At 40.8% G+C, this 72,089-nt stretch overlaps 1 protein-coding gene across 1 annotated transcript; it reads right to left on the minus strand.

The window, feature by feature from the left end:
* Nucleotides 1–1,194: 1,194 nt before the first annotated feature.
* LOC130196568 (CMP-N-acetylneuraminate-beta-galactosamide-alpha-2,3-sialyltransferase 1-like) lies at nucleotides 1,195–19,364 on the minus strand. The gene is made up of 6 exons (XM_056418828.1): nucleotides 19,008–19,364; nucleotides 15,152–15,345; nucleotides 5,326–5,505; nucleotides 3,246–3,291; nucleotides 1,828–1,947; nucleotides 1,195–1,727 (listed from the first exon to the last, which is right to left on the minus strand). The coding sequence occupies exons 1-6, from the start codon at nucleotides 19,362–19,364 to the stop codon at nucleotides 1,554–1,556; spliced, it is 1,071 nt and encodes a 356-aa protein (XP_056274803.1). The 3' UTR covers nucleotides 1,195–1,553.
* Nucleotides 19,365–72,089: the final 52,725 nt, after the last annotated feature.

Here is a 72,089-nt window from a genome sequence, read left to right on the forward strand (position 1 = left end):
ATTATTGCATAAAATAAGCTCTGTTGTAAATACCAGTTTATGACACACAAACTTTAATGTATGCGAGGTGTGTTTTGGAGGGTTTGATTGAGGTATTTTTAAGACTCATTATATTAAAATATGAATAAATAAATGTTTTGGTTAACACAAAAGTAAAGGAACATTATTTCTTATTGCATTAACATTCATATCTGAAAGTAATGTAATATAAATGGAATAGATCAAATCAAGGAATAAATGAAATAGGACAGTTTCAATAGTTTCCCATTTTGAAGAGGAGTATGTTGAGAGCACCTCACCAGGCGAGGGCCCGAAATGTCTCATTAGAGTGAAATATGTCATTTGACTTGATTTAAAGTGACCCGTAGCCTCGTCAAACCTTAATCACAAGCAGCTCTGCGGTGAACAAAGTTTATGAAGATTTGGTCAGATTTTGGTCGGCATGACGAAAAAAATATTGTCCTTATGGTGGAAAGTTAAATTAAACATTTACAGGGTGATTAACATCTTCTCACGTCTGTCAGCTTGGATGTAAACTTTGCTGTGTCACATATACAGGACTGTCTCGGAAAAAATCAACTGAAATATTGCAAGCCTTTTATTTTTTAATATTTAATGTATATATATATATATACATATATATATATATATATATATATATATATATATATATATTTTTAATGAACGCTGGTGCCTTGGTCACTGTGTGTTTGGTTGTATGATTTGCTGGCATCAACGGTGTGTGTGTAACATAGTCAATCTGGTCTGCATTAAATCCAGCTAAAATGGAGTTTACGCCACCTGTGTGAATGCAGAGAACATTTAAATGATATTTAAGAACTCGGTGATAAGACAATTCATCTTGGCAGTCAACACACTTTACAATAATAAATATATATTAATATGCGTTAACACATATATATAATTGTCGGCGTTAATATATTGATATTAACACAAGATTAACGCGTATATATATATTTATATACACACATATATATGTGTATATATTATATATATATGTACACATATATGTGTGTGTATATATATATGTGTATATATATATACACACACATATAAATATATATAAATATATATGTGTATATATACACACACATATAAATATATATATTAAATATAAATATATATATATATATATATATATATATATATAACAGGGTATTCATGAGACATTGCCTTTGTTCACAGAGCTTATTATTGCCGGTGATCATAAACATCGAGAGCCGTGAGTTAAACAAACAACAACACAAAGGAATGGACCGCACGACATATGTCATAATTCAATAAGAGGCGAACACACAGCAGGGCTTGTGTTCCCGTCACTTGGCGACTGAAGCTCTGTTGGTTTTTCCACAGCGGTTGAATTCAGGCGATGTAAAGAACACTGGACGGACCAGCAGAAGATCGTCTTTCAGAGAACAAAAGATCGTTGTTCCCAGCGCACGCGAGAGAGAACCATTTCGGAAAAAAGGCTGCTGAGGTTTTGTTCTGTGGTCATCCCGCTGTACACACACACACGCGGAGGGTCTCGGGTATCATCTCCCTCGAAACAATTGAATTTTGTGCTTCTCCGCCAGCTGCAGGGTGACGTTGTACTCGTGGTCTGCGTCGTGGACGCCCGTGTGTCGGAAGGCTCCGGACAACGTGTTCTCCTCCCAGTAGTGGTGCCAGTTCCCGTACTGGTCCGCCCCGAACCCGAACACCGTGACCTGGTAGCGGACGAGGAGGGAAATATTGAGAAAACAAATAAGCCACCCACACAAGCTTCTATCTAAATCCAGTGGGATGCGTTCGATGGGCTCGACGCACCTCGTCACAGATATGCACGGCCAGCATCAGGCTGAGGAAGCCGGTGGACGGGTATCGCCCGTGACCTTCCAGCCAAGACTCGTAGACGTATTTGAAAAACGTCGGATTGTAAATCAGCACCTGCAAAAAAATAAGAAATGCACACAGAAACATAACGGTTCTTAAATGGTTCCTTAAAAGGCTTTGTGGTTCTACGAAGAACCATCACCGACTGAATTTTTTTTTTTCGTTTGAGGCACAGTTAGTTTTTTTTGACCTTGAAGAACTATTTAAAGAAATGGTTCTTTAAAGACGCATTTTCTGAAGGTTCTCTATCGGTTATTTAAAGAAGTCTTTAAGGAAATGGTTCTTTAAAGAACCCTGGTTTGAATGGTTCTATGTGGAACCAGAAATGGTGCCTTGAAGAACCTTTTTTTAGGGTTCTTTGAGACCTTTATAGGTTCCTTGAAGAACTCTTTCAGAAAAATGTTCTTTAAAGAACCCTGGTTTGAAAGGTTCTTTGTGAAACCAGAAATGATGCCTTAAATAACCTTTTCTTGAAGGTTCTTTGAGACACCTTTACAGGTTCTTTGTGGAACCAGAAATGGTGCCTTAAAGAACCTTTTGTTGAAGGTTCTTTGAAACACCTTTATATGTTCTTTAAGGAAATGGTTCTTTAGAGAACCCTGGTTTAAAAGGTTCTTTGAGGAACCAGAAATGGTGCCTTAAAGAACAATTTGTTGAAGGTTCTTTGAGCACAACCTTTTTCGGTTCTTTGAAGAACTATTTAAGGAAATAGTGCCTTAAACAACCCTGGTTTAAAAGGTTCTATGCGGAACCATAAATGGTGCCTTAAAGAACCTTTTTTGAAGGTTCTTTGAGACACCTTTATAGGTTCTTTGAAGAACTCTTTAAGGAAATGGTTCTTTAAAGAACCCTGGTTTGAAAGGTTCTCTGTGGAACCAGAAATGGTTCTTCTATGGCATCACTCGGAAGAACCATTTTCGGTTCCAGGTGGCACCTCCATGTTTCTGTCTGCCGTTACATTTAGAACTGTGTTGTATCTTGTAAATGGAAACATGCAGATCGTAAGTAAGACTTTTAATTAACACTAGAAATATTAAAATCGAAAAAATTAATTTTAAGTAGACGTCCTTCAAAAATGTCACTCCAGTAAAAGTAGGAAAGTGATACCTGCTAAATGAACTAAAATAAAGTGAAATGACTCATGATGCAGAAACACTCATTCAAGAGTCTCCTGTTCATCATACTTTGATTTATTGGACGTATTAGTCGACGTCGTAATTTTCTCGATTACTTGCACGCCATCATATCCTCAACATCTAAATCTGAAAAGTCACTAAATACATGTTGTGTCTCTAAATCGTGTCCAGAACTCGAGTTAATAGGAATGAGATGTTCACGTCAGCCTGACTCACCTTGTCTTTGTTCGCCTTGATCCTGGACGCCACCGGCGTGTACGTGCTGCGACACACGGACAGAAAACACAACAAGGGAAACTCAGAAGGATTTTCAATCCAATTCAAACCCCATAACTATGAATAAAAATAACTCTGCTTATTTGTCTGCGATCAGTTCCTGTATCGCACCCACAGTCCCAGTAATGAGCGTCCATTCATTTGAATTCAATGCTTAAAAATAAATGTGCTTTCACAGAAACACGCTCGCTGTCAACAGTTTTTGGGGGGGGGGGGGGGAGCAGGTCCGACTTATTTGGGGTGTTGAAGACGACGCAGTTGCGACAGGAAAGTGGGCGGGGCTTCCTTTGTGTCCACATTCCATTCATTCAGTTCATTTTTTTGTTTTTTACAGGTAAAACTTGAAGTCACGAAGAAAGAAGCTGTAAAATTTTGCAAATTCCTACAACCTCGACACTCGTAAGATACAAAATCCACGACAAATGTTTCCAATTAAAAGCATGTTTTTTAAATGTTCTTTTTTTTAAATCAAGGCCATAGCATCTCATTAAAATTCATTAAGATTTAAAGCCGTTGGGGCGGATGTGTGCTCGGCAATATCGCCGTCCAACCAGATTCCTCTACATTGTTTTTGGCGAATTAATAAAAAAAGTGCTTAACGTGCACGCTGCAATACACACACACACACACACACATTAATGTTAAACACAGACTCAGGGATGGAGCCTCGTTCTCTTTAACGACACCAGAAAATGCACCAAAAATGATTCACAACACTCGGATGAAGATCTGCTGAGACAGATTTAATGATGCAGAATTATTTTGCTTTGGCAGAGTTGGAAGACGACTGGGACGGGTTTTTTATTTTTTTTGGATCGACTCGTCCTTCGACGGCCTCGCAAGTGTTGGCCGGTCGGAGTTATTGGCAATAGATGCTTTTTTTAATGTCCAGTAATAAAGCTAATGGTTGAAGCAGCTGAAGGTGAATTTGAGTGGAGTGATTATTTAACCCTCAGCCTATCTTTTTACATTGAGGTTGAGATTACATTTTAGATTGCCATTACGTTTTAAATTATTATTTTTAATTTCTTTAATTTTTTTACATTTAAATTATTTATTATGAAATTTAAATGAAAACAATTTAAATTTAAATTAAATTTAAATAATTATTTTAAAATGTATTTAATTTTGTTAAATTTAAATTGTATTGTTGCCATGACAATCTGGCATCTGGAGAGAGTAAATGGATTTAGGGGAACATCAAAATGCTTTCAAGACATTTTCAGTTATTGAATTCTGAAGCGGTGAGGTTAATTAAGCATGTATATTTTTTATTTTACTTATTTTGAATTAATTACAGATATTGAAATACAAATGAGAGAGCATCTTGTCTGGGATATGTATCTGGAAAATAAAACAATTAAACAAATTGGAATAATAGATGTCTTAATACTGAGTTTTGGGCTAACCACTGTGATTAGATTTTACTTATTTATTTGTACTTTTTCTTTAAATGTCTTAAAATATTTGTCTTTTCCATAAAATGTCATTTATAAGCTCGGTATAAGTATTTTAAATAAGCACATCTTTGTCTCTATTTTACATTATTATTATTTTTGTACTTTTTATTTATTGATTATTTGTCAGTTTCACTGAAGAAAAAAAACCCGCTACAAAACATCGTAAATAACAAAAAGAAAAACTTAAATAAAATAGAAAATAATTGTAAAAAATATTTTGTTTTCGTTTTTAATGAGCTGTGACACAACGTTGACACATCATCAGTTTATTAAGTCGATACAATATGGCCAAAAGTTGCTTTTTACAGCATCAGAAACCATTTGGGGTCAAGTTCGTGCCTGATGGACGTCCAATATAATTTTTTTCTCTTCAGTTTCCGTCGTAACTTGAAAATGAGTTTGATGAATGACGGGCCGTGAAACCCAATATAATGAGCCCGAAAGACGCTGAAAAGCTCTGCAGGGCTGAGAGGAACTGATGAATCCATCCCCTCTCACACGACACACTCATTTCATCCATTCCTCGCATTAAAAATATGAATTAATAAGCACACGCTTACTGCGTGATGGTGCCCGTGGTCAGGGCGCTGATGATCCACTGCAGGTCCAGAGTCTTGAAGGGGACCAGCACCAGGCTGGTGCCGTTGTCCAGGTCGACGGCGCTTTCTGGATACATGACGTGATGCGTCGTCCTGGCGCCCACGTCCTCTTCGTACCCGGCGGTGGGCGCCTGGTTCATTCTGCAGAGACAAGGAAGCAGAGTTGTTTTTACTTTTTTTATATATATATACTCCATCTATCTTTAGCCTCTCCAGGACAGTTCCAATCGAAGGTTTTATTCCACCCACATGTTTTCAGAGATAGGACACATTTGGCTCTTTTCTGTTGTTGTTGTATACTAATCCGTACGTGGAAAACCAACAATAAACAAAACAAATACTAATAAAAGCACAATGCGTCCCCCTCCAACATGTTTTGGACGTCCACACAACCCGGTGTCCATTTACAGCTCCACAAATACCGCTTGGCGAGGCGTCCCTATTATTATGTCCAACAATACACACCATTCTGGACCGATAATTGGTCGGCGACATACAATGTTTTGACAGCGGCAGTCGGTGTCGGTCAGTCGTGGAAGGAAGTACCCCCCCCCCCATTTGACATCATCAGTCTCAGTATACTCCTCATTACTGATTGAGCCGACAAGATATATAACAACGTGAGATTTTCAGCCGGAGCCTGTCAAGAATTATAAACAACCTCCAGCGAGAAGCACTTTGTGTACAGGCTATCTCACAGATGATGATTTATATATATATATAGATACATTTGTTTTTCATTTGTAATTTAAATTTATATATACAGTATATATATTTATATCTTTATATATATATATGTATTAAAAGAAGAAGAACAAAATTCATATATATATGAAAATATATATTAAAAAAAGAGATATATAAACAAATATATAGATATATAGATATAAATATATATATATAAATAAATAAATAAATCAATATATATGAATAAATATATCTATATATACAGTATATATATACAGTATATATATACAGTATATAAAATAAAAAAACAGACAAACTAAATTAGAGGAACCAAAGAATTGCATAAAAGGACGACATCACTTAAAAGCTCTTTTATAAAAATGGGTTTTAAGAAGTGATTTAAACGAAGTTACTGATTCTGCGAACAATGTCTCCCATGATACGAGCAGAGCCCCGACCCCCCCCCCCCACTCCACACACACACACACACACACACTCAGATTACCGCTGCTTGTTTGTTCTAAATATATTAATTTTGAGTGTTGCATGTCCAAAAAATCGCACCAACCTCCACGCTGCATATATTTCAAGCCTCCGGCAATTCAGCCGCCAGAGTGTGAAGTGGATCGTACGAGCGTCACTCATCGTAACTTACTGACGTCGCTATGAGAACTGTGAAGGCCAGCGGCCGGCTGCTGTCAGAGAAAAGGATCGGCCGCTCGGGAGTCTTCACCGGATACTTCCCTTAAAGCCCCGGCAGCAGGAAACTAAGAGGATTTACTGAAGGAAATAATGACTATTAAAGAAACACACATGCACACACACACACACACACACTGCATCCTGCAAAATCCGTTCACAGCCTTGGAATATTTGACGCATTTCTTTGGCGTGACCCCGTGAGATGTCCTCACCGCAGGGGGCAAAAGCTCGGAAGTCTGTCAGGGCACTGAAGAAGTCATCTTACTTATTTTGTATTTTTAATTTTTTCTTTATTTAACCATTTATTTAACCCTCCTGTTACCTTAGGGTCAATTTGACCCCATTCAATGTTTAACCCTCCTGTTACCTTTATATTTACTGACATATTTTACCCGTGGGGTCAATTTGACCCCAGCAATTAAAACCTCCAGAAAATTATTAGAATTAATATTGTTTTCCAAGTTTAAGTGTGAGGTACTTTATGTTTGTTTGTTGACTACCTAAATAGCTCTTTAAATATATAAAAAAGTTGATATTTCTTATATGTTTGACACAGTGAAAAACAGCTTGGGGTCAAATTGACCCGAAAGAACACCAACGTTAAACATTAAATGGGGTCAAATTGACCGTAAAGGTAACAGGAGGGTTAAAGCCTCATTGAGATTAAAAATCACATTTACAAGAGTGTCTAGCAGCAGTAGCACTTTACACAAAGTTTCAGACAATACAACATCAAACAGTGACGGACAATATAAAAAAATAAAAATATTTCTTTAGATCACAGCCTGAATAAAAACCCAAACTAAGACTCAAGTCATCATCTCCCAGTTCACACACAAGCACATATACCTCAGTCAAAGAAAACATCGACAACCAGGTGAACCTTCCTCCAACTATTTCAATCTATTTTTAAAAACACCAGCTCAGTGTTCCTCACCTTAATCCCGTGGGGGCGTCAACTGTTTCCGTTATATCTAATCAATATTCAACTTCTGCTGCTGCTCGTCCCCGGCGCTGGGAAAACGAGTACCAGATGGGCTCAGAGAACAAACCGGGGCAGATGTGTTGAGCCCAGAGCTCAGTCCCACCGGCGAGATGCTTCCTGAGGCTCTTATTTTGATACATTTGACAAATAGCACGAGAATCAATGTGAGACGAAGAATGATTTTAACATGAAGCGGAATCATCGGGATCAATATGTCGTGCTTATCAAATAATATGAGCTCATGGGAAGATTTGGATGTGGCTGTAATATATGTGGGAAAATCCGAAAGTAAAGTAAGTAAGTAAAGTGTATTTATTTATTGCACTTATATTTCTGTTATTCTTATTTCGAATGCAATTATTTGGGGATTTGGTGATATTATATTCTGGCTTCTGGAAGCAAACAGGACATCGACATTGCCGAGAATGTCAACAACAACAACAACTCTAAAAGTCTTTTATCGGAGCGGTGCTGCAAATCTCATCTCGAAAAGTGAAGAAAAAAATCAAGGTCCCTGTCCACGAGTAATGGCGTCTTTAATGTCGAGGCCGTTGGGACTCATTTGTCTAATTATTATTCATTTGTGAGCCCAACGTCGAGGTGCGGCGGGTAAGAGCCACGCGACACGCGAAAGGTCAGCGCTCTCATTTCTTCACATTCTCACTAGTTCGCTGCTCCCCTGTGTGTGTGTGTGTGCGTATGTGTGTGTGTGTGCGTACATTTTCAAAATGCCTATGCTAGTTCCAGCTGACTAACAATCACGATGAGGTACAAACATTTTGTTATGAGCTTGGCCAGAATGAGGCAACCCCCCCCCCACCCCCCCCAAATAATGAGATGAAGGCCCAGAGTGTCAGGTGGGGTTTAAAAAGCTCCGGGCTCCGAAATTTTAAAAAGAACGAATACAAAGCCGCTGGCAATGTGGCACTCGAAGGTTTCGCTTTGAGAGCACAGCGCAGTACTCTGCCTGCATATATATATATATAAATATATTTATAAATATATGTATATTTATATATATAGTATACATATATTTTTATATATATATATAATAATATATATAAATAAATATAAATATATTTATATATATAAATATACATATATAATTATATATACATATTTATATAAATACATATATTTATAAATATATATATATATTTATATATACAGTATAAATATATATTTATTTATATATATAAATATATATAAATATATATATATATATATATATAAATTAAAAAAAAAAAGGCTTGCAATATTTCAGTTGATTTGTTGTAATCAGAGAAATGCATATTTTTTTTTGCATATATATAAATGTTCACTAAACCAGTGTGAGGGCTAGTTGTGTTGTTTATTTCTCAATATTTACCATTGAGAAAGATCAAATTAGAGTGAAATCCATAAAAACCTTTTATTAGAAAATAAAATCATTTCTGAGAGGTCGTCTGGTTCAAGGCCATGTCGTAATAAAATAACTGTAAAATCAGGATAAAACTAACCGGTAACCGGCGTAAATATTTCACAATGGGCATAATATGTGGTCTTGATCTCTTGAATAATCAGAAGAATTAAAAAATAATTCTCGAGCGTTCATATAAAGAAAAGGAGGAACGAAGGCCGAGGCTGAACAAAAGCTATCCGGCACTGTTTGATCACCGTTTTCGTGAGAAAATTGTTTTTACTTTTCAAATGTTGAACGAGTAACGCCGGCGTGCCTTTCAACAATGTTCAAATGCGTCTGCAGATGGTTCTCAGTTAATTAACGTCATTAAAAACATGTCGGAGAAGAAGAAGAAGCTCAGCTATCAGCGATCTCGTTCCTCGGTATTAAAACGAAACCTTCTGCTCGCAGCGACTGTCACTCTCCATCACGGCGCAGACACACACTTCTGTCAACACACACATTCATGTCTAGTACACGTACAACATCAAAAACTTATGACATCCGAAAAAACAGTTGAAATAATGGAGGCTATACTGTAATTCCTTCACTGCCTTTAAAATCAAGTTTATTTGTCTTGTTTTTCTCTGTGTGGCTTGAAAACTTTACACAATTGCACTATGAAAACCAACGCACAAATCCATATTATTTTACTTGGAAACGTTTTTAATATATATATATATATATGTATTATTCCTCTTGTGTATTTTTATCTGTAATTTGTTTTCCATTTGTGTTTTTATCTGTAAATTTTTCCCATTTGTATTTTAATCTATCTGTAATATTGTTTCGATTTGTCTTTTTATCTGTGAATTTTTTCCATTTGTATTTTTATCTGTACATCTTTTCCATTTGTATTTTTTTCTGTAATTTTTTTTTCCTTGTGTAATCTGTACATTTTGTTCCTTGTGTATTTTTATCCAGTACTTGTCCATCATTGTTGTTTGCTGCTCCTGGCTGTGGGCCACCAAAACAAAATGTCATTGTATAACAACAATAAAAACCTCTTTATTTTTTATCTTATTTTGAAAACCTTCAAATAAATGCACACGTAACATTTCACCCTGTTCCCCAAGAATATACGAAAACATTACAAAATAATCATATTTACGAGTGGCCTGAGCTCTCTTAGACTCTCTTGCAAAGAGCATATTTGGCATTCTCAATTCAAGTGACGAAACGGGCCTCTGATTGAAGCCCTTCAGTTCCAGCGGCCTCCGACACTCACTCGCAACCAGAGTGGCAATCAAGGCCCCGAACTCGGCGTGTTATTTGCGTCGCAATAACAAACGGAGTTGGGGATTGATTGCAGTGGATTGAACACCGGCAAGAAATCCAGTCTCAATTGGACGTTTCCGTAACGATGGATCTTTTTTTAAGCGCTTTTGCAGTTGAGCTACACAACGACGACAACGAGGAGGCGGAGCAATGCAAAACACAAGCTTCCGATACGCCAGCTTTGTTTGAGCTTTACGGCCCCGATTGGGAACACAGCCGGCCCCGGGGGGCCGATGGGTAGGAAGCCCTTGAGGAGCGTTCTGGCCATCGGGAGGTTTGGTAATAACGCACTCGGTGAAACTATTCGGAGCGCTGAAGTACATTATGCATCGTGTCATCGTGGTATCTCTGTGCCGTGTCACAGGGGTTTTTGTAATGTTGCTTTTTTTGGGAGGGCGGGGCTTCCTATCCCTGAGGTTAGAGGATTTCTTTAAAGGGACAGTAACCACAGAACCGAATTTACTTAGAGAGAGATACTATGTTTGAATATTCAGATAATGTCAAATAATGTTTATGTACAGCTTCTGGTTCATATTGTGGTTATTTTACTCCTGATATTTTGATTATGTTCCTTTCTAAACTAAGAATTTTAAAAATGATGATTTTGTTCAGCTAAGCTCAATGGGGGCAGAAAGTATCCACTGTAATCCTCCTCGTCTATGGTCCAAATAAATGATCCTTTTTTAATTTAGAATAATTATTAATAATCATTAGAATAATATTTGATGTGGGTGGGGGGAATTATCTATATACTTTATTAATTTTATTTATTTCATTTTATCTACTTTGTATTTAAATGTTCTTCTTTTTCCTAATTTGTTGTCATGTTTAATGTAGTGTGCTCTGCATGTTTTCTTGCATTGTGAAAATAAATGAATAATAAATACACAATACATAATAAATAAATACAATAATAAATAATAATAAATAAAAAATAATAAATAAAAAATAATTATTACAATTTTTTTATTTTTATAAAAACAAAATAAATCAAAGAAAAAAAATTACGAAAAATCAAATTAACAATACAATTTAAAAAATATATAAAATCAAATAATTAAAAAATCTATATGTATAATGCACTTAACAGCTTTTAAAGCTCACGATCACCAATTTATGAGGGAAATTCAGAAGGCGGTTATAGAAGATAGAAATCCGGTAATTATGATGCAGGTGTGTCTACACACAGACGTACCAGATATGTGTGTGTTTAGGTACATATGTAGACTTGGCTCTGCGAAATGAGGTGACCTCTTTGTATCTTATTTATTTCCCTGTACCCTAGGTGGGTGTACTCAGATTGGGCATTGAATTATGAACATTTTGGCATTAGTTGCAGTTTGACCTTTCCATGACCTTGAGATTGATCCCAAAATCTAATCAAATGGTCCCGGATAATAACCAATCATAAATCTAATCAACTGGATAATAAACAATCATGTTCAATACTTTTGAGTTCTAAATCTAATCAACTGGTCCCGGATAATAAACAATCATCATATATCGGCTACGGCGCATCATGTCATATCATCATATTCATATCAATACAATGTTAATCTGGGTGTACTAGTGGGAGGGGTTTGTTATCTGTTTGTATATGTCAACAAAAAATTAAAAACAATGGAAATATCAGTTAAAGTTCATGTTTACGGTGTTATGAACCTGTCAATAGTTCGAAATAAAAAAATAAACATGAATAAAAAACATGTATTCTGGAATGAGCGCTGGCCTCCAGCATGTGTATTCAGTGTTCCACGGCGACCTTTTATCTCAGCGCTCCGGCTTCCAACCGAGCGTGCATCACACTCCGGCTCGAATGAATACAAAAATAAAGGAGATTTTTAAAAAAAACTGCATATTTACACCGCGCTCCCGCAGGAAACTATTCCGGCTAATGGCGAAGAATAACTCTCGTCTCTCCCGCCTACCCGGTAATTGAATTGGATAGACGATGGCACGGGGGGGGGGGGGGGGGGGAGAAGATAAGTGCAGTAATGTGGCTTTGCATAGCAGAGGCGGGGAGGGTGGGGGGGGTTTGACGGAGCCACGCAGCGATGAATTTAAGAGCCGTGCGAGAATACGCCCGCGGAATTGGCTTTTGAGGTATTTGAGTGACACCCCGGATAAGATCTTCGCGTCGGCGACATCATCGCGGAGCCCGTCGGCCATCAATCTTAGCGGAATGGGTTTCGGCGGCGTCGCACCTTCATCCTTCAGACGACTCAGACGGCGGCAATCAGTGTCAACGTTGATGTTTTAAGTGCTGCGTTTGACATTTTTGTCAGAAGGAGTAAAACACCACCTTAGTTGCCGTTAACATTCTCACCGTGGAGCGGGAAAAAAAGCCGTGTGCACGGCACAGACACATCGTTATGGAGACAATCCCACAATGCAACACTGTACACACGTGAATATCCAGTTTAAAATGATGACACGCAAGCTTTAGAGGTCACCCTCTATCGTTAGGTTTCAGTTGTGGGAATTTCCAGGAGAAACATGTCGTGTTTAATGCTCTGCATGTTTTTTTGAATTGTGAAAATAAATAAATAAATAGATACATAAATAATAAATAAGTAATGAATAAATAAGAAATAAAAAACAACAAATATTTATTTTAAAATATTTTATTTTCATAAAAACAAAATTAAATCAAAGAAAAAAACGTAAACAAAATAAAAATAACAATACAATAAAGAAAATAAATTCAATAAAATAATTGAAAATCAATGAAAAGGTAAATATGGTGGTTTGGGTGAAAAATAATGTATACATAGCCGAATGGGGGCGGTTTAGATTTTTAGTGGGTCGTCGTCCAATCAGAAGACCGGCGGTAATCACTTTCTCTTTTATTCGCGGCCACGTCGAGCGTCATAGTTTGAAGTGAAAACGGGAGACAGAAATGTAAAATTAAATAATGTTATTTCTTATTTTATATGCTGATGATAAATATCTCCGTCAACCAGTGACACCATCCATTCTGTGGTGAAATAATACTGTGACTGCTTTGCTTTCTATTTCTTACATAAGTACCATTTTCCAAAATTGTTATCCAGTATAAAAGTCAAAAGGGGCGACTGAGGGTCAGCGGGTCGCAGGTCCACCTTTCAATCAGGGGGTTGGCGGTTCAATCCCCGCCTTAGTCAATGTGTCCTTGAGCAAGACACTTATCCCAGAGCTGCTCCCCGTAGTTGTGTCTACGGTGTTTGAATGTAACATGTAAAGCATCTTAGAAAATGCTATATCTATCTAATGGATTATTATAACAACAACAATATCAATCCTATTCTTTAGGAATGTGAATATTCCACCTCTGCAGATCTGTATTTATACCATGTGGTAATGGTTTGGTTTATTTTCTTCCTCCATTAGCTCACGTTACTGCAGCCACTGGTGCGACGGCTCAAACAGACACATCAACTGATGAGGAAGAAATGACTAGAGGATGTTTTTTCTTTACTTTGAATTGATACAAAATATAATAAATTTCATCCAAATTCCCATTTCCACTATGAATCCTTAAATGCGATGTTATTATCATAACTATCTGTGACACCTACGAATATTTCGTGTGCAGGGAAGCGCTCGCAGACCTACCTGCTTTGTCTCTGCTGTGTTATTCATGACATATCCCCCCCCCCCCCCACTAACACACACACCTAATTGGTCACGAAGCGAGACGAGCGCCTACGTGGCCAGTTTAGTTTCTTGTTTAGGCCAAATTGTTCCTCCTTATCTCCTCCCCCGTGTGTGTGTGTGTGTGTGTGTGTGTGTGTCCGGACTCCAGGAGAGATGAAGTGCCATTCCTCTATCTCTATTTTCACATCTAGTAGATACAAAGCAGCAGTTTCCTAAAATCTGCAATCAAATACAAAGTGGAGATGGCTGTGGACTTTGAAGTTTCCCCGCCGATAAGACGTCCAGAGAAAGCATCGGCCAGAACGAAAGCATGATTCAAATCCAGTTTTCAGATCATTTTTTCCAATTATTAGCACTGCAAACAACATAAAAAAAAAATCCATCAAGTGTATTTTAAGGCTCTCTTTACGATTCAAATCTCTTTCACCATTCTGCTGAGCAAACAAGGGGCTTTAGCACGGCGGCCGTTTGCCTTCTTAATATTCATAATGGTCGAGCAAAGGAGGATTTAGAGGATCTGGGAAAAGTGCATTGTGGGTATCTGAACATCTCTGCACACACTCACCAGACTGTGTGTGCGTGTCATCTCTCTGATCGTCATCCACTTCATACGTGAGCTTAACCACTAGTGTTATATTCCACTGCTGACGATAAATATCTCCTTCAACCAATTACATCGTCCGAAATAATAACTTCCATTTCTATTTCTTACATAAGTAACTGTTTCCAAAATTGTTATTTAATAGTCAAAAGAACAATACCAAAGCTCTCTTGAGGAATGTGCATATTCTCCACCTCTGCAGATGTGTATTTATTCACACTGAACATGGAAAATAATAAAAATAATAATAATAATAATTCAAACTCATATAACGCTTTTCTGAATACACAATGACACAAATCTGTGACTTTGGGGATATGAGATGCTCGTTTTAACCCTTTGACGTCCACATTAGATTCATTCTGTCATGCAGCCGGCAGAGAGCTCGACCACAACCCCTCCACAATAAACCAATCTCCTGGTTTACATTTGATCCGATTCCGATTCCGATACGGACCTGATGACGAGGTCGCAGGAGTCGATGAGGCCTCCGTAGTGCGCCCCCTTCAGGTTCCCGGAGTTCCCCACCACGGAGCAGCTCCGGCAGCGCTTGGGCCCGGCGTCCACGTACTGCACCTCGTCGGGGACGACCCGGAACAGCTGGTCCACCACCTCGGAGAAGTTGGCCGGCTGCCTCTCCGACTGCAACCACTAGCGGCGCACGGCGGGCAGAAGAAGAGAGAGAGAGATCAGAGAGAGAGAGAGAGAGAGGCTCCAGGGACACTTTAAAGCTGAAGTGATTTGAACAGGGCAGCGGAGCCAGAGACATTTCTGAAATAACCTGCGTCTGCGGGGCTCTGCTGGCATCGGCCTTCTGGGGGCTTTGAACTCAGAGAATGCGTGTGCATATATATATATACTGTATATATGTATACACTGTAGACCGTTATATATATAGATAATATATATAATATATATATATTATATTATATTATATATATATATTATATATATGTGTACTGTAGACCGTTATATATATATAGAAGTATATACATGTGCACTGTGGACTGTTATTTATTTATATATATAGTATAAACATACATAAATATATATATATATATAGTATATACACATAAATATATATAATATATATATAACGGTCTACAGTACACATATATATAAAATATAAATATATATATATATATATATTATATATATATATATAAAGGTCTACAGTGCATATATATATATATATATATATATATATCTATATTTCTGTGGCAGCTTGAAACCCTGACTACAGAATGTTCTGCTCATGAGTTTTCCTGCAGAGCTTCAGTGACTCATGCTTTCATGTTTTATCATGGCACCTTGACAATAGAATCATGGGGAGGCATTTATTAATTATTTATAGAAATGTGACTTTTAATCTTGAGTCTAAACTCTACTTTAAAATAAATCTTCAGGACAAAAAACACACACTTTCTGCCTAATTCGAAAACTCTCCTCTACGTAAACTAAGAATTATTAGCCGCGTAGCGTGGGAGTTTCGACATCCCATCGGAGGAAGAAGAACCCGGCTCCACCCGGAGGTCGTGGCCTCGCCTTGTGTGCAGCGCCGCGACAACCATGTGGCCCCGGGCTACGGCGGCGGTGTGTGACACTCGCCTCATCGAGCTCCCGGTGAGGAGCGTCTCCTGAAACGAGTAGTGACAGGAGGCAACCTTGCAGTAATTGTTCTATTCTTGCCTCTAATTGGACTCGGGTGTGAGGTGAATGAGGGGAATGCCTAAGGCACCCGATGCCTCCCGGACAAAAGAAAACTGTTTGACATCAATTTTGTGAAAAGGCCTTTTTCTAATTCAGAGAGTTATTCTCTAATAATGGGACGAACCTTAAGTACCGTGTATATATATATATATATATATATATATATATTATATTTAATATATATATATAAATGTATATATATATATATTATATTTTTGATTATTTTATAAATATTTATATATATATAATATTATTTTATCAATATTTATATATATATATATTATATTTTATTATATGTTATCACTATTTATAGATATATACATATATTTGTATATATATATTTGTATATATATATAGATAGATAGGATTACATTTAGGCTAGTACGTAATAAGTTAACACAGCTTCCATAAAACACTTTAACTTTAAAAGATAACTCCAGGTAAGTAGATACCAGAAAAGGCTGAACATACATGCAACACGTTAGCTTTTTAAAATAGTTAAAATCTAAGTTTATTCTAAACAATCGTGAGTCTCGCTGTCACTATCACATTTACAAGGCAATGAGCAGACTCCAGAAAGAAACTTTAAAAACTTGTCATTTTTCCACTTTTCTGTTCTCATATACATCAATCAGGTTAATTATGCAGCTTTAGACGTGCTGGTACGTGTATTTTGTTACCTTTGGATGGATGTTTATGCTAAAATAAACTAACTCTAGCTCCACATCTAGCTTAAATGTATATAAAGGCCTTCGTACACCAGGTGTGGGATGAATAAGCCTTGATTGGTGATGCACCATATCTTAGAGGCTTGTACCATACCATATTGCCCCACTGAAACTCGCTCACTAAATGCGAATGCTTGTGGTTCTCCTAGAGTCTTAAAAAAAAGTAGAATGGGAGCCAGCCTTTGGTTAGCATCAAGCTCTCTATGGAACCCAATTTCAATTTCAGTCCGGGAGGCAGACACAGTCACCTTTAAGTAGAGTAGACTGAAAGACCTTCCTCTTGACAGAGCTTATAGTTAGGGCTGAATCAAGTCCAGCCAGCCCATCCTATGCTGCTTCTAGCTTAGGCTTGCCCGAAGTTATTAGGGAGTACTCTACCTCTTCTTTTTCTCTCTCCTTAGGGGATGAATTTTCATCTCTCACTCTGCCTTTTCTCTACTCTCTTTCTCCCGGTCCGTCTCATGGGGTCCATCTCATGGGGTCGCCGGACCCTATGCTATCTGCCTGATGGACTCTGAGTGATGGTATGGAGTCTGTCTGCCTCATTCCTGCCACTGTCCTGTTGAGACCTGTTGAGACTCCGCCCGCCCTCTCCCTGATGGATTGGTGCAGGATCCTGATGGACCTACCTTAAACTATTCGTACACTCTCCTATATATTCATATTGTGTATTATGTATTAATTGTTTAACTCTAAATAAATCTACCTTCTGTATCTGTTATCCTGGATGATCCTCCTGATGTGCTCCTCTGGGTCTCCCCTTTTTCCCCTTCCTTTTTCCCTTTTCCCTTTTTTTGTTGGAGGAGTGTGGTTGGAGTTTTTGGTGTGGTTTTATGGATGTGGATGTCTGGATGGGATGTCTATGTAAAGATTGTAAAGCACTCCGAATTTGTGAAACTAAATTGAATTGAATAAGCAACACAAAAAGTAAAAAGACTCTAAATTATTCATACCGGGTGGCAGCCTCCAGGTCGGAAGAGGAAAGTGTTTTAAACTTGCATTCTCACTAATGGCCATCGGGGGGCGACTCCTCTGAAGTCTGATTGTTTCTGATTGACCCTCAGTGTTTTCTGAGGTAAACTGTTAAACTAATTAACTGTTTATTTTATTAAGTTTATTTTAGCTCTGCGTATATTTGAGTTCCCTCAACAGTTACGCAGCGGAGGCCATGTTTCCCGGGCTTTTATTGTGAAAGGTGGGAGTTAAAAAGGGAGCTGGCTGCTTTGCTGCAGTTTAACCAGGTAATAGTTAAAAGTCTCTCTGTTGTGTAGTTCTCTGTTGTTGTTGTGCACTATAATTTTTGTTTTAAAATAATCTCGGTTGACTGATGCCTTTAATCTCTGTGCAAAAGCCCCCAAATAATCTGTGTGAAAGTACTAGTGACAGAAAGTCAGAGCTCAGAGCTCAGAGAGATATGTCGATGAAGTGATAAGAAAAAAAAAAAAAAAAAAAAAAACATCTCAAAAAATGAGCTTTATTGCCTACAAACAGGCGCTTAAAGTCGCCATCAGACGTCTCATGACACCTGCCGGGTAATCATTACCCACGACTATAGTCTAATAAAACAGCATATATGTAGTAAATGATAATCGTACACCACCCATACACGCCTGCGCTTCACGGCTCGATTCTTCTGAAGATCTTTTGGATTGGGAACAATCGATGTGGCAAAAAAAAGAAAAACACTTCTCGGGAGCGTCTCATCGGCGTGTGATCTCATCATCACCTTCCTCAAATAATAATGGCCTACAAGTCATTTTGACAGTTTTTTCTCTCTCAGAAAACCCCAAAAAACTTGACGACATATCGATCATTATGTGATATGGTGCTACATCTCTTAGCCCCCCCCACCCCTCCTCTCCCCAGGGATCTTACCTGCCACCATTTAAAGGTGTCGTCCGACAGCACGCTGTTCTCCCTGGTCATCAGGGGGCGGACGGAGCGGTTGAAGCGCTCGGCGAACCAGGGGTCGTCCTCCGCCTCCGTCATGCACCGCCGGCGGCAGGCGCACGGCCCCCCGGAGGAGAAGAATAAGTTATCCGACAGGCGGGAGGCGTACTTGAAGAAGTCGAGCGACGGGTCCCTGAGAGTGTAGCTGAACAGGAACGTGGTGAAGGTGATGACGCAGAACAGCAGAGCCAAAGTCCTGATTTGCCTCCGCCTGGGGAGAGACATGCTGTCAGAGGAGAGCCCGAAAAGGGAACAGAGAGATCGCCGGCGTCCGAGGAGCATATCCTGTTCTCAGTATCCAGACGGCGAGGGATCGGGTTCGTGGACGTCCTCAATGAAAGTCATCCGTCTGGTTTCTCTATCCGAGATCAATCCGGTGAGGGGATCCTGTCAGCCGGATCTCATGTTGACTCGGAGAGGTACGTGACCCGTGCGTCATGCATCCTGTAATGATCCGCCTGGAAGGCAAATAAGAAAGAGTTTTACGGGACATACACATGATGGGAGGAACGGGAGCTCGAAAGAAAGGGGGGGGGGGTTGTTCAAACACTCTTCTGGTAATTTCACAGCGTTGGCAGCTCGGAGAATGAAACCGTCCACACTTACGTAACGTCACGCGGCTGTTCTCCGTGCATCGCTCTGCACCGTGTTGCTTTTAGGCGCCTTCTTTTATTGACATTTTTTTTCTTTGAGCCAAAATACCCAGGATGTAAAGGTTTATTGTTTTGTGTTGATTGCCTGTTTGGTTTTGATGTATGCCTTTTTATATTGTATTTTTTGAATAATTTATAGACGTTTTTATCTACTTTTCTACTATATTTAAATCAGACTTTTATTTTGATAGGTTAAAAGGAAGCGCACTTTTTATTTTATGTTAAAATGCAAACTTGACGGTACGGCTACGGATGGACAGATGCGCATTTTATTTAAAGTTTAATAGTCATAGATGTTTTAATCTACTTCCTCTTGACATACAAATCAGACTTTTATTTTGATAGGTTAAAAGGAAGCGCACTTTTAATGGATTTCATCAGGGATGAGTGATGTGGACATGAGGCCGCTGTGACCTTAGTCGTGCTCTTGCCTTCTGTCTCCCCTTATTTAGCTCATTTTGAATTCTGGAAAAGAGGTGTAGATATCTAGTTAATAAATAATTTTAAGCTAAAATAATCTTTTACTGACACTGGTTTGCGGGTGTGAACACACGTCGGCTCCGTCAAGATGCGGTTCAACAAATGTCATCACTTCATCATTTTGACATTTGTGTGAAATATATATATATATTTTTAAATCTTTATTTAACCAGGTGAATCCCGTTGAGATTAAAAATCTCTTTTTCGAGGGTGACCTGGCCAGAGACAGCAGCAACACATGAAACACAAACAAGTTCAAAGAAACTGAACGTTAAGAGACAGCGACGTACAGAGTTAATTTAAGTAACATTGACATTGACATTATATTCAAAAGCAGTAAGTGGTATCAGTTCTTTGAGTTTTAAAACCTTCTGCAACATATTCCAGGATGAGGGTGCCCAAAAGCCCTTTTTCATGATTAGCATTTGAATTATTTTTGCATTATTTGGACGTTTTTGACAAATGTGAGGTTTTATATATCGCTGAAAAGGTGCTACTTTACGAGAACGGTTCGACACGAGGCCACTGTCCCCGAGGACCAAATATAAATCAGTGCATCCTTGAGAGGAAGTGGATGCTTGTGCCAAATTTGAATCAATTCCCTCCAGGTGTTCCTGAGATATGTTCATGAGAAATGGACCAGACGGAAAACCCCAGAAACACAAAATATCTGGCCACGACAACAACAAAAGTTTAGCTTCTGCAACTCCAATGTAGTTGTACAAATGCAAACCTGACCAACCTTTACACTGACATATTTTCATGATTAGCACTTGAATTATTTTTGCATTATTTGGACGTTTTTGATAAATGTGAGGTTTTATAAATCGCTGAAAAGTTGCTCGTTCACGAGAACGTGTCGAGCCGAGGCCACTGTCCTCAAGGACAACATTTAAATCAGTGCATCCTTGAGAGGAAGTGGATGCTTGTGCCAAATTTGAATCAATTCCCTCCAGGTGTTCCTGAGATATGTTCAGGAGAAATGGACCAGGCGGACAAACCCAAGCAACGCAAAACACGACGAAAAAAATAAACCAGCATCTGAAACTCCAATGTAGTCGTCCAAATGCAAACTTGACCGACCTTTACAAAGAAATATTTTAATTATTAACACTTTATCATTTTTGTGTTATTTGGACGTTTGTGGCAAATGTGAGGTTTTATATATATCGCTGAAAAGATGCTCGTGCACGAGACAAGACAGACGCGAGGCCACTGTCCTCGAAGACCACATTTAAATCAGTGCATCCTTGAGAAGAAGTGGATGCTTGTGCCAAATTTGAAGGAATTCCCTCCAGGTGTTCCTGAGATATGTTCCTGAGAAACGGACGAGACGGACACAATACCTCTGAGAGCCGTATACGTCCATCCAACATAGTCGTACTAATGCAAACCTGACCAACCTTTCCACTGACAGTCTAACTGCTACACATGTCCCCCTGCAGACAGGGAGTGACGTTAAATGTCATCCAGGTGAAGGGAGCTCTTCAGGAACATGACGTCTGCGATGCTTGAGTTCATGTGACGGCGCTACATCTGCCGAAGAGGGTCGGGAGCCACCGGTTCAAACCACCACCGAGCATGCAGACAGTCGGTAACCTGCTGGTGACAGAAGATACCAGAGTAAAAAAAGAGTAAGGGGGTGTTTTCTTCGCTCAGACACCAGCTTTTCATGCAGGCGGACCTCCCGGGGTTTCACTTTTAGGATTAAATGGCCGCCTTTTGGCTGCCTTTAAAGACCGGGCTTCACTCCGGTGTGTTCAGGGTTCAGGGTTCCACAAACTCTTCTATATATTGGTCTGCCGGCTGAAGATAAAAAAGGCTCGCCTTACCACCACGTGAGGATTTTTTTTTTTGCGGTTAACGAAATTTCCCCGAGGCCTCTCGGCGTGAAAAAAAAGATTTGTGGAAAAGTCATTTTTTCGTGAGTCTTCTTCTGATTAGAAATTGATCGGGTCATCCAAATCCCACCCTGGGAGTGAGAGAGCAAAGAGGATTGGAGTTTAAGACTCGGGAAGACTCTACGCCCAAGTCAACCTGGGGGAGGGGGGGGGGGGGGGAGACACTCATAATAGACACTTCAATGAATCGGCCCACTTCTACACAGAAGGCTGTTGACACTGTCGATCAGTTTGAAGCCCCCCCCCCCCCACACACACACACACTTAAGGGGGAATTAAGGACTTTGGGTACATGCGAGGGTGAGCAGAATGTGTCCTCGGAAAAAAACAGGTGGCAACTCCCCACTTTTTGACAACACGCCGGCCATCATCTTGCCCCCCCCCACCCGCGACCTTGTCCGAGTGAAGGCCTCTGATCAGAGGTCGTCAAGACAGCAAAGCGTCTGCTCACACTTCAGGGGGGGGGGGGGGGGGTTGCGAGCTGTTACTTTCACCCCTAATCTTCCGTTTTGAGAAGTCATCAACTTTGCAGGCGGATAGTTACAGCGGGGCTTTTTTATTTCCTTCTTTCTTTCGTTCTTCTCGTGTTGTGTGGAAATTGTTTTTCTGCTCCTTGTGAACAATTTACGAAAAATCCGATTCGGCAATTTTGAAGACTTCCTATGCGCCACACTCGATAAATAAATAAAAAGGTATCTCCGCTGAGCCGAGAGAGAGCGGGCGGGCTCTGGAAAAAGGGAAATAACGGCGACGCGTGAGACACACGCTCCGTGACACACGTGATGGCGATTCAACACGTCAGCGTCACGTCTCCACCAAGGTCACACAAGGTCAAACATGCACAGAGAGAAACTCTAGGCCGCTCTACATCAACGTACAGCCCAATTATCATCCATAAACTACGATTATTGATGCACCAGAGAGCACATTTTGAGTTATTGAGGATAATGTTCTCATGGTGGATGGGTCTAAACAAAAGATTGTTCCCTTGTGTGAAGCAAAAGAGAACAACAAAAGTTTAAAAAAAGGAAACCTCGCATGAATAATAATCGGACCACCTGTCTTTACATGCAATTTCAAGAAATATACTTTTAATCCAGCAAGTGAGCAAACGAGAGTCACAATTTAATGTCCAGCCAAGGCGTGTGCACTGCTCTACTTTATTAAATAGAAGAGAAAAAAAAGTAATAAAAAAAAGATATTACCAGACAGACGGTTATGTATTCTGAGTCAACGCGACGGCTTTAGGAACCATCGATGTAACAAATAAAAAAGGAGATTAACGGTCCGCTTTAAAATGAAGAATATAACGTCAAAGAATCTCTTTTATTATCAACATTCAATAGCTGAAACTGCACCAGACGGGCATGAATAAGGAAGAAGGCAACACAGACAAAATCCAGAGGGATTTTCTATGAAATCTTTTCCACAACTAAAAAAAAAAATCACTCAGGAAGTTAAAAAAGAAGAAGAAAATGAAAAAGCTCCGAGATTTCACATTGGATGGCGTCGCGTCGTTGAGTCTTTCGGGCTTTGACGGAGGGTAATTCATTTTCACAGATATTGACTTTCAGTTCTCGGCTGCAGCGCGTTGGGAGGATTTGAGGCTCATTGAGGGATCGGAGGGTGTGGGCGGAGGTCTCCTCTCGGGGATCTGAACACACGGAGGAGCGGCTCTGAAGTCGGTTCACAGGCAACCGGCCCTCAGATGTGCTTCATCAAACTAAAGGTGGATTACATCAAATAAAATAAAAAATAAAAACCTTACAAGCACCAGTAGTTTTTGTGCTTTTAACGATTTTATAATACTAATAATAATCCATTTAATTTACACTACCGTTCAAAAGTTTGGGGTCACTTAGAAATGTCTTTATTTTTCAAAGAAAAGCACTGTTTTTTCAATAAAGATAACATTAATCAAAAATACACACAATACATTGTTAATGTGGTAAATGACTATTCTAGGTGGAAACGTCTGGTTTCTAATGAAATATCTCCAGAGGTGTATAGAGGCCCATTTCCATCAACGATCACTCCAGTGTTCTAATGGTACATTGTGTTTGCTAATCGCCTTAGAAGACTAATGTCTGATTAGAAAACCCTTGTGCAATGATGTTAGCACAGCTGAAAACAGTTATGCTGGTGATATAAGCTATACAACATGGCCTTCCTTTGAGCTTGAAGTTTGAAGACCAAAATTAATACTTCAAATATTAATCATTATTTCTAACCTTGTCAATGTCTTGACTATATGTTCTATTCAATTTTCAATTCATTTGATAAATAAAAGTGAGTTTTCATGGAAGACACGAAATTGTCTGGATGACCCCAAACTTTTGAACATTAGTGTATGTAGCGCTTTTTAAGGTACTCAAAGAGACTCTATTGGCCATTTGTTCAAATAACTCAAATAAAACTATAAATCAAACTGCCACTGAGCAGCACAAAGAAAGTAATGTCCATTTCCGTTTGTCATTATTCTTTTCAGCAGACTCCAGAAAGTCACTTTAAAACTGGTCATTTTTCCACTTTTCTGTTTTCATATACATTACAGTTTTTGCCTATTGCTTACACACGTTTTGCTAAATTTGGCTCATTGTGTCAAAACTCTACACACAAGCAAAGAAGACACCACACTGGGAAATAAACCATTCACATCTATGTCAAATTGACACTCTGCTATCAAAACCTAACAATCCTTTGTCAAAATGTCACTCTGATGACAAAATGATCATCATATGAATACACTTTCAGATCAGCAGCAACACACTAGTCTACTTTAGATAAAAACTGCAGTCTTTTGTTTTCAATGTTTTATTCAGTTCCATAGAGGGCATATTTTCACAACAACCAAAAATGAAATACTGAATTAAAATCATTACATTAGTATATTTTACAGTACAGTACATTTAGTTAAATCAAAATAAAACAAACAATACACAACTGTAAACACAGAAAAACACAATTGTGCGCAATTGGGCTTATGGATCCTGCCGTCTGTTGGGGTCTGGCCACAGGATCTCATCAACATCACAAGCAATGTCTTCTCTCGCTAAGCATCGGGGGAAATATCCCCTTGTGTGGCGAATCCATCCCTGGATTGACCTCACCTCCATGTCTCCGCAGGCCTGTTCCATTGCCTGAGGCATACGGGCATGTGGTTGGCGGTCATATACGCGCCATCTCCAAGCGGAAAATAATTTCTCTATAGGATTTAGAAATGGCGAGTAAGGGGGCAAGTACAGAACTTCAAATTGATCATGGTTGGTGAACCAGTTCTGGACCAGAGCAGCCCGATGGAAACTAACATTATCTCAGACAACAACAAACCTGGGCTGCTCTGGTCCATCCTGTACAACTGCATCATGAAGTGCATCTATAAATGTGATTATGTGTTGCGCATTCCCAGTTTGGCACGATGGTGCAGTAGCCCTCGAAGACTCATGGCAGCACACAATGTGATGTTTCCCAAATTGCCCTTTGCGTCCCGTTGTCTGTTTTTGCTCAGGTTGAATCCAGCCTCGTCAATGTAAATACATTCATGCGGCTGGGCAGCTCCATCCATGTCCAAGATTCTCTGTAACAACATTTTTTGTAGCTGGCTGATTGGTGTTCAGTTTTGTAAGTAAGTGTTTTCAGGTGTGTGTCTATGTCTTTTCAATTAACCAATGTGTGTTGTATTTTGAATAGAGGTGTTTTCCCAATGGTACCCTGAGATTTCATTTTTGAACTAAGTGTCTTATGTATGAAATAGTGTGTAGTGTCTAGGAGCAAGTGTGTTGCAGAAAGGAACAAGTGTGTAACAGAATTGCAACTAAAGTGCAAAGCAGCGCTTTTGTTTAAGGTATGGTTACACTTTGTTTAAGGTATCGTAACAACAACTTCAAGTTATGTTACTTTGGTTTAAGCATGTGTCTATAGTGTTCAAGCAATGGACAAAAACTGTAATCAGGTTAATTATGCAGCTTTAGACGTGCTGGGTCCATGTCCAGCTCGGTTCCTAACCAGCTGGGTCCCGAACCAGCTGGGTCCATGTCCAGCTCGGTCCCTAACCAGCTCGGTCCCTAACCAGCTGGGTCCCTAACCAGCTGGGTCCCTAACCAGCTGGGTCCATGTCCAGCTCGGTTCCTGAATTGACGGACCATGTCAAAAGCCTCTGATTGGCTAGAGTCGGTTGCCCTCGTTGGTTGGATTGATTGGTTAAGCCAATCACGTGCAGAGTAGGGCGGGTCACGCCCCCTCCATCGTGGGTCCGTGATGACTCGTCTGGAGGGGAACTCTCCAGAAACAGAGCTGAAGCTTGGGGCGCCTGTGTTGAATGACTTGAGACTGAAGTCACAGCCTCAGACCCCTGGTGGTGACCCTGGGAAGTGTCGGTCGTGAAGCTGAAGCTGAAGCTGCGGACCTCACAGGGCGTCCCCGAGAGACGACGCTCGGACATCCTGGAAGAGTGGAGCTCTAACACAGAACCTGGCCTTAAACCAACACCCCCCCCCCCCAGCACCTTTGTTTTGGCATTCCTGCAAATCCAGTCCGAGTCCGAGCCCGAGTCCGAGGATCAGGGTCACGATGGCCGCGGCCAGGACTCCGACCTGCGGCACAGACACGGGGTTCAACCCAACAGCAGTGTTCTCTGACTCAGCAGCGTTTATTCTCAAGGCCTCGGCATCGGGCCGAAGCTGCTGAAACGAGGACAGACTTTACAATAAATACAGAAGTGTTCAACGCCGCTAGCAGAGACAACAAAGACACGGACATCGGGTTCGTCATCATTCTGATATTCCAATGTTTTAATCCTCTTAAAACCAATAAGATATAATCCTAGTGCAGCTGGAGTGGACCGGTGTCTGAACCCAATGAGCAGAGCAGATCCTGTGTGTCCAGCTCTGGTCATCTGGCTGGAAGCCAAACCATTAATCTGGTTAGATTACTGATCGTGATCGTTGTAATTCATCAAAACTCGACCCAGAGCCTCTAAGCAGAGTGAAGATACACAAACTGTCCGAGAGACTACGGATGGGTGCATGCTGGGAAATATGATATGATATATACCTTTATTCGTGCCACAGTGGGGAAATTTCAAATAAATATGAGACCATATGAAGCTATCAGAGTTTGATTAAAGCCAGATTAAAATTAATTTACAGTTTTGTGCTGAAGTTCCTTGATTTACACAATATTTAATATATTTAATATTTAATATTTAATGTTCTGGATTCGACCCAAAACAACCTTTCTGTTATTTTTGACGGTTTCTTCTATTCACACGATGTTTTGATCCGTACTGAAATATTAAATGACAACATGACAGTTTATCTGGATCGACCAATTATATCGTCTCTCATGACCAATTCAAGATAAACATCCACAATGAGTTATTTATTCTAGCCAGCGCTACAATAACAGGACTAACTATACAAGGTGCAATATGCTTTATATTCCTAATACGACCTTGTTAATATTTATATGTTGTTTTATTAAAACGACCAAAGAGACGTTGTCTATAAGCCCTCCAGACCAACAGCGCATACTCACAAGGATCTTCTTTTTACGCGGCTCCTTCACGAAACCCATCGCTGAGAGAGACAGGCGGTCTCACCGGAAGACAGACAGACAGGCAGACAGACAGGCAGAAAGAAAGACAGACCGTCTCACAGGCAGACAGGTGGCAGCCGGACAGCAGGGGAACACACGCCTCCACTAAGTAGCGTGGCGTGACCTCTGGACTGTCGGCCTGAGACAGATAAGTCACCGATTGGCCGGGACATTGGAGATAAACTCCCGTTCCTGCGTTTCCCGTCGGCGACGCTTTAGGAACGCGGATGAAACCCCGAGAGAAAACCTCCAGGGAACGACGGCTGCTTCCTGAAAACGTCTCAGAGAGCAGGGATTGGTTCATGAGCCGGTGTAAAGATTACGGGACTGAGAGCTGATAAAGGATTATTGATGATGATGATGATGATGTGAACATCGACTGCATCGCCGTATCAGAGGAGATTAACTGGCACGTTTCATGAATCCGAAGCCTTGAGCTCGACCTTTGACCAATAGCCTCGCTTCAAAAATTTATATTGTATTTTTAATTGTGATAATCGATGACCTTTGGCCTGACAGAGTTCCTCTGATTGGCACGGATTCTGTTACACACGTACCAGCATGGTAAAAAAACCATAAGCCACCCTGGTGCATGCTGGTCCTGAAGCTATACCACACCTACATACAACCACAGGTGCCCAGTGTTACCCAATCAGTGAACCGATCCTAAAACTAAATACATTTAAACAACAATCACAATGAACTAAACTAAACTGAAAAATATCATGAGAAAAAACTCTTCTAACATATCAAAACAAAACCTAAACTAGAATGGGAACTCGGTAGAGCGCATACCTTCGCATATCACAAGATTGGGCATTGAATTATGAACATTTTGGCATTAGTTGCATGCCAATTGGATAGAAATTGACCGTGCTATGGTAAAAAAAAAGAGTTTGACCTTTCCATGACCTTGACCTTGACCTTTGACCCGATTGATCCCAAAATCTAATCAAATGGTCCCCGGATAATAACCAATCATCCCACCAAATTTTATGCGATTCGGTTTAAAACTTTTTGAGTTATGCGAGGAACACGCATACAAATAAATAAATAAATACACGGCGATCAAAACATAACCTTCCGCATTTTCAATGCGAAGGTAATAAGTAATAAATAATCAATATTACTTTACAATGAATCTAAATACAAATGTCAAAAATAAATAGCTCCGACAGAGACTTCACATGTCACATTCCTACACCGTAGACATAGCCACGGGGAGCAATTCATGGTTGAGTGCCTTGCTCAAGGACACACTGACTAGGGCGGGGATTGAACCCCGTGATTGGAAGACGGACCTGCTGACCGCTGACTCACAGCCGCCACCGAAGGAAATGAAAAAAAACCTCCCATCAGACTTCCTTCTTTTGATTTGTTGTTATTCCTCCGCGGTTCTCTGGTTTCAGAGGTCGAACCGGGAGATGCAGAGTGGTCACTTTTATTTTGAAATGCAGCTGTTTCTCGGCGTCCTGACATTCTGAAGGTGAGAGGGGTTCATTTATTTATGCCCAGTAGCAATGTGTTATTCATACATAAAACCGCACGGTGAGCCTTTTCTAGTTGTTGATGTTGATGCATCCTGATTTGAGGATGTGACCGGCCTCCTCACGCGGGTCATCCGAGGGCAACAGAACTGCCCGGAAAACGGCGACTTGAAAAAAAAAAAAAAAAAAAAAAAAAAAGGGTGTGTTTGCCTTTTGTTGTGATCGACGCCGCAACCGGCACGCCCGCTCTGCATTTGTTTAACACTTAGATATTCTTCTTATTGTCAATAAATCCCCGGAGAAGACCAACCAGCGTGTCTTGTCTCTGTCACAGTGGTGATGGAAGCAGGCTGCACTGCTGACATGTTCATTAATTATGATGAACAAGGACACTGAGCTTATATAACATCATTTATCATATGATTTGTTTTTAAAGATGTACACTATACCGTTCAAAAGTTTGGGGTCACTGAGAAATGTCTTTATTTTTCAAAGAAAAGCACTGTTTTTTCAATAAAGATAACATTAATCAAAAATACACACTATACATTGTTAATGTGGTAAATGACTATTCTAGGTGGAAGCGTCTGGTTTCTAATGAAATATCTCCATAGGTGTATAGAGGCCCTTTTACAGCAACTATCACTCCAGTGTTCTAATGGTACATTGTGTTTGCTAAACGCCTTAGAAGACTAATGTCTGATTAGAAAACCCTTGTGCAATTATGTTAGCACAGCTGAAAACAGTTATGCTGGTGATATAATCTATACAACTGGCCTTCCTTTGAGCTTGAAGATTGAAGAACAAAATTAATACTTCAAATATTAATCATTATTTCTAACCTTGTCAATGTCTTGACTATATTTTCTATTCAATTTTCAATTCATTTGATGAATAAAAGTGAGTTTTCATGGAAGACATGTAATTGTCTGGATGACCCCACACTTTTGAACGGTAGTGTAGGTCTTTTAGTGTGGGTATTAAGATACGCATTTTAGGGGAAAAACTGGCAGATTACTCAATTTCTACACAAAAAACAGAGCTGATTAATTAAAAAGCAGCACTCTGTGCAGGAAAAAAGGGAGCCAGTGAGTCGAGTGGGTAATTGCGTCTGTAGTTAATAAAGTGGGGGTGAAAGATGACACACATTTATGCTCCGGACAGGATTAAAATCACTGACCGGCGCGGATAACGTCATAAATCAGCCCCCCTCCCCCCACCCGGTTTCAATGTGGTCCAGGCAATCTAGCCGATGGGAAAAAAATGCAACACGATTTAATTTAAGCGTCCTGAATAACGTACTAAATGTTCTAAGAAACGACTGTTGCGGAAATAGGTTAAATATGCACAGATCCAAGATGGCCGCCATACACATACATCATGTCTCATATCTTCACTATCAGACGTTTGAATGATTTTAAATGCTATTACATGTTTTTTGGACATCAGGAATCATTTAGAATACGTCTCGACTTGATCGGATGCAATAATCATAGGAAAAAAAATCCAATATGGCCACCAAAAATCTATTATGCACTGATATATGTCATTTATTTTTAATTGAATTATATACTAATTTAATTAAGGCAGGTAAGTATTTTCAAGTTTATTCACTACATTTTAGTAACAAACTCATCATCGTTTGTAAGTAAATTGTTAGTTTTGCTCATGAAACTAAAATGTTATTGCTGCAAATACAAAATCATCGCTCTACAAAAAAAATTATGGAAAAAAAGAAACGCAAATAAAAACTTCACTCTCAAAAAAACCATTGCTCTCAAGAAAAAAAAATTCACTCTCCAAAAACAACAACTTCACTCTAAAAAAGCCCCTTTACTCTACCCCCCCCTTAGTTTAAACTTTAGTAACACACTCATCAACATACATTCTACACGTCACATAAAGACATAACAAGGCGAGTCTTAATGAGGTCGAGTCTCAAGCACGACGCTGTACTCTGAGCTCAATGCTAACGTGCTAACATGCTAGCTTCGACCACGCACACACACACACACCGACATCCCAAAAGTCATTACAGTTCACCCCTCAGGGGGAACATGAACGTGTGTGTGTGTGTCGTACGGATGTCATGATGTCACATGATAAATGTGACCGCACCCCCTTCTTCTTCTTCTTCTTGATGCACTTGTTGCTGTTAGCGTAGCTCTAATGGACCGTTGCTGATTGGCCCCCGACGCGGCGCGCTCATCATCTCCGACTCCGCTCTCATCGTGTGATCCGCCCCTTCAGACGTTCTCTCGTCGCGCTTCCACTGATTGACGAGGACTCCGATCCGTCACGTCCGCCCGTCACGCCCATCCGTGTACAACGTCGTTGCCGGGGGCGATCAAAGTTTCCTTCACACCACGATGCCGAACCCCCCCCCCCCCCCTCCTCCTCCCCACCAGCTCCGACTCACTATCAAAGGGGATCAAAGTGAACAAAGCTGAAGGGCCAGATGGGATGTGTGGAAGGACGTCAGGAGTCTGGCGCTGATGATCTGAGCGATGCGTTTTCAAAAGACCGTTCAGGACTCAGAGGAAGAGCTTTAACATCGTTCCGATGCCGAGGATCAGTCGTCCTAAAATCCTCGATGACTCGCGGCCCACAGCGTTAAAACATCACCAGTGACAAAAACTCTAAAGAGTTAAATAATAAAATGACTGGTGTAATTTGCTAAAATCAAAAAGGGTCTGAATACTTATGACCATGTGTTATTTCAGTTTTTCTTTTTTATTACATTTGCAAACATTTCTACATTTCTGTATTTTTCTGTCCAGGTGGGGCGCTGAGGGAATATTCATGATAAATAAAATTAACTTCTTTGATTTTAGTAATTAGCTGCAATGAAACAAAGAGTGAACATTTTAAAGGGGTTTGAATACTTTCCCTACCCACTGTGTGTGTCTTCATTTTAACTGGACATGAACATTTAGAAGGTTTTTGACAGATTATTCTTTGTTGACTTCTGATCAGCATCTTAAAATCTTATTTCCATTTAGAGCACAGGTATCAAACATAAGGCCCGCGGGCCAAAACCGGCCCGCCACGTCATTGTTTGTGGCCCCTGGCGGCTTAAAAGACACATGATCACCTTTTCTTAAAGACATTTTAGAAAAATACCCTGTGCTTTTATTTTGAAGGTTTCAAATGAAATGGATTCGCGTTATAATATTAGAGACATTTTTTGTATGTACAATATTTCGACACTCAAACAATAATCAAATGCAAAGAGAGTCATTTAGCAATAAGTTGGGGAGTGGTTTATACGTTTATATGTTCCAGTTTCAACTCTTTGAGGGCGGCCGTGATGCTGATGTGGCCCACGGGGAACATGAGTTTGAATGCAATCTTTTACAGATTGGAAATCATATTTGTGGGGGATTTGCATGTAACAGAATGATGGCGATGGCGATGGCGATGATCTCAACAATAGGGTGTCTTTATTCATCCACAGCACAGGAAGAAGAATCGTCATGGTGAAGACGAGCAGGTGGCCGAGGAGCGTAAATGCAGGATTCTTCTCATAAACCTCAGCACGTCATCGCGTTGCTGTTTCAAGCTCATCACCCTGAACGCCTCACGGGGCGGCTCGTCTGCAGAGCTGTCAAACGTGTCATTAGGGACCTTTTTTATCGTAGTGGAAATCATTGCTCCCCCCCCCCCCGCCCCCCTATTTCATGGCTGTGTGGGTTTTTTTTCTCTCTGGGAGTTGGAACAATTCTCCATCCAGGGTTCAACAGACACATCTTACAGTAATAGCAATCATTTTAAGGTTCTGACCTCTTAAAATCCATGAAGAGCTCATTGTGCAATGATCTATACGTAAATACTATACAGGACTGTCTCAGAAAATTAGAATATTGTGATAAAGTTCTTTATTTTCTGTAATGCAATGAAAAAAACAAAAATGTCATGCATTCTGGATTCATTACAAATCAATCAATTGCAAAACTTTTTAGCCTTTTATTGCTGCTTGATATGGCTAGAGCAAGAAAAAACTCAAATATCCTATCTCTAAATATTAGAATATCATGAAAAAGAGAAAAAGTATTGTATTAAACACTAATAATGAATCGCTCTAACTAACTCGATCGTCTAATTAACTTTCAAAACACAAATTTTTTTGTTTGTTTTAAATCTTTTTTTTTTTTTTTATTAATCTTCTTTTTTTTAAATGGTCTGAGGATAGGATTTTCTTGTTTTGTTGTTTTTAATCATAAAAGAATAAAAAAAAAGAATAAAATCAGCAATATTTCAGTCTTTCGAATTTGAATCCAGAATGAAATATTGACTTTTTTTTTTTTTAATTGCATTACAGAAAATAAAAGATCTTATCACACATATATGTGAACTGTATAAGCACTACTCCTCTCTTTTAATTGTGTTCTGTTGAACGGTAATGCATTATCATTACGGTTAACTGTTATGTGTTTTTGTTATTGCCGGTACTCTTATCATATTCTCTTTCAACAGGAGCTCTAAAGACTAAGCCGGGGGTCTTAAAGTTCACTGTGGAGTTGCATGATGATTAGTAAAAAAGAAATAACATGTGTTTATTTAAAATTAAAATTAAAAACGTTTGATTTTGTCGTCAGATATTAAAGAATTTAAAATGTTACTTACAATCGTTTATAACCTGCCAACTGGCTGTTATCAATAAATATAACACCACTTCCGTCTGTCATGTTTTATATGTATATTACTGAGTACACCACTAATGATATATATTTAATGTGACCTAATTTGGTTGGTTTTGCTCTATAAAAATGAAAAAGGATATAATATTATATTATATATATATATTATATTTTATATATAGATATATATATTATATTGCATGGAAAACAAACAAACTCGCATTTTTCAAGAAATTACACAACAAAACATATATATATATATATACACATAAATATATATATTTATACATATATATATACATAAATATATATATTTATACATATATATATATATACATAAATATATATATTTATACAATGCTCACAACATCTTAAACATTTTAAAAATAATTTAGAGTTAAATGGCAATATCTGGCCCCCCCCAAAAAATCTAAGTTTGATATTTTCATTAAATTGTTCAGGTCTACAGCAAAAAACTAAACAAAGAACATGAATATGGTAACGAACCCAACACACATGCATCGAGAAAAATCTGCACAGTTTGCACAAGCCGATTGCTCTTCCCAACGCAGTGTCATATTTCCAGATAGATAAAGCCCCTGATGTAATACAACCAAACTAAACAAGGTATCCGCTAGGGATGCACCGATCTGATCGGCGCCGATCCATATCGGCCGATATTGCCATTATCGGTTTTGATCGGCGTTCTCAAAACGGCCGATCAGATGACGTAACATCTGCGAGAACTATCAGAGACGTTTCAATCGCCGCGCACCGCAACGGAGACGATGCGCCCGGGGATCCTCACCACCGAGCAGCGTCCCCGTCCCCCGAGTTGAATCACTGGGTCAACTCAGCCGACTCTCACATGTCTGCCCCTAGAGACTGATGCTCACAGTAAACGCATTCGATAGGGAGAGCGCGAGGGTTTTGATAAAGTTAGCGGAAGGATTTAAGTGACAACATCCGGTTTTGCAAAGTTAGCGGAAAGAACCACGTGAAACAACATCCATTTTTCAAAATAAGATGTCGACAAATCATACACGAACATATAAAAGTAAACAATGAACTGATTTTGTATCTTTATAGATCGTTTCTGAGATTTAGCTTAAATTATGCTGACATTAAAACATTTTTACTGTACCAAGGAAGAGTTTATAAAAATAAGTCAGACTTTTATATGTTAAAAAAAGTCCTGTATATAGATTTCCCCAAGAGTTCCAGGAAATGAATAATGCAGATGTGTACCATACATAACTGAAATCCCCTACAATAGCAATCAAACTATTTTAATGTATCAATTAGGACATTTTTCAAAGTAAAAGTCCCAAATGTTTAAAGAAATCTGTAATTTCTTAAATGTTTGAGGTGCTTTATATATGTATTTCCTCATAGTCCTAGGCAATAATGCTACACAATAAATAGAATGCTTCAATCGACCACGTGATCGGTGATCGGTATTATCGGATCGGCAGATACTTATTTCAGTGATCGTGATCGGTATTATCGGTGATCGGCAGATACTGATTTCCGTGATCGGTGATCGGCACAAAAAACCTGATCGGTGCATCTCTAGTATCCGCGGCTCCATCCTCCTCCCGAAAATTGGTTTTGATGTTTACTTCCGGATGGAAAACAAAACCTCCAGCTGCTCTGCATGAAGTCAAATGTGTATTTATTCCACGGATAGCAAGGTGCACCAAATTGTTAAGCAGCTCTGATCATCGATGCGCGTCGTCAGGCACGTTCCACACGTCCAAAACGAGACGTCTGTCCCATTAATCGTTAACGGAGCGGGAAGATGTGTGGGATGCATCCCGTGGAGGGAAACGGGGGGGTTCCATTCGTCAACAGGGAATATCTCCACCATGATTTTTCTTTTATCTCCATTTTTTGGATGATGTCATTTTGCATGGCAGACAACAGTTTTTGTTTCCTTGCACTTCCACTGATAGCTCGATGTAGCCGGGGAATGTAAAACCGGTCTTATCGTATTAACGCGTTTTTGAGTCGGCCTCATTAATCACGAGCACCGCGAATGAAATAAATACGTCTAGCGCGACGAAAATGCTTCTTTACGTTCAGTTTTTTTTTTGCAGCAGCAGATTTTACACCTGAGCAATACGTGAAAATAAGAGCCACACATTGAGATCAGAGGAGCGAGGCAGCGAGCACACACAAGGCGGACAAAATGGCTTTCAGTGGAGAAAAAAGACCCCAATCCTCCGAGGTTTTCCAGATATTTGGCACACGACTGGGAGGCGGAGACGTTTTCCTCGAGCGGGCGAGCCGCCCGGCGCGAGGACGCTCTCTTTGTTTCGTTCCCGACGATCTTCATTCAGACGTCGAGCCGCGGCGGCGGATCCGTCGCTTACATCGAGGAGCTGCGCTGAACGAATTTCCCCCACAAATGTCAGACGGGATCCAGCGAGGAGGAGTTCGGTCTGATCTTGTTCAAGATCCACTTCTGCATTTGAGAAGGAAGAAGAAAGAACCCCCCCCCCCCCCTCCATACTTCTGACAAGAAGAACATGAAGAGCACATTGTCCTCTCCCGAGAACGACGCCGTCGGTTGTTTGTTCGGATTTAAAAAGGAGACCCGTGTTTACACGCGGTACTGAGGCGCAGCGGGAAGTGGCGAGATGTCCTCAAAGTGGAAGGGAGATTAAGCGTGTCTGGAACAAAGTGTTTGGAACTCCGACTCGGAAGACCGGGATTTGCGTCGATGGCGTCCTTGAAACCGTAGCCGCGTTTTTGCCCTCATAAAAGTCAGAATCTGGAGTTTTTGTGTCTTGTTTCCTGTTTTATTTTGAAGGTCTCTCATCGTGTGTGTCCTTCTTCAAGGACAGCAGAGCAGAGGAAGAAGAAAAGAGAAAGAAAGGAAAGAAGAAGAAGAAAGAAAAAGAAGAAGAAGAAAGAGAAGAAAGAAGGAAGAAGGAAAGCAAGGAAGAAGGAAAGAAGAAGATGAAGGAGAAGAAAAAGGAAGGGAAGAATAAGGAGAAAGGGAAGAAGGAAAGAAGAAAGGAAGGAAAGAAGAAGAAGAAGGGAAAGCAGAAGAAGAAGAAGAAGAAGGAAAAGAAGGAAGAAGACGAAAAAGAAGAAAGGAAGGAAGGAAAGAAGAAGCAAGGAAAGAAGAAGGACGGAAAGAAGAAGATGAAGGAGAAGAAGAAGGAAGGAAAGAATACGGAGAAAGGGAAGAAAGAAAGGAAAGAAGAAAAGGAAGAAAAAGAAGAAGAAGAAGGAAAGAAAACAAAGAAGAAGAAAGGAAGGAAAGAAGACGAAAAAAAAGAAAGGAAGGACGGTAGAAGAATAAGAAAGAAGGAAGGAAGGAAAGAAGGACGGAAAGAAGAAGAAGGAAGGAAAGAATAAGGAGAAAATGAAGAAGGAAAGAAGAAGAAAAGGAAGAAATAGGAAGGAAAGAAGAAGAAGAAGAAGGATGAGAAGAAGAAGGATAAGAAGAAAAAGAAGAAGGATAAGAAGGATAAGAAGAAGAAGGAGAAGAAGAAGAAGGATAAGAAGAAGAAGGATAAGAAGAAGAAGAAGGAGAAGAAGAAGAAGAAGAAGAAGAAGAAGAAGAAGAAGAAAGGGACAGCAGATCAGAAAGAAGAAGAAGAACAAAGCCTCCATCTTGTGGTTGGAGACGCGTCACCTGGCAGCTACAGATACAACCAAGAGCCTCTGACCGTAACATCTCCAGGGTTTTGATATCTCTGCCGATCAATATCAACGACTTCGATAAGCGCCGACGTCCGTTGACCGCTCACTTCCTGTTCTGGAACAAAGACTCTCTGATCCCCGATGATCCCAATCTTCTCCCCCGACCGACAGGGAGGACGTCGTAGGGGAGCGCCGCGTCCGAGCCGACGACGGTGAAAGATCCACCTTTTGTATATTGATATTGAATCGTGCGACGTGAGAGGGTTGCTAATGCTACTGAACCCAATTATCCAACTACCCGCTCCAATCTACACCTCGGAGCAGCTTTTCAGCCACGCTTCGACCTTTTGCTTTGTTTTGTTTTTCTCCGCCGCCGCTAAAAGGTGTGGCCTCGTTGGTCCAGACTGCAGTATCGACTGATATGTCAATAATATAATAAATAAGCGAATAAAGGACATCTGTTGTGCTTCTGCCCATCCTGGGAGAGTCCGGTTGTGTTTCCCCTCCCCACACACCAGCGTTCTTTTTTGGTGAGCTTTTTCTCGTCCGATGTAGAGGATGTCGTACGTCTGGAGGAATATTTGTCGGGCTATATTCAAATGAAAATGGAAAATTAACACTGAAAGCTGCATTTTCAATGTTTTGCCTCATGAATTCAATTATGCCATAATGTATTACAGTTTTTTTCGATTGCTAAACGACAGTGGGCACAACTGGAGTCACATGTGCAAAACTCTAACCACAGTCTGCACTACCAACAGTCACCTGAGCTAAACAGTTCACATCACCTGCAAAACTCATTCCAAGCAACACAACTCTTAACACATGATTCAAAACACGCTCAGTGCAGCCAAACAACATGCACAACCCTCACTGAGGTAACACACACTGTCACCCAGAACACACTGAGAGTAAAAACACTAGCATCAAACACCAATACAGAAAATACTAACTTTTCATCTTTACAGTTTGAACAATTTCAGTGATTTCAAACAAAGTAATATTTTCTTCAAAGAAAAGAGTGACATTCTTTCACATGATTTATTAAATTTTTTAGAACATAACAATTCTTTAAGGTAAATGAAAATTAGCAGCTTGCTTCAATAGTCTGCAGTAATTTACGGAATTACAGTAATGAGAAAAAAAAGGTAGAAACTAAAAGTACATAATTCAAACAAATAATTGAGGGGCTAATCCTGCCTCTCTCTAGCATCAGGCCACATGTTGTCATCAACATCACATCTAATGTTCTCTCTTGCCACCTGGGGAAGAACCTTCTGGAGGGCCTGATCCATCCCTGGCAGTCCTCTGGACTCGTGTCCTCACAAAAGAGACATTTGATCATGTGGGTGGTGACCAAACACTTGGTTCACAACATTACATTACATGACATGGTCTATAAGTGGAGCCCTTATTTCATCTGGAATAACAGCTCTTTGTCTTCCTCCACTCATCCCCCTCTCCGTGCCACCCTTCTCCCTCCACGAACCCGTCTTCCTTGTTCCATTTCCAAAATGAGTCTTTCTGAGCTCTACCTATATATACTGTAATATATATATATATATATATATGTGTGTGTTCACTAACAAGTCTAAAACAAGACACCTGCTTAGCCTTTCAGCTGAAATTGCAATCAGCAGTGTTTGAAAGGCACAAGGCTGAAATGTATTCCGTTTTGAATGTGTGGTTCACAGTGTTGACAGCAGTGTGTTAGCATTTGAACAAAGTGCTGTAGATCCTCAGTGTTGTGCAGGTTGTGGTTAAAGTCATGGGATAAGTGTTAGAGTTTTGAAAACTGTGTTCAAGCAATGAAAAACAAACTAGAGTTTGGTCCACATGAACTGCTGCTGTACAGACTGTAGTTAGAGTTTTTCACATGTGACTCCAGTTGTGCCCGCTGTCGCTTAGCAAATGAAAAAAACTGTAATGTGTAGAGCTGCAACACTTTCCCCCGTGGATTTTTCACAACATAAGACCAGGGAAAGTATTCTTCCAGCTGAACAGATCTATATGTGAAACAGATGAGTTAGCATTAGCATCAGCAGGGGGCCATGACAGGAGGCGGGCCCACCAGGCAGGAGGCATCAGATACAGCCAGGTCCAATGGACCCTATGAGAGGGGAAGTTACAAGGACTCCGGGGAGGAAGCAGAGTTAGTAATGTGCGATGGGGAGATGAAAATTAATCCATAAGTAGAGAGAGAAGATGAGATAAGTGCTCAGTGTATCCTAAAACGAGGAGATAGGTGCTCAGTGTGTCCTAAAAAGAGGAGATAAGTGCTCAGTGTATCCTAAAATGAGGAGATAAGTGCTCAGTGTATCCTAAAAAGAGGAGATAGGTGCTCAGTGTATCCTAAAACGTGGAGATAGGAGCTCAGTGTGTCCTAAAAAGAGGAGATAGGTGCTCAGTGTGTCCTAAAAAGAGGAGATAGGTGCTCAGTGTGTCCTAAAAAGAGGAGATAGGTGCTCAGTGTGTCCTAAAACAAGGAGATAGGTGCTCAGTGTGTCCTAAAACGAGGAGATAGGTGCTCAGTGTGTCCTAAAACAAGGAGATAGGTGCTCAGTGTGTCCTAAAACGTGGAGATAGGTGCTCAGTGTATCCTAAAACGAGGAGATAGGTGCTCAGTGTGTCCTAAAACAAGGAGATAGGTGCTCAGTGTGTCCTAAAACGTGGAGATAGGTGCTCAGTGTATCCTAAAACGTGGAGATAGGTGCTCAGTGTATCCTAAAACGTGGAGATAGGTGCTCAGTGTGTCCTAAAACGAGGAGATAGGTGCTCAGTGTGTCCTAAAACGAGGAGATAGGTGCTCAGTGTGTCCTAAAACGAGGAGATAGGTGCTCAGTGTGTCCTAAAACGTGGAGATAGGTGCTCAGTGTGTCCTAAAACAAGGAGATAGGTGCTCAGTGTGTCCTAAAACGAGGAGATAGGTGCTCAGTGTGTCCTAAAACGTGGAGATAGGTGCTTCCTTGTGACTGGGGCTCAGTGGTGAGCAGGTCGTCCTTCAAACTGATTCTAGTTTTTTTCGTTATCCTAAAATTATTATATTCATCTCTTGTTTTTGCAGTCCCTTGTATTTTAAGTCTGTGGTATTGCTTCATCAAAGTAAAGAATCTGATCTTTGTATTCCGATGATGTGTAACATTGAGTAGCTTTTTTATTTAAAAAAACATGAATTAGAAAACATGGTCCATTGTCGCCCCATGTCGATGTGCCCTTGGGCAAGACATTTTTAATCCCCAAACTGCTCCTGTAGCTGTGACTTCGGTGTGTGAATGTGAGTCATTCCCGATGTGCAGGTGGAGCCGTAGCTCCTCCCATCAGTGTACGAACGGGTGAATGATGTCATGTGGCGTTAAAGCGCTGCTATCAACCGTGACCAATTATTTTCAACGGTTTCTACTTCGAACACGTCTACCTGTCTCTTGGACCCCATCCCGGCGAGCTTTAAGACGTTTTGCCTTTTTTTATAATGCCTCTCTATTAGATATCAATGTATCTCACTAACAGGCGACTCCACACCGTCCTTCACTGTGGCTGTTGTAAACCTAAACTGAGAAGCCCCTCTGGATCCAGAGGTATTGGCTAACAGACGACCCTCTAAACCCTTCCTCTCCCTTCCTTCCTCCTCAAGATCCTTGAAAGAAAGTGCAGCTGCGACTTTCTACATCATAGTAGTTTTAGAAATTTTTATCAGGATTTAGAAAACACCACAGCACAGACGGGCACTGGTGAAATTAAAATTACTGGATGAAAGCAGATGGCAGGACTTAACTCTGTCCTGGTCTTCCTTGTCCTTAGTGCCATTCGACACCACACCTTATGACATGACATTGACACTGATGACATCCGTTGGCATTTAGATTCTGGCACGCTTGATTTTTTTTTAATCCTATTTATTTAATGTATTTATCTTTGTTTGTATCAGATCTGGCTCAGTCGACAACCACCAACGTTAATCATAGTTAATTCACAAGTTCCTTGGACCAATTATGTATTACATACCTTGCCAATAATATTGTTTACCTATTCCCGCCACTCTTTCATTGTTATATTGAAACACAGATGACACTCAACTCGATAAAATAATAGAGCAACCAACTCTAACTCATTAAAACCAATTCAGAAACTTAAAGACATAAAAACATGGACCTGCAACTTAAAGACATAAAACTCAGACAAATCAAGAGTAATTAATTTCGACCAAAACCACCACATTTTAATATTCTCTGGTGATGTGGATTCTGTGATATGCATGGTGATGTTCTGTCCACCACTGTGCATTGGCGGTTATCTTTATGATACTGACTTGTCCTTATCCGTAGTCGTACAGCGGGACTGGAGCTGCATTTCTTAAATCAAATCTCAAATTCAAAACTTCTTTCATCTTGTCTCAAAAAAAATGCAGAAAACTTGGTTCAAGCAGCGTTAAGTTACTTGAGACTGGATTTGCAACTACTTGCTTACTGCTGCTCCAACTCCTTGTTTGCCTCCCCTCCAGTTAAATCTGCCCAGCCTCCCTCGTGTTCTCACTAAAACTAGACTAATCATTCTCCCTACTAAGAGCTCACCACACTCTCCCAATCTGCTAAGAATCACTTTTAAAAAAAGAATCATACCCAGCCTTTCATTGGTAACTCCATCATATCTTATTGAGAATGCCCATCATATCTTAAGCCACTAAGAGAGCTATACCACCAACTAAATCTTGGCTTAAAACTAGAATCTAAGGAAACTTCGAAGTTAGAAGAGCTCTTTTATGAAAGCCTTATCAATAGGTAGCTTATGGAACACTTCCGGGAACAGTCCGACAACAGACCGTTTCACCTCGTTTACAGAGACTTAGACCTCAGAGTTTGACAGAGCTTATAGTTTTTCCTCTTATCAGCTGCTAGAATTTAAGGCTGCCAGGCTATAATATGGGTTTGCCCTTTATATTCTCCTTGTCTACTATAGCTTCTCCTCTTTATTCTCCTCTCTCTCATATTTTCATCTCTCAATCTTTCTTTCCTTTAACTCCTTTTTCTTGAATTTTCATCTCATAATGGGCATCACGTCTCATACCCTATGCGGACCATAAATCTATCTGCCTGCCTCATATCTGGACCACTGAATTGCTGCTGTGCTATCTCCCTGCCACCTTCCTCCCCACACTCCAATTCTCCCTCGCTCCCTCCCGCCACTCCGCGTGGGATGATGCCTGGTAGATCTCCCATCAATGGAATGCCTATATGAACTATTCGCACTCTGTGGAATCTGTCATATATATTTTATTTCTAACACTCTCTTCTGTACCTTGGTAGATCTGTCCTCTTCCTAGGGTCCTTCCCCTGTTTGTGTTTCTCTCTCCATTTCTTCCCTTTCCCCCCCTTTTTTTTATGGTCTCTGTTTTTCTATTTGTTGTCCCCCTTGGGAGTGGGATGGGAGTTTTCCTGGTCTGTAAAGCACTTGAGACAAGGGATGTCTATGTGAAATTGGAATTTGTGAAATGAATTGAATTGAATTGAATGGTCGGATGACTAGAAAAGCACTGAACGAGTACCGGTCCATTGACTTATGGATTTATAGAAGTGTCGGAGCACAGATGTGTGCAAGCCCTCCAACCCCCCCAAAAAAATGCAAAAGCCATCGCAGCCCGCAGTAACTTGGCGAGAAGCTTCGGCCCGTTAACCGGCGTTTTCCTCATCTCCATAATGAAAATGTGACATGTGTGCCAGCAACCGGAGGGAGGGAGGGATGGAGGGATGGAGGGAGAGATTGTGGAGGCTTGTGTGGGAGGAGATGCTTACAATCAGTGCCGTTACAAATTGTACTGGTACCCAAGAGAAATGGATAACAAAATAACACAACAACATACAACGGCTAACGAGCCGATGACGATGCACGACATGTCTTGAGAAATCACGTCAGCTTAATCTCAAGAGAGTCGGCGAAAAAAAAAAAAAATGTTATGCTCTCTTTAAAAAAAAAACAGTTCCAGAACTTAATACATTGAAGAAGTAGAAGAATACGAAGCGTATGCGCGGGGAGCAGATGGGACTTTTTTTGGGGGGGGGGGCGACTCCACGGCGACAGCGTGAGGGATTAAGACGGCCGGCATTTAAATAACGTGAGCGGGGAACAGCCATCGCTGCCCGGTCTAATCCATCGGCCACAGCGCTATCGGACCGCTGCAGGTTGTTAATAATGTGACCCCCCCCCCCCCCAACTCACGCCCCTCCACCTCCCAAGTCGTCGTGACCGCGGCCGCCGCGACGGACTCGGGGCCTGCTGGCGGCGGCGGAAAATGAACCAGCGGCCGTCATGGCGGCGGGATCTGTCTCCGTGTCGCTAAGTAAGTTCAGTCCGTCGCTCTGGGTCTGATGAACGTGAAGTTAACATCCAGGGGGACATTTCTACATCGACCGGTTCAAATCACACCGACAATATAAATCATCTTACACCCCCCCCCCCCATCTGGGTTATGGAGGAAGTAAACAAGCTGGCATTTGTGTTGCATTGGCGTTTCACTGTTACACTGTAATGTGTGTAAAAGGGTCAAACTTTTAACGGCAATAAATATGTTGAGATCATTAAAAAAAAAACTTTATTATTATTATTTCCTACCTCGTATGAGTTTGATATATTGTATTTTTGTTGTATTATAACTTTTTATGCCCGTGTAACTACATTTGATTATCATTCACTTTTGTATATATATTTCTTTATTCCAGACTCATGGGTCCATGAAACAACAAACAGAAATACAACAACAATATATATAATACAATATAATACGAGGACACGGGTGGTTAAAAAACATACAAACACTTGTTCCATTGCTTCTATAAACATGACAAATACCTGGTATCACTCAGTGGTGGGTCAGCCGAGGCTTTTATAAATTCTCTGAGACACTCAATTGACTTTTACATTGATATATAAAATTCCTCAAAACAGCATGAAAGGTGGGAACATTACGGCTCACAAACATCTGACTTTGCACTCAGCAGGATCCTGAAAGCATCACTAAATGCCACCTGAATCTTTTTCATTTTTCCTTTACTGTAACTGCACCACAGGTGGGCTGTACACAGAGGAGTACAGTAGGCTCTAAACGGAGCAGTTTTAACATCTCCTGTACACTTATAAATGTACGTGCCATGTAATCATGTTTTAATACGTTTTAGTTTTCTCTCTCGTTGCAATACACACTTTGCTGCTGTAATCCTGCAAATGTCCGTATCTCATTTTATCTTCTGTTAATAATAAAGCCATCGCATGCCATTGATATTCACTACCATTCAAAAGTTTGGGGTCATCCAGACAATTTCGTGTCTTCCATGAAAACTCACTTTTATTTATCAAATGAATTGAAAATTGAATAGAAAATATAGTCAAGACATTGACAAGGTTAGAAATAATGATTAATATTTGAAGTATTAATTTTGTTCTTCAAACTTCAAGCTCAAAGGAAGGCCAGTTGTATAGATTATATCACCAGCATAACTGTTTTCAGCTGTGCTAACATAATTGCACAAGGGTTTTCTAATCAGACATTAGTCTTCTAAGGTGATTAGCAAACACAATGTACCATTAGAACACTGGAGTGATCGTTGATGGAAATGGGCCTCTATACACCTCTGGAGATATTTCATTAGAAACCAGACGTTTCCACCTAGAATAGTCATTTACCACATTAACAATGTATAGAGTGTATTTTTGATTAATGTTATCTTTATTGAAAAAACAGTGCTTTTCTTTGAAAAATAAAGACATTTCTAAGTGACCCCAAACTTTTGAACGGTAGTGTACATCTTTAAAAACGGCTCACAAATCATATGATAAATGATGTTATATTCGGTAGTGTATATAGGATTTAGTATATATATATTATTTTTTTAAACAATCGTATGCAGCGACATATATACACATTGTGGAGCGTAACACAATGAAGAATAGCTTATTTCTGTTGTGGTCCTCTAATTCCTTCATTCTAGTAACCGTTATTTCCCCCTTGAGGCTTCAGTGATAACTCATTTCATGCTACGTCGGTAGCCCGGCTAAACACTGGACGACGACTGATGGGAAAGATTCACCAGCAGTGGCTTACGCTACGGGCACTTGAAAGTAAACGCTAATGTTTTTCCTATTATTGTCGTGAATATTTCCCCGCGTCATTGATGAAGACGTGAGCAGCGAACACATCTCGACACGTGACGGATGTGCTGGCATGGCCTTCATGGAGGAGCACAATGCTAAAATACAAGATGCTTCTCCAAACTACACAAACTCAAAGACATGTTGTGCTTACATATGTGAAATTCATAAATTCTCTCCAGGCGTTTGGCAATCAGACTCAAACCTCTGACACATCAGAAAATAGCCTCAAATGGATAAAAAGTGATTCTGCCTGCATAGAAAATCCACAGTTACAGTGCAAGTAGAATATTTGTTAAGGGAGGACCTATTCAACATGTGTAATAAGTGCGTTGATTATTATTACCCCGCCGCATGGTTACAACTAAAAGATTCAAGTCGATAATGAGCTTGCTTAGGGTTCTCGGTGGGTTTGGTACAATGTTGAGTTTGACCTGCAGACGCATCTTTTTAACTACTAGCTCTTTAACTCAGACCATTGGGGTTAATTATGTAATTAAGAAAATTACCGTGAGGGACTTCTGTGTCTCTACAATTTAATTCTTGAGACTTAAAATAAAGTCGCAGGATTATGAAATAGGACCTGATGTCAGCCACGTGTTGCACACAAAAGAAACTTGACATATTGTGCGATACTCTGCACAGGCCCGAGGGGAGTGTGTGTGTGTGTGTGTGTGTGGGGGGGGGGGGGGGTAGTGGGTCACTGGGCTAGTAACAGCTCTTATAGGAAAAAGTTCAGTTAAAAAAGGATAAAACAATAGACCCCGAAGAGACCCCTGAGGTTTAAAAAAGATGTTAAATAACTACAAAGACCCGAGAAACAAACACAAGGAAACACAAAACAAACAAAAAGACACAAAACAAACAAAAACAAACAGAAAACAAACATAAAGAGGAGAAAAAATAACTCAAGGAAAAACAGCAAAACAGCCACAAAAACAAACAACAACAATAACAACAACAGCGATACACAAAGCAACCCCAAAGGGAAACAAAAACTGCAAAGAGACCAAAAAAAGGAGATAAAAAACACCAAGAGAAAGTAAGTAAGTAAGTAAGTAAGTAATTTATTTTCCACCAGTACATACATAACGTGTACATACTGACAGACATTAACAACAGAAAAAATGTACGAATGGAGGACCGTCCAAAGACCGAGGTTTGTAGGCTCCTCTGAGATGAGGAGTTGGACGGCCCCTCCCCTAACCCTTTAGCCCCGCCCCTCCCAACTACTACAGGCACACAGACAGTACACACACATATGGATGAAAACATAAAATGTCGTACAAGCAACAACAACAAAAACCAGAACAGGAAAAAGAAAACCAAAAGAAAAAGAAAAAGAAAGAGACATAGTAAAAATAATAATAAAAGACAAATGTGAACTACTGATAACTTAGAAAAAATAATAATATCACGAACATCAAATTATGTATATACATTTTATTTTAAATATTTTTCCTCTATTGTACTGTGCCGCCAGGCTGTATATCAATATTAATAACTTTCAAAATTAAGTGAGATGGCGTTTAAGTCGAGAACCAAATGCCTTGGTGGTGGATGCTGATTTGACCTCGTCCGGAATTTGTCTCCAGAGCTTTGGACCTCTACAGATGGAGCTTTGAAATACAATGTCGACTGTATGTTTATTTATATGACTGCCACCACGCAGCCGCGTGTTATGGTCGTAGACATTTGTGTTCCTAGTGAACATACGTAACAGATTGTGTGGCAGACAGTGTTGGGCAAGTTACTGAAAATTAGTAATTAGTTATAGTTACTAGTTACTTCTTTTAAAAGTAATTGAATTACTTTACTGTATATCAAAAAGTAATAGTTACTCAGGAAAGTAACTTTTAAGTAACTTTTATGTCTGCTTTTTTTTATGATATGTAACAAACAGTAGAAGTCAAACACATGTTGTGATATTGCAAATTTAAAACACAGAGGCAAGGTCAAATCAAGCAAACAGTCGTGCCTTTAATACTTAACTTAATACAAAATAACTGTCTCAGTCATTCAGTCATTTTTTTTTTTTTTTTTACATTAAATGAAATAAAAGGAGTAACACTAATTAAGTGTGTAACAAAATTAAAAAAAAAACAAAATTTTGAGGTGGTGTAAATATAATGGAGGGTGTGTGGTGCCGGTGCGTGTGGATGTGTCGTCGTGTGGTAGGTGGGTTGGGAATCTGGTATTTAATTTTAAATTAATTTTTATTTATAAATTTTTATTTAGATTTTATATAAAAGATATTCATGTAATTTGTAATAAAAACAGGGTCTACCCGGAACCAAACAGCCAAGCGGCAATGATTCAAAATGGACCAAAAAGTAACCCAGGACCGGCGGAACTGGAATGTGGCTGTCATTCTGGAAGTAACTGTCAATCCTGATGTGGCTCGCGCCGGGCGGCTGGGCGGAGCGCCGAGGGGGGTAGGGAGGGTGGGGCGGAGTTAACGTGGTTGGAAAGCGGGGAGTTTTTGGAGCGTTTGGGGCAGCTGTCCGGGAGGAGCAGCGTGAGCTAGAAGCACATGTAATTGTAAACTGCGATCATGTGTGTTGGTGGATGCCCAATAAAGTGAGGGTCATAAAGGATGGCATTCGAGAGTCGTTTTAATATCGTCAGTCCCATACTGTCCGAGACGTTAAAATATCCAAGGTCCCAAGGTCCTGATGAATGGATAAGAAGAGCCTAGCTTTTTCACAAAGAGCTTCTTGTCTGCAAGTAGTCATTGCTTTCTGTGAACTCATTTAAATTTCAGTAACTGTAACTTGATTTAACACTGGTGGCAGATTATTATTCATAAATCTGTACATAAAAATTCCTGTCTGTAGATCTGTAAATCTCAGAATGCCCAATCTCTTAAAAAGCGGCTCAGAAAGAAAACAACCACAAAGAAACACAGAACAAAAACAACAACAACAACAACGGTAGACAAAGCAAGTCTGTATAGATCATAAAGGCGATATTGTGTTTGAGGAAATGAGTGGCAGCTCGATCTGATTCTGAGCTCGAGATGAAGCAAAAGAAGACTCTCGGTGAAACCTTTAAGCTCCTTTAATCGAGACTATCGCTGGTAGGAGGTAATATTAGGACACAGTAGCCGTCTCAGTCACATCTCTTTGGACTGAAGCCGTTTTGGGCAGTTAAAGGTTAGCAAAAGAATCAAGCGTGAGGTCACAAATGGAACAGAAGAGTCACGTGACGATAGCAGGCCTCTACAGGGCTACTGGAAAACTACGTAAAGGTGTAAAACACTATCACTTTATACACTCTTGTTTTCTCCCTCCATGTGCATCTGAAAAAACAGCAGATTGTACAACTGCTTTGTCTCATCCGATATTTTGTACCTCAAAATATATATATATATATATATTGGAAAACGCAGTTTGCACGTTTGCCGGTTTTCTTCCATTTCGCTGGCGCTAAACGTCTCTGTGCTCCTCACGTAAATAAGGACAAATGCAATTTGATGCTTCATTGGCCCCAAAAAAAGAAAAAAAAGGGCATCGGATTCCCAGTAAATAATGCACGTTACAGGGTGGAGCTGTGACATCCTCCGCCCGCTGCCTACAATGCTGCTGCTAGGCAACTCAAATATTTGAGTGACTCCTTCCTCGTTCATTAGAAGACGTGGTGCATCCACAGAGGAATCCACCAGACGGCCTCCTTTAAGGAGCCAGTCAAACAATGAAATAGTGCTTCCACTGGATTGGTTTAAACTCCACATCTGTCTTTGAGGTGGGACGAGAAGACAGACTGGGGATAAGAAGACTGAAGAAGAGATAATCGGACGGCGCCTCGAGGGGATGAGATGGCCTGTACTCCAGCTCACTGCAGGAACCTCCACCTGCACCCCCCCACCCCTGCACAATGGGAGTGAGCTGAAGAATAAATGATCGGCTCAGCGGTATCACAGTCGTCTTGAAGGGAGGAAGAACTGTGGAGCAACTGGACGATGACATTATCCGCCTTTTGTGGACGAATGAGTCCAGAGAGAGTCTCATGAAGGGTCCTGGAGAAATAGCACCACTATTCTACGGTCACTTAGATAATCGATGCTAACCCGGTGAAAGGAAAGCAAATGTTACATTTAGATGTCTTCATCTGATTATAGGTTAATTAGAGCAATCATTCCATGATAATTAGAGATTAGCCGATACTGATATCAGCCCAAAACTGAACCAAAATAGCTGTATTGGGTTTAATCGGTCTATCGGATAACCATCATTTCATTATATAACCTTCCAGTACATTTATGATCATGTGTTAGTGATAATTAGTTTTTACAAAGTTAAGAAAGTAGGTAGTTAAACATCGGTATCGGCTTGATAAAAGAAGATAAAATCCCTAGGAAGCTTCTTTTCTAGCTGCTTCGTCCTTTCAGACCTTTTACATCAGTTGCATGAACCCATTGGAGAACCGAGTCAAGGGATGACAACATGACACTAATTACCACTAATCCAATGCTGTGTTTGTATAAATCCAGTGAAGGACTCCCTCCAGCTCTCTGGCACACTGTTCCATATCTCTGTTTACATCACAAAAGGTTCACAATGAAGTATCTAGTGCATTTTCTTTTGTTCCAATACACTGATGTTTCATTCCTCCAGCATCTTTGCAATTGATATCATTTAAAGCTCATTTTCCACTTCAGAAACCTGCACTTGGAGCTTATTTTCGTGGTTTCTGGGTTTGCTTCTATGGTTTTCCGCTCGCTTTGGAGACGGGTTCCAGGAACTAGTCCAGGAACTAGTCATCTCCCGCTATTTTTACTGGCTGCCTGGACTGCTGTGCATCGTCAAGCTCATGTATCGTCATCACAAAGACAGTGACCACACACACACACACGTGTTGAAAGCAAATGCTATGAAATATATGTGATGATAAGCTTTGTCATCAATAAGTGACGATAACAAATGTCACACTTTTAATGAATACATAAGGTTGAAGCAATTACGTTAAGAACCATTCATCAATAACTACCGATCATAAGAACACCAGCGAATGCCACAAAGTGAGACACTTCATCCCGTGTGGAGAGGAGGAATATTTCTGCTTTCACTTTTTTTCCTAAAGTTCCACTAGTCAGCTCAGATGGACTACTTTGCATAAATGTCAAACCAAAAGTTAAATAATTGCATTTCATTCACGAGGAAATGTGCAAACGGAGCACTTTTTATATACATTTACACTCGATTGATTTCCTCAGACACGTCTCTCCTAAAATAGGAGATCAGGCCAGGGATGATACCTTAAAAAAAAAATTGTCAGACCATTCAACACACTCCCTTTCCTTCTTTCACGAATGTCCCATTACTTCTGGCTTACAGCGAGTTTTTGCTATACGTCTGCTTTTTATATAAATGTCCTGGATTCTCTTTTCTCGTTCTTTCTAATTTCAAGGAGCTCAGTTGAGGGCAGTTTTATGATGACACTGTACTTTTTAATCAAAAGGATGAAGAAGAAAAAAACTTCCATCCAGATGTCAGGGCGTTCTGAACTGTATGCTTATTAAAGCGGACAAATGATTGGGAAATATTATAAATCCACCGCATATTCAAACGGTGTTAATAATGAATGAGTTCTGAAGTGTTTCGATGAACTTGCTAAAACACTGTGGACTGGCTGTAAATGTCAATTTAAATCCTTTAATCAACACCATTTTACATCTATAGAGACATTTCTGCCATCCAAACATGACAACCCATGTAAAAAGCAAAAAGCATGAGCACATAAATAAATAAATTACACATGTCCGTTATTTACACTAACTAAAATACTGCTTTAAATCTCAGTGTCTTATAAAAAAAATGACAAATAAGCACTGCTCTAATCCCTCTGGATAATTACTTTCTCCTGTTATCTTTGATTTAGTGGAACGCATTCATTCACATTCATGACAGGCGGTGTTGAAGACGTGACAGTTTTTATTGAGCTTTTTCTCTAGCCCCAGATATCAATCAATACTACCTGGACACGGAAGATGTATACCAATGTTTAAGCATTTTAAAACTGGATCTGACACCAGGTTTCAATCTGAGGTTTTTTATCTGCTGCTATATTTTTGATGACGATACATTGGCTGCTATTCTTTCTTCTGCACGCACACACCTGTTTGATCAGGTGTGCTTGCATTGGTTTATTTGTGTCTCCCAAGAACTGTGACCACGACCACAAGGGACATTTTACAGTTCGGCTGTACCGATGCACAGCTACGAGCTACACGCTAATGGCACAGTGACACTGCTAACAGGCTGGTGTGTAGCAGGTGTAGCATTTACCGTATTCACAATAGATTAGTTAGCTAGCATGCTAACTACACTAACTAATTAGCAGTAAACACAATTACAGTAGATGGCGATCAGAATGACATTATTATTGCCGGTATTCGAGCTGATGTTTTTTAATTCGTAAAACAAACATAGTAGACTAATGGCAACATTAGGGCCAGGTGAGTATTGGTGATAGTGTGGATAATCAACGAGGTTGGAAACACACAAAGATGGAAAGTAAAACACTCGAGGAATGAAGCTACAAAATAAAACAGGAAATAGACTTCACATAAATGGAAGAAAAAAACAACAGAAAAACCTAAACAACATTCTAGACAACTGGTAACATAAACCAAAGACAGATAAAGACCACTACAATATGATAATGCCTGAAAGTCCGAGGGCTCTGAACATAGAGTTATAAAGACTAACGTGTTAAGAGATTGTCAGCTCCTTGAGATACATGTAGAGCTTGCAGGGGGTGCTGTTTTACATGAATCTTACATAACATATACCTTTGAGCGACAAGAAAATCTGCTCCAAGTGCAGGTCTCATCCTCTGGAGAAGACAGTTTTAATATTAACCATGAAATGTATTTTTCATATTCTGTTCGGCAATCTGTTTGGCATGCCGTGTACCTTCCTGGAGCTCAACGGATCCCTCAGTGGACTCTAAATAAGCATACAAGGCATATTAATAAGGCCACTTCAAAAAGGTTTTCTTGGGGGCCTCTCAAGGTTCCAACAGGAACCCTCTGAGGCTGCCTTCCAGTCATTTTGAAGAACAGTCTGACTCTCAGCTTACCTTTCCACTCGCATTAACTTCTAACGCAGCTCCACAAGGCACTCGCAATACTTTTTTAATGTGACGTCTACCACTTGTTTCTAGGTGTTCAGTCCAGAGCAGCCTCGGCTTCATGGTGATATACTGTATGCCGGTGTGAAGAAAGTCAAACACAAAATGTGTACCTTCTCCATTCTAGGCCCTTGTGAGAAACCCAGTCCTCCTAAAACATGACGGTTCATAATTTAGGATGGCACAACAGTTCATGGTTTAGGAGGACATGACGGTTCATGGTTTAGGAGGACACAACGGTTCATAGTTTAGGAGGACACAACGGTTCATGGTTTAGGAGGACACGTTGGTTCATGGTTTAGGACACAACAGTTCATGGTTTAGGAGGACACAACGGTTCATGGCTTAGGACGACACGACGGTTCATGGTTTAGGAGGACACGATGGTTCATGGTTTAGGAGGACACGACGGTTCATGGTTTAGGAGGACACGATGGTTCATGTTTTAGGAGGACACAACGGTTCATGGTTTAGGAGGACATGACGGTTCATGGTTTAGGAGGATATGACGGTTCATGGGTTAGGAGGACACGACGGTTCATGTTTTAGGAGGACACGACGGTTCATGGTTTAGCAGGACACGATGGTTCATGGTTTAGGAGGACACGGCGGTTCATGGTTTAGGAGGACACGACGGTTCATGGTTTAGGAGGAAACAACGGTTCATGGTTTAGGAAGACACAACGGTTCATGGTTTAGGAGGACACAACGGTTCATGGTTTAGGAGGACACGATGGTTCATGGTTTAGGAGGACATGATGGTTCATGGTTTAGGAGGACACAACATTTCATGGTTTAGGAGGACACAACGGTTCATGGTTTAGGAGGACACGGCGGTTCATGGTTTAGGAGGACACGACGGTTCATGGTTTAGGAGGAAACAACGGTTCATGGTTTAGGAAGACACGACGGTTCATGGTTTAGGAGGACACGATGGTTCATGGTTTAGGAGGACATGACGGTTCATGGTTTAGGAGGACACAACGGTTCATGGTTTAGGAGGACACAACGGTTCATGGTTTAGGAGGACACAACGGTTCATGGTTTAGGAGGACACAATGGTTCATGGTTTAGGAGGACATGATGGTTCATGGTTTAGGAGGACACAACATTTCATGGTTTAGGAGGACACAACGGTTCATGGTTTAGGAGGACACGACGGTTCATGGTTTAGGAGGACACGATGGTTCATGGTTTAGGAGGACACGACGGTTCATGGTTTAGGAGGACACGATGGTTCATGGTTTAGGAGGACACGGCGGTTCATGGTTTAGGAGGACACGACGGTTCATGTTTTAGGAGGACACGACGGTTCATGGTTTAGGAGGACACAACGGAGAAACCACTGTGTGTGCAGCCTTGGTCATCCCGTACCGCTGATCAATACGTAGTAGTTGGACCAAAGGGAGCATTTCACAGGCTTTGATCATGGTGAGAGGTTTGTGGTCACGCCTCGCGAGTGGGAAAATAGACGATCAAAAAACAGCGGTGTGTGTATCCTCCGTGCATGGTTTACATTTGCCTTGTGACCGGCGGCGACGGGAAAACATTCTGACGAATGAATAGGCCGTTTCATTAGTTAAGACACTCTGTATTAATGAGAATGTGAAGAAGCAATTTATTTTCTAGCCAAGTGAGTTCATCAATTAAGATTTTTTCTTTGTTATTTCTCCCCGCGTCAAAAAGACAAAGACTTTGAATCTCTATGAGAGTTTTTCTCGCTCTTGCCTGAACAGCCAACCTCCCCTGCGTCGATTAGCGGCACATTGATGTATTTTTTAAAAATAACAATGAAATGCATTGGGCAAAAATGTGAACAAAACCTCGAGGCAAGCGTTTTAATTCATCTTTTTTTCCTTGATTCAATTTGGTGATATTCTATGTGTAAAAAGCAAAGAAATTAAACAATTAATTGATACTACGAAGTATTGTGTGTGTATCCAAAACCTTTTTCATCTTACACACTGACACACACAAAATTAGCCCTATGTATACAGTATATTTAGTATATATGTCTAGCTCTTTGTGGACATAAAAACAACATATTTGCAATTTTCTTTTTACGATTTATGCCTGAAGTAGGAAACAATGGGCTTTGGACTGCGAGCCAAAGGCATGCTGGGAAAGTCCAGAAAGTATCGACAGACCAGCATAACAATGTGGTGGTTGTGGTCTTTTAGATTTGTGTAATAATGATGAAAAATGAAATAAATTAATAATGCCAGCCTTTTTTTCATTTGACTCACATTACACATTTCTGAAATGGAAACTATGATAATCTTTCTTGCTTTTACTGAATGTAAATGTGGAGCTACTGATTTTTTGTATTGATTATTCAACAAAAAACACTGGCAAGACAAACAAAAGCACTGAAATCCAATTATTTTACAGAATACAAGAGTAAAAAAAAATATGGACCTAAAAATAGGTTGGACAGACAGACAAAGAAGAATATCTCAGTATCAGGATGCGTGTGACATCCAGTGATATTCATAGAAGCTCGATGTCGTTCATGCACATCTATCTTTTTCAAGCTATGGATTTATTTTAAGGATTTTTGGTTTTCCCACACAGAGCTCTCTGACCTGATGGATCCATAAATCACCGGTGGGTCACTTGCTTCCTGTTTGACCCTCGAGAGTTCGACTGAAAATTAAACAAGTCTTTGAAGAGACACACCGGTTTGTCCTCTAGATGTTCGAGGTCTCTGTTGCTGCTTTAAACAGCAGCTCAGGACTCACTTTTTAAGTCATGTCTTCATGGACTGTTTGTTGCATATGTGTTATTGTTTGTTTCTTTAACTGCTTTATGGTGTTATTTTTGTAATGTTTATTCTTGTGAGGCACTTTTTTATCTGGCTCTACGAAAGGTGCTTAACTAAATTAACTTTACTTAGTTAGTTACAACTAGTTATTAAAGATAAATATGGTTTGGAAAAAATGTGACTACAAGGACAGCTGACCCACATTTCAGACCTTCAGTTGCAATTGACCTGTCGCGAATCCGTGTTAGCTTTGGCAGCTACACGGAGTAGCAGCGGGGAGGCGGGGCTTAGCGAAGGGTCGATTGTTCCTTGACTGACCTTGACAGTATCTAAACTCTGTATGATCAATGCTCTTTTGGGGGGGGGGGGGGGGGGGGTACGGTTACTCGTGAAGGACAGCTTTGTCTTGTGTTTGCTTTGCAGAGTATTTTGAATATAAAAATTACAATTAGAATCGTAACAGTCCGAAAGGAGATAAATCAAGTGTGGGGAATTTAAGATTCAAAAGAGGGGCAGATGCTCAAAGATAAGCACAGATGTATGAGAGGCTTTTATTAATCCACTATCACCATGCGAGTAAAATATGTCTCAATTTTCATGGATTTTTTTAATCAGCAATAAACTAAAGAAATTTCATTATTTTCAAGCCCCACACACCTTCTGCACATCGATGCGGGTCTGATTCCACCAAGGTCGATAGATTAATAGTAACAGATATTATTTTATATCAGGAAAAGGCAACTCACCCTCGGGTCACATTTAAATGGAAGACAATCTTTCACGAAGGGGAGCTGAGAATACTGGCGCTCCACCACCTGGTAATTTACTTTTTTGCTTACTTTTATCACAAATCACTCCGCTTGACAGCGTACTGAATATTTCGTCTCCACGGTGTCTTCTGATGGAAAATAATGTAAATTCAACTGGAGAAAAGGGAAATAAAGCTGTTATCCTTCAAGCTGATTACTATCCCTTCTTATGAGGTGTCGAGGCCTCATCTGACAAAGACTTTGTGTGTGTTTTACTTGAATGATGATACACATATATATACAATATATACATCTTTAATTGCAGCTCCAACAGGGCTCGGGTCATTTGATTACCGGGAGGTGAGGACGCGTCTGTTTCATTTCCCTCGCTCCTTGTTCTCGTCGACAGCGTCGCTTTGATAGCTACATCTGTGATCTCGCTACAAATAAAAATGAAAACTAGTCTGAAAGGCGCTAGTTTTTACGCTTCCATTTGTGAGAAAATAGATGCAAATTGAATTCTTCCATCACTTGGAATTAGGTTTTATGGTTAAAACTGGCCTTCCAACAGTCTTCTTTTAGATGTGAAAAGAGATGCGGTTGCAGTATGCAAAACCTCTACCCCGAGTAAATATCGATTCCACATCTGATTCTGATGAAGTTGTATTTCCTGTGCACAACTCCAATGCTCAGCAGAGTCTTAGGAACTTCCTTTTGTTTGTGTCCAGAAGCAACAAATACAAGCAGTCAATTGTTTCTGGGGCAATATCAACTAAGGCGAGTGGAGTCCTGTGTTATTACCTAAAGCTTTGTCTGTATATTACCATGAAATGAATACTAATTAGGTATTCATAACATGTCGTTGGACACTGAATATCGGTGTTATGAAAGGGGGCTTCTCATACACATTGTTCTGTTTAAGGTGGGGGAGGGGGAGGGGAGGGGGGGGGGCAGAAGGGGCCAATGGCAACAATTTCTCTGGCATCCTCGGTAGGGTTGTTGTTGCCGGGGCGTTATTTTTTCTGGCGGTGCTCGACACAGATAATACCTGCGGTGAGGTTACACTCTAGGGAAGAGGTTTTCTGGTGAACACGCTTATTTTAGTGCGACGGAGACCTGGACTGAATTTGTGCCCAGCTGGAAATTGTTAGGGTCTGTTTTTGCTTCTTTGGCTCAGACGATTTGGTACCAAACGTTTAGTGAGGCTAACGTTTTTCCTTTACTAGAAAGCCCCTTTGTGCTGCGTTTATTATGTGAAAGGTGCAATAGAACCAAAGTGCTTGATGATTATTGTCATGATACAAAAATGGATCTTGGTCAGCAGCCATACAGACCCATGGAGGCACCTTTATATGTCAATTTAAACTCACTGACGGGATTTTGTGTCTAAAAGTCAACCTTAACTTTTCAAGTCAGTTGTTCGTCACATGTCTCGTTAAATTGGTCGAATAATAAGTCTAATATGAGCCTGTTTCAAGGTGAGGTAAATAAATGTCATGCAGTATTTCTGAATGTATAGTACTTCCTAATCTTAAACCCCAAAAACTCCATTATTGTACCTCAATGTTTATGTGAATGTAAATATATTTAAAACATAAAGCATAGCTTTTTACACTCTCCAGGAGCCAAGGCTTCTTGTTTTGTTCCCTGGAAACTTTACCGCAGTCATTTAGAATGAGGAGAACCACAATTACTATTTTATTGTGATTATACGGTCAGTATCTGGGGCTGAGAAGACATTTTACAGGTCTCTCTTATTCACCCGGGTACTGATAGTGTCATGAGACGGCAGAAGAATCAGGAGGTTCCTCTGAGATGAATGACTGCAGAGAGCAAGCAGCTCATCGGGGGAAGAGGCCAGCAGCAATACGAGTCCTCCCGCTCCGTGGACGCGAGAAGCTCATTTATTTGTTTAAATGTTTTTTGGGCTGAGCGGTCCGTCACCATATTCCCTAAAAAAAAGTAAATTCAGTTCATCTTAATTATGAAAGAAGGTGCTCTCGGCATCTCGAGATGACAAGGAAATGCTCGTCAGGGTCGGACGAGTTTGAACTTACATTTTTTTTAAATTCCTTCCGAAGGATTTGATAAGGAGCCAATATCGCGATTGTATTCTTTATTATACTGTATCGTTCTATTACTATTATAAACTAGATATTATGAAATAAGATACATTTCGTACCATGCAAAATAAAAAGATAATCTGCTGTCCATATTGATAGAATTGGGATTCGATCGAACAACATTGATAACGACCTCCCACGTATAAAGATAGTACATTATGAATATAGGAAATATATAAATACGGCAATAACATTCAAAATATGTATTGATAATAACTGCAAAGCTTTCAACCTATGTTTATTGTGACTGTGGCTAGTTAGAAAGAAAGTGAGATTTGTATGTATTTTAAAAAGCACTATAAAGCAGCTCTAAGTGGGATACGAATACTGAAAGTGAAAGTATCAAGAAGCTCTCATCCATGCAGAAATACATGAATACATGTATTAAGCTATTCAGGGACTGTGCCTTTGAATGAATCAATGTCTGTACGGTTGTGACCTGAACTTTGCTTTTCTAAATGTTTCCTCAGTTTCTTTTGAGCTTGCGGTGTATGTGAACATGGATTCGAGCTGTTGCCTAGCAACGCTATTCTATTAAAAAGCCCTAAGGACAGAGGTCAGACAGGTACATTCAGATAGATAGTATGAGGAGAATAAGGAATATGTTGAACATTAAAGCATGTTAACATGATATAGTAGAAATCCAAGATACAGATTATTTAGACGTAATAAATCACCTGATGTCCTGAAATCAATATTTCTGCATTTTGGGAAATGCACTTATTGGAGAGAGACATTGTTTACCACTCTATAGTCTGTGTGGTAAATATAAATCTGCAGAAACAGCCTGGTTCTGTTGAAAGGCCACGCACATAATATAAATGATGGGAGCTAATGCTGGACAGTTGGCTGTCGTCTACTTTTTTTATGTTTTGGCGTCTCACATAATTGATATTAATCGACTCCGGCTGTGTACATTAACAAGTGACGGAGATATCAACAGTCATTGTTTAGCGCTTTCATTTTCTGTTGTTTGCTTGTTAATGTGTTAAATCCACACCAAAAAAATACCTTCTTTCAAATTCCAGATTTTTATAGAAATGCTATTATTTGAAGCTACTGAAAAATGAAGAAATTGTTAAGACAAGGGCACACAATGTCCCACACACACACCCACACACCCACACATCAATCACGCTGCACAGCTCAGCCGTGTTTGGCATGAAGACGTTTCAATGCCGAATGACCTTGAAGCACACGGCCAATGCAAAAGGGACTGAACCGGTGGATCGGCAAACAAATAAACGGTTGCATGCAGAATTAGAGATTCTAAATTAGCGTGCGATGCTAAAGGATTGGGGTTTCTTTTAAGAAAAGTATGCGATCATGTCATCGATCATGAACTGTTATTGCCTTCAGCGTCCTGGTGCTGTGTCGTGCTACTGCTGGCCAGAGGATCTGGTGAGGACAGAGAGGAAGACAAATGGCTCCAAATAACAAGATATTTCTAGGGGGTGAAAAATCTTCTGCCCTCCGGAACAAAAACACAATGTTCAAGTCAAACGAGAATTACAATCTTTCAACTTGACAGCAAAACCGAAGGCCCGAATCAAACCGGCACAGCCGAGACCAACAAGTTTATCCCGGAGTTGTCCACGATCCAAATTTTTTTTTCATCCCCGATATCGAATTCAACGCCTCCATTTCACCTAACGGCCGCCTGGATGTGATGTGGTTACTCTCATTCCAACATGCTAAGGTTGAACAAACACACCTTGGAGAACGATCGCCTTCGAACTTGTATCGCCAAGACCGCTGACATTCTGCTGACATTACACGCTCTCCGCTAACACCGCCCCGATCGGCACTGAGCACGTGCGACTGTCAACGGAGACGAGAAGGGTTTTTAGGGGCGGGGCAATCGTACGTTCTGATGGTGGGAGTCCTTTCTTCTCGTGTCCGTTGAGAGTCGCACACAAGCAGTAAGCGATCGGGGCCGGAGGAAAGAATCCGGTGACGCTTTGTTGTTCCTGGACAGCGGATACATTCCCAGTATACCAGTGGTCCCGATACGAGTATTGGTAGCCGAACAACTCTACTTCATCCCGGACTTTCAGTCTGTAGAGGGCAACGGGGGGACAGAGCCGAGATTCAGATCTTTGAAGCTACCGTCTTCGCTCTGGGACATATACGCAAGGCCTTCTCTCGCTATCTGTTCCTCACGTCAGTCTCGAAATGGGAAAAAAAGGTTTGCAGCACCAGCGGTTTGGAATTTGCTGCAGACTGGTTTAGGTCTATGAGAACCGGTTCTCTTTTGGTGTTTAAAAAAAGATTGAATGAATTGGAGGAAGGTTCATCTGGTTGTTGATGGTTTTTTTTAAACTGTGGTATTTGCTCCTGTGTGAACTGGGATGACTTGAGTCTTAGTTTTTGTTTTTACTCGTGCTGTGATCTAAAAATTATCTTTCTTTTTTCATTTTTTCATTGTCTGTCACTGTTTTACGCCGTATGTCTGAAACTTTGTTTAATGTGCTACTGCTGTGTCCTGGACACTCATGTAAAGGAGAGTTTTAATCTCAATGAGGCTTTTTCTGGGTAAAAAAAAGATGTAGAAAGTTATCCATTAAGATCCCAGTTGTTATCGAAGCATTTTTTTTCTTTTTGATACATTGTCCGAAATTAGCAAGCTTGTCATTTTTTAGCTTGTGCTCATTTCTTTGGCATATCCTAATTTAAAATAATTACAAATCAGGTTTGAATTTAAATTAGACAGAGCCCGTCGACTTCCGATATTCACGACATGTCCACGGCGAGCGCCGGCCAGATGTGTACTTCCAATTCTGATTACAGAATTACCCGAAGACGGTAATTATTCATAACCATTACGGGGGAGCCGGCGAGCATGTGTGATGAAGACGTGCCTGAGCTCTGATGAGCGACAGAAACGCTGTGCGGTAAACTCAAACGGATGCAGTGTGTCGTAGTTGAGAGCTGTAATTAATTCTCAGTATCATAATCACCTGTGAATGGGTCTATATGATAGTTATAGCATTCTGGAACAGTTCAACACAACCAATACGTTATAATCCTTTTTGTTTTTCTGAGAGCGAAATGAGAAAATCAATAACCAGTCCGGTGCATTAGAGCGGATATCATTTATATTTTATCTTCATTGAAAACAGGGGGGGGGGGGGGATCGCATTACTGTTTTGGTTTCATGGCTCTTAACATGAGTTAAGAAGTTAAGAAAATACACCAAGCAGCCTCGTAAAGTTGTGTAAGAAAATGTATTTTATTGCTTTAATCTGTACATACAGAAACAAATAAAAACAAAATAAGTTATTGTGATTCCACCCAGCGAAAAAGCTTAATAAGGAATCATTCCTCTACAAATGATGTGTAAATATCTGCTCGTCGTAACCAAATAGTCGGCTTATCTCTTTTCATACCTGACAACATATGGAGAAAAAAAACATTTAAAACTATGGTAATTCCAAATACACGTTATGAATCTATTATATCTCAAGGTAACACGCATGAGAAATAAAGAAAAAGAAAGGTAATTTAATTTGACAGACGTGTGTAATCCGCCGTAGTTCAGATAAAAGGTGAAATTACCTCTATAACTGGTAAATCAATTTCAGCCTCTTACATTTTGTGTGCAATTCCACCCAAAAACAATGTCGGATAAAAAAAGATAAATCGAAGGCAACGTTTAGCGATAACGCCCGTGGAGAAAAGAGAATACTTTTTGTTCTCCTTTCGACAAAGCAATGGCAGCCTTGTATTGAACACAAGCAGCTCATTTCCTGGCTGCATCTCACACTTGGCTTGCCTCAGGTATTCTAAGCTGCCCGGCAGTTCAGCAAAGAGCAGTATTTACATTTCGACCCCCCCTCCCCCGCTCATCATTATTATTTTTATGACCTCCAGAGAAAAATGTAAGCTAAAAACTCTAAGTCCTTTTTCACGGACCAGAGCTGCTGGTTTTCCATACTATGTTTAATTAATGAACTGTTATTAACGACGGTCGCGTGGCAGTGGAGCATTAGGGAAAGTAATGATTCTACCATCAGTAATTATAGCAGCGATAGGTCTGTTTATTATGATTAGCCTGTAAAAAAAAAAGAAGGCAGTCGTTCTTTTTGTTTTTCCTCGGAGCCTCTCTATTGTTCCATATATTTCTCCATTGTTCAACTGCCAAATTGTGTAAATGGCTGATTGAAGGTATATCGTGCTCTCTCGTGTTGCATTTACAGGATTTTGTAGGTTGAAAATGAGACTCTGGGACTAAAAACACAACAGTTCCTAGACAAAAATAGAAAAAAATGAACAGCAACAACAAGAAAGATCCCACAGATCCAGATCGCCGCTTTTGCAACACATTTCACCGAAAAGCCGGTCCGCTTATAATTATTTTTTGCCCATCAGGTCGTAGCGCATTGTCTCGAACCCCGCTAGACATTTTCAAATATCCCGTTTGGAGAACAAACGGACGACGCATTTGGGACTCGCCGTGAACTTTAGATGGCTCCGGATGCGGCGAGACGCGACAACTACCCGCTCCCCCTCCCCCGCCCGGCGTCGGCTTTGTGGCGCTATCGGAAAAAAATAAGGTTTTCGAGTCCTCCGAGACACGGCGACTTTGGAGCACACCCGTCTGGCCTTTTGAATACGCCCCAAACATTCCCTGATTATCGTGCTCTCGGACCGGTTCGTCCACATGTACGAGGGTTCACGGGTGAGTTCTTCTGGAGACACAACACGAAGACCCTCGCGACTATTCAGGTTTCTCTATTTCAGCCGCACTATCTCTTGATTACTGAATATTTGCACGAGTTTATCAACCCCAGATAGTTTGTTTATATCTCTGCATTATTTAAATGTTAATTTCATCTGTCTACTGTTTTGTCTAAACTTATTACCAATAGTACCAGGTCAGGCCTTAAGCCGCCCTCTTGCATCGCGCTTTATTTACTAAAATCTGTATATCCTGTATTTATGATACTTTCTGTTGCACTTCTGGTTGGATGCCAAACTGCATTTCGTTGCTCTGTACTTGTACATGTGTAATGACAATAAAGTTAAATCTAATCTAATCTAATTCGCTGCCTTTTTCTCTCACTGCAGACTTAATCTGGATTCAGTTTTAGGGAAAAAACATTCAGCTTTTTTTCCAAATCGATTTTTAACCTTCACAATTGCCCATATAGACCGCACACGATTGTCCTTCGTCTACCTCGATACTGAAACACAAACTAAAAGCATCTTTAATAAGCGTTCATTAGCCCTAAACCTCATTTCCACCCCACAAAAACACAGGTAAACAAACCTGCACAGTGCAGACGTGCTGCCACCGCACATCCCCCGCGGGGGTATTAGAAATCAGAAACAAAAGAGGCTTGAAGCGCTTCAAAAGATTACACTAATTTCTCAAAAAAAAAAAACTTTTCTTTTCTACTACCCCGCTTCAAAAGACCGGATCGTCTCTGCGACGCGAAATGAACCGTAAACTGTCGTTTTGCAGAAATTGGCCAGGGTGTGTTTGTTGTTGTTGTTGTTGTTGTTGCTGACCTGAGTTAAAGGCTAGGCCAGGTGGTACACGGCCGTCGACTGCCAATCAGAGCGGTGGCCATGTGACAGATGCCCGGGATAACTTCGACTTAACAATGGACCTCCGAGGCATCCCAGTTAGTCTTTCCCTCAAATAAACCCACGTGTCAAACCACAATGACTACATATATTATTTCCCCTTTTTTAGGGAAATAATACCGAAGACAAGTGCAGCAGATTACAGACAGGAAGTCCCTCTAATCCTCCGCGGCAAAGCCCTGTGGAGCGATAGTGTATGTGCGGCATACATAATGTATATAGGCGAGTCTCCATATGAAGACGTTTCTCTTGACAAGGTCGTCTATGCTGCCAGCCTCTCAACAGGACTTTCGAGAGAATGAAAGATTTAGAAGGCACTTTACATTGATGATGACACACACACACAAACACACACACACACTCCCGGCCTGACTGACGGCGAGAGGACAGGCTTCACGCCGGAAGTGGAAGGACGGCTCTGTTAGGTTGTAATAGTTTATTTTGATTCTGTAGTCTTGAGCTTTAAATTAATACATATAGAAAGATATTATAATAGTAAATATTAGGGAGAATATTATTATTATGAATGTGTTATAAAGCATAGGGGTACTGTTTACTCTATGAACATGGCAAGAATTAATGTATGTTGCATGAGAGTGAATGTTTGTGACTTTAATGCGGACAATAACAGACAAGACTTTTATTGTGAAAATACTTGTCTAGTGACTTGACTGGAATGGACGTTTTGACCCGGGGTTCATGATATTTGACCCCTCCTTTTTGATATTGGACTTTGAGCCAACATGAAGGTGTTAGAGGCTGAGCTAACCTTTGAGAGTGAGTGTTTGGCTGATTTTGCGACGAATACTTTGTACTGGGGAAATATCTCTCTCTTTCGTCTTGACCCGGGTCCTTCGAGCTGGTTCCCGTGGCGCCCGTATCACCACGAAACCCACGATTGTGAGCCTTGATTGTTTGTTCACACTTAATACTTAATTAAATATTGTTAAACTTAATTCACGCGCATCCGGAGCCTGATTTCCATCATCTGCGAAGTGCCCAGTTTTAGTTCCTCTTATAGCTCGCGTGTCCATCGAAATGGAGAAAAAAAATGCGAACGCATAGCCATCAAGAGGAAGGGAACACCTGCTTGCACAGTACAGTTTGGTCTTTTTTTACATCGCGCATCTATCTCCGTCTTGAAGAGCAGCAGCTGTGGACTCCCTTCCTGCCTTCTCCCGCCAATAAGCTTTATCGAGCCAGCGGCCCTCGGATAAAGAAAAGAAGAAGAAAGAAGCCAGGCGGTGATTTGACGAGCCTATAATTGAGTGACGTGCGGGGCCTTTTTTGGACAGGGATCACAGGGGCGGGTTTTTCTTCGGCGCCTGGAAATTGTCTTTTTTTTCTCTCGTAACAATCATCTGCGATAACCCCCCCGCCCTCCGCCCCCACCGCAAGTGGGTGAAATGCAACCCGGGAGAGGCGGCTTTTTGTAAAAGCTGACGCGGATGAAACCCGCCGTGTGGGTGTGTGTTTCGCCAACGTGTGGTCAGAGTATCAGAAGTCTGCTCGTGCTTTTTAGAGCAGAAAAAAAAAGAAAAAGAAAGAAAAAAGAATGGTGGTGCTGAGGTGTTTCTTGGGAAACAGCCAGCGCTGTTAAGTGGAAACAGAGGGCGAATCAACAAAAAAAAAATGTGAGGAGGGGGGGGGGAGAGACAAGAGCCAGGAGACCTGAACAAAAGAGACACTAACTATTAGTGAAATGGACTCGTACATGCCAACCGCCACCCGGGGGACTGGAAACATTTCTGCTGCGGCGGCGGCGGTCTCGGTCCCCAGACCTGGTTGTAGGCGTACTTAAAGGGGTCTGATTGGGTTTGTGGTGAGCCACGGGGACTCCTCAGTCTGGAGCGGGAAGTCTGGAGGACGCCGGAGCAGAATAACTGATTGCTGACTTTTAACTCAGCCCTGACGCCCCTGGCAGCTAAAGAAAATACCTCGCTGGAGCAGTGGCGGGCCGTGGGCCTGGGGCCTGGGCCTTCAGTGAGGTCCTACACAGTCCCACCCGAATTAATCCACCTCTTATTACTATCATTATGATGCCATGGCTCTTGACCAGGGCTCAATACGTCGATCGCGCGTCAGAGTATTGGTAGATCGCATGACATAAAAAAAAATTGGCCCGCCCCCGTCATTTTCTCTATAGCACGTCTTTGTTCATTTATTAAACTAAACAGCCGTCTGATGTTGATCGTATCTACACAACAGCATGTCATTTCTCTCGGCTCTCCGTCTACGCCGCTGCAGAATGCGGGGAGACGGAGAAAAGAAGAAAAAAGTCACTTGCACTAGTTTGTTCACTAAACAGGGCATTGTCGCACCAAAGCAGATTTCAAGTATATGCTCGACCAAATCGACATCTTCTCCTCCTTCCGCCATTGTGGGCAGCTTTGTAGTCCGCGAATTAATTCCTTTATCAAATTCAGTTTCCTAGTTCTGAGGTTTTGCATCTACCTGCCCATAGGACCCGCCTCTCAATATTGGTAATCCAATCAAAAGACGTGCAGCACTCCGCCTGCTAGCTGGCTCCTGTGCCGCCCCTGGGCCTTCGAGAAGGCCTAGAGGAGCCAACTCTAAAGCTGATTGGTTGACACAACATCGTCATTCCCATTCACTTGAAGCTACCAGCGCCTTCAATGTTGATTCTGAAGGCCTAAGGGCAGATGTTAGCCCCCTGGCAACACACGATGGCTGAATATGATTGGATAAAAGATCTAACATAAAGACCAGCCCTCCAAATCTCAACCTGGCGCTGGCAAGCAGCGCAGCCAAGAACTTATGAAATTAAGAGAATAACTCTTACTCTGGGAAATAATTGAATACATATTTGTGGGGAAATATATTTAGAAAAAAATATATATTCTGATGATGTTTAGGCCAGCAGAGAAGGCCTTGCTGGCCCTGACGGCCCGCCACTGCGCTGGAGAGAGGGAGAGAGAGAGAGAGAGAGAGGTAAAACCTGAAAGTCTGGTTCTCTCCGAGGAACTTGAGCAAAAACTTGGAGCGAGATGTTTCCGGACCGAGCTTTGAAGTGGAACCTTCAGTCTCGTCACACTTCTTTTTATTTATTCCTCGCACCGTGTGTCTTCGCCTGGATGGCAGCGGGGCGAAGGGTTGCCGTGATTCACCGGGACTCATCGCTTCTCCCCATGCTCCATTGTTTGAAAAAAAAACCCGGCGCCCACGATGGGAATCGCGCTTTTAAACGGCGTTGTGTGTAGGGACGGGAAAGCATCGAGTGACGGAAGCGCACATTTTTGGGACGAGACACATTTTTCTCTCGAATGGGCTCCTCTCTTCTCGTTCACACAGCAACACAACGGCGATTGCTTATGGCAACTGCAACCTCCAGATGTAATTGGGTTCCTTCATAACGGATGCCCTATCACCATCTCTGCCAGCCTCCCTCTCCAAATGCTGCAGCCCGGTCCCCCCCCCCCCCCCCAAGGTCACGCCATCCAATATCTGATTGGATGGCGTGACGAGGGACCGCCATCGCGCTAATGTGTTCCAGCGCTGATTATTTAGAATGGCCGAGGAGAGGTTGGCGTGGCAAAATTAACCGGCAGACGCCTTCGCTAGAGAGTGAGGTGTGTACACAACAGAGAGAGAGAGGGGGGGGGGGGAGGTTGACTCACGCTGGGATGTTATGGTGACAGTGCTACACGCAGTGGTTCATGTTGACAACTAAATAAAAAGGTTCTGTGTCATGCAATGCAAATGCAAACCCACGCCCTTGGTGCCTCGAGGCCAGACACACACACACACACACACACACACCGACCAATGCACAGGTATGGCTTCTCTGCACGTCTGCTGTGTGTTCAACAGTTGCTCGAGTCACGCACAGTGGATGGAAAAACAAAGTCTTGAGAGCCAAGTTAGCCAGCAGCCTCCCTCCCCCCCCCCAACCCTCCAACCACACAGCCCCAAAAGCTAAGAAATGAAAACCAGCTCCCCAGAAAGAAGAACTCCACCAGCGTGATGGGGTCATCGAGGACAATCAAGAAGACACGTGCACACACATGAAGCTGGAAAGCATGGGGTTTGAATGGAAAACAGGGGTATGAATTATGGATTATGAAAGACAACCTCTCAGAACTATAACGGGTGAATCTGCAGGTGTGTTGGAAAAAAAATCGAAACCAATTTCCAAGACAATAAAAAAACACGTTTTCCCCCTTTTTCTATTAAACGTGTAAATATTTCAGCAGATGATTTAAAAAAAATTGTATTATATTTTTTGGGGGGTTGCAGGAGAAAGTTGCAGCGCAACACCTGGTCAGCGTTGAGCACTTTTTAAAGACTTTAATCCTCCGCGCGCGCGCGCAGCCGCTCCGTTTGAAAAGGCACTGCGATATTAGCGTCTTAAAAATCAGAAACACGCACCGTGTCAATCCGGTACTCACCCCGAAGTGGAGCCGAGGGAAGTCCCGTTATTTCCGTGGCGGCGTGGCAGCAGCAGCAGCTCCGCGGAGGAGGAACACGCGAAGCACGCCGTGCGCAGTCCACAGCGCGGAGGGTCCAATTTAAAGGGAGTGTGTGTGTGTGTGTGTGTGTGGGGTGGAGGGGGGCTCCAGACTGGCAACCGCGCACGGTTACCTTATCTTTTTTTTTCTTTAGATAAAATGAATCAGAAAGCACCAGGAGGTTGTTCTTCTTCTTTCTTCTTTACTCCCCTCCTTGGACACGCACGCGTCCGTGCATGCATGCGTTATTCCGCGAAAGGAGAGGAGGATGCGAACGGTTCCTCCTCCTCCTCCTCCTCCTCCTCCTCCTCGCGTCTCCCGGTACACTCGCTCCCGGCAATGAGAGGCATGCATCTTAATTCCTGAGCTTCTGACCATGAGGGGCGCAACACATACGCCCCCTCAGCGTCCTCCCTCACACGCACACGCACACAGATTCTATTTTTATTTATTTATTTGGCATGCGTGACTAGATCCTGCTGTTAGCCTCCAGCTCATTGCCGCAGGAATATAGGCTCCGAGACACAAAATAAAGCATCCATCCACCTCTGTCTCTTTCGTGTAATTGCGGCTGGTCTCACATCATTAAACACTAATAGGTGACTGTGACTAATTGATCATGTCTAATATTCTACATTATCACTGTTGCTGACACTTTACAGTAAATCCCCACATCGTTGGATCCATACAATGACTTTTGCCGACCGGCCTTCTAAATGGACTCCCGGGATCACATCAGCTTGTTTCCATAAGTGCAGCACGCTAATAGGATGATGGAGGTGACTGATAGGTTAACTGCAGTGAGTCTATAAGCGCCCATCACGCCGAGGTTCAATCTGCCATAATAGCCTGTTGGTCATATATCTATGGAGGTGACTAAACCTCTTATACAAAGAATCTGAGGCAGGGATTGATTCAAAATGTCTGTGAATAATCATTCATGTCAGCTTTTATCCTTCGATTAAAAAAAAGTAGAGCGAATGGCGTTTTTACTGCACTCAAAAAAATGATTCAAGCCCTTCTTAGAGGTGACACATTTAAATATTGTTTGATACATTTAAATAAATCAATTACAAAACGAAGATTTTATATTGAATGGGTGTAACACAAAATGTATGAATACTTTCATTTATTAGATTTATTTAGGTTACACTCACAAAAACGATTCAAGCCCTTCTTCGAGGTGACACATTCAAATATTGTTTGATACATTTAAATAAATCAATTACAAAAATAGATATTTATATTTAATGGGTGTAACACAAAATGTATGAATACTTTCATTTATTAGATTTATTTAGGTTAGATGGTGTGCATATCAACTCAAAATAAATGTGTTTCATTGAGGACTACCCTTTGCGCATGCGCCAGCTGAAAATCAGTTGTTTACATGAGGTGAAGACACTTACAGGGCTGTACGGTGGTGTAGTGGCTAGCACTGTCGCCTCACAGCCAGAGGTCCATGGGTTCAATTCCCAGTCGGGGCTTTCCTTCTGTGTGCAGTTTGCATATTTTGTTAGTTAGTTAGTTTATATTTTGAGTTGGACAAACACAAATTAATTTAATTTAATGAATATAGTTATTTTATTTAAGATGTATTTGATACAAATGAGTTGGACTAAATTAATTACATTTTATTGCACTGATGTGCTAAATTTGAGTTGGAGTTGCATATAATTATTGGATGGAAAACCTGCCAACAATTTAATTGAGTTCATCCAATGAGTCATTTCTTTGAGTGTGGGCTGTTATGGGGTTTTAAAGTGCTTGGTTGTTTAGATAGTGAGTACTGAGTGTAAAGAACACATCTGGAGTCGATGTAATTGAATTTGACGAGCCAATTTAAACAGATATTTCTTTTTTTTAAACCCGACATGCAGATTCTTCAATAAACAAACAAACCTGCGCAGAGAGATATGTTCCGACTGCACACGGGACACAATAGATTAACCCCTGTTAGTAATTTAAATCGATTACCATAAAAGAAAACGCCTACTGCCGTACATGAAAATAGTAATACATTAAGTTGAAAGGAAGTGCATAGTTTCTCTTTACAAAGGGCAAGACTGCATCTGGCATCGGCGCTAAGCTGCTTTGCATCGCACGGGAGATGCACACACATGCACTTTTGCAGCATGCCCCAGGGGGCCCTGAAAGCCACTCTTTGCATGCAGATAAATTCATCGTTTGATAGAAGATTTCCTCTGTGGTTGAGATTTGCATGCCGTCTTAGGTTCAACAGATGGGTGGACACTTGGCTGGATGGGGACTTGACAGGCCAGCTGAACATACAGGGTGGAATGCCGGCTGCTGGCAACGTGCGTATGTGTGTGAGGGGGGGAGCTTGTATTACACATGTTGTGGGGACATCAAGCTGTTCACACACTCACGTTATGGGGACTCCAATTTCTTTGGAGGACAAAATCCCCCAAAAGGTAACCATTCCATTTTTGGTTCAAGGTTAGGATGAGGTTAGGTTTAGGTTTCAAGTAGCACTTTTAGGGTGAGGGAAAAATCTCCAGGAAATGTATTGAAGCCAAAGTTATGTCCTCTAAAGTGATGGGAACACGGCTGTGTGTGTGTGTGTGTGTGTTCTGGTGGGAATGGAGTGTGTGAGAGTGTGTGGGGATGTACAGCCAAAGTGTTTAAACTGGGAGTAGGGTGATGGAAATATGATTTGGAGTGATGCTCTCTAAATATCTTCTCCTTGTTTACTTTTGGCAACATCTGTGGCGATGATGTTTTTGTTGAATATGGTGGCATGCGTTGCCATGGTGTTTTGCACCAAATATAGCCACTGGCACATGATATTGTGCTCGAAATGTTAAATGCACTGCTACGTGTATTCGCCCTACCTTCAATTTTACAGGCTATTTATGTGATAAACTAAAAATATTAAGAGAGGAAATAGAAACGCTTGCTTTTTAGGACATCACAGAGGGGTTAGAATATCATTTAAATCAACATTTAAAGCCCCATAATGGAGTTTTTCCCTTTTAGCGCCCCCTTCAGTTTTGGAGGTATTTAACGTTTACTTCAGTGTCGTAAATACCCAGTTACGATAGATGCAGCCTCGCATACACTTGTATTGATGACCAGACGAAGTCAGAAACCAAGAAATGATGTCAACCGATAAGGTAAGAATATTCAAAGATTTTACATAAATATGACTGCATAGTTTTATTCATTGTGATATCGGAGATGAATGCTAACATAACCAAAAGAATGACAACATTTAGTTGAGATGAAATACCGATCGCGTTTTCAGCCTATATACGTTGTTTTCTAGATGTTTGAATGTGGAGTACGTGTGATCGAATACAATATTGTTGACAACACCAAAAAGCTACATATTCATAATTTACATTGGAACGTGTAATTCATTACAAGAGACTTCGCTTGCTTCACCCTTATACTGGAGCTGCGAGCGTGGACTGGCACTATATGACATTGCGTAATCACTGCCAGAAAGCAGGTCGAAGTACATCCGCCCCGGATCGGGCGGCTCCAGAATCCTACATAGCGGAGTTTTTTCCCCACAGACCCCCGATGGCAATGGCGGAGGCGCAAATCGCCATATTAAAAGTCATTGTAGCGGCACCATATTTTTTTTTAAGGTACAATTGT

This window comes from Pseudoliparis swirei, chromosome 1, assembly GCF_029220125.1.
Source record: "Pseudoliparis swirei isolate HS2019 ecotype Mariana Trench chromosome 1, NWPU_hadal_v1, whole genome shotgun sequence".
NCBI classification, from domain to species: domain Eukaryota; kingdom Metazoa; phylum Chordata; class Actinopteri; order Perciformes; family Liparidae; genus Pseudoliparis; species Pseudoliparis swirei.

Excerpts from the sequence above, each read along its gene's own strand:
- LOC130196568 (XM_056418828.1), bottom strand. The coding sequence starts at position 19,364 with ATGCTCCTCGGACGCCGGCGATCTCTCTGTTCCCTTTTCGGGCTCTCC. Across the intron at positions 5,506-15,151 it reads TCCTGCGACCTCGTCATCAG|AATGAACCAGGCGCCCACCG; the intron begins GTCCGTATCGGA and ends TTGTCTCTGCAG. Across the intron at positions 3,292-5,325 it reads ACCACGGGCACCATCACGCA|CACGTACACGCCGGTGGCGT; the intron begins GTAAGCGTGTGC and ends CGTGTGTCGCAG.